Source organism: Trichosurus vulpecula, chromosome 7 (genome assembly GCF_011100635.1).
Source record: "Trichosurus vulpecula isolate mTriVul1 chromosome 7, mTriVul1.pri, whole genome shotgun sequence".
NCBI lineage: Eukaryota > Metazoa > Chordata > Mammalia > Diprotodontia > Phalangeridae > Trichosurus > Trichosurus vulpecula.
In genome coordinates, this window is record NC_050579.1 from 94,737,224 (window position 1) to 94,809,312 (window position 72,089).

General features: G+C 39.6%; 2 protein-coding genes across 2 annotated transcripts; one reads left to right on the top strand and one right to left on the bottom strand.

Moving 5' to 3' along the window:
- Positions 1-8,703: 8,703 nt before the first annotated feature.
- On the top strand, positions 8,704-58,189 carry SLC22A2 (solute carrier family 22 member 2). Its single transcript, XM_036765767.1, has 11 exons — positions 8,704-9,114; positions 10,344-10,447; positions 20,269-20,423; positions 25,597-25,765; positions 38,082-38,196; positions 42,857-42,963; positions 47,675-47,889; positions 49,515-49,623; positions 51,311-51,423; positions 53,889-53,988; positions 56,937-58,189. Exons 1-11 carry the CDS (start codon positions 8,704-8,706, stop codon positions 57,001-57,003), a joined length of 1,665 nt encoding a protein of 554 aa, XP_036621662.1. The 3' UTR covers positions 57,004-58,189.
- LOC118856404 (centromere protein Q-like) lies at positions 27,802-28,637 on the bottom strand. Its single transcript, XM_036766682.1, is given in 2 exon segments — positions 27,802-28,527; positions 28,530-28,637. Coding segments are annotated over 2 exon segments (804 nt in total). The 5' UTR covers positions 28,608-28,637.
- Positions 58,190-72,089: the final 13,900 nt, after the last annotated feature.

Consider the following 72,089-nt stretch of genomic DNA (forward strand, 5'->3'; position numbering starts at 1 on the left):
CAGCACATTGTCTGACTTACAGTAAGTACTTAACGAATGCTTGTTGAATTGTTGACTTTACAACAACCCCGTGACACCAGTAGAACAAAATAATTATTTCCATTTTACAGAGGTTTCACATTATTCAAGATCCCACACACCCAGTAAATCACTGAGCCAGAACTGAAACCCAAGTTCAGTGTTTTTTCTTACAACATGGCGACATTATGGAGTAAGTGGATGGTAACAAAGTCGAGGTTGTGAGTAAAGACTTTTTCAAGAAATTTGATGGTAAAAAGGAGGAAAGATGATCCTCGTTCTAGCAGCTAACAGAGTAGAAAGCTTTTTTAGGATAAATAAACAGTAAAATTGTAAATTGGATTCATAAATAGACATGAAGTCAAAGAAGGGGAAAGAGATTGAGATGTATGAGAGAGAAAATAATTCATCAGAATAATATAGGAGAGGGGATAGAATTAAGAGCATATTTATCCTTAATAAGGAAAAGAGACACTTTTCCATTAGAAAAAGGAGTGAAGAAGGAGAGTAGATGAAAGATTTAGAAAAAAAATAGATAAATGGAAGAGAAATTATGGGGCCTTGAGTTGGGTGGCCTTAATCCTTGCATTAAAATGAGAAGCAAGGTCATATCGTGAGAATGAGGAGGGTGGGAGTGGAGCAGGACTAGGAAGTTGAAGGGAGTGGGGAAAGCATGTAACAGCTGCAGTAGGGGATGGGATAGGATACCAACAACAAAAAAAGAAAAATATTTCCATCAGCAGTGGGGGCATAGTTGAGGTTAAGTAGCATGAATCCTCAGTGGACTTAATCAACAAGGTTTTTTTAATTTTTCCAGCAATTACTTCACAGTCCAAGCATGGGAGCAGAAAGCATAGATGGTAGAGGTTACACCAGGTTGAGTCATACATGCCTTTTGCACTTTTAAAAGCAATTTGCAATTTGATCTATGATATAACATAGGTGTAGAATGTAGTATCCATGTAGAATGTAGTATACACACTATACATGATCAGGGGATTGCAATTTTAAAAACTGATCTATCTTGCTTAACTATATCATTCCATAATTAGAATGTAAGCCCCTTGAGGGTAAGGATTGTTTCATTCTTTGTCTTTGAGAAGGAGCATGGAGTAGTGGGTAGAGTGCTGGACTTGGGGTCAGAAAGAGCTGGTTTCAGATGCTTACCAGCTTCACAACCCTGCCCAAGTCTGAATCTCCCTGTGCCATAGTTTTCTCATCAATAAAATGAAAGAGCTGAGACCTCTTCTGACTCTTTATCTCTAAACCTATGACCACTGGGTCTGGAATCAGAGGCCTTGGATTAAGTTACTGCCTCTGATGTTGGCTACCTGTGGGCCCGTAGGGAAGTCACTTAAAAGCCAGGACTTGAGTTTATCTGTAGAACAAAGGACTAAGACTAGACGGCCTTTTAGGACCCTTCTAGCTTAGAGTTTTGAACCTATGATCCTTTGATGAGTGTAAAATTATGCAGAACAAGGTAAGGAGAACAATTTATATAGAGAAATATTTATAGCAGTTCTTTTCATGGTGGCAAAGAATTGGAAATTGAGGAGAAATTGCCCATCAACTGGGTAATAGCTAAACAAGTCGAGGTATATAATTGTTTTGCAATACTACTGTGCTATAAGAAATGACAAGCAGAATGTTCTCAGAAAAACCTGGAAAGACTTACATGAATTGATGCAAACCAAAGTGAGCAGAACCAGGAGAACATTGTGCACAGTAACAGCAATATTATATGATGATCAACTGTGAATGACTTAGCTCTTCTCAGCAAAACAGTGATTCAAGAGAATCCCAAAGGACTCGGGATGAAAAATGTTATCTACCTCCAGAGAAAGAACTGATGGAGTCTAAATGAAGATCAAAACATACTTTTTAAAACTTTATTTTTCTCGAGTTTTTTTTTGGCATGTGTTTTCTTTCACAACATGACTAATATGGAAATACGTTTTGCATGATTACGCATATAAAATTGCTTGCCTTCTCGATATGGAGGAGGGAAAGATAGGAAGGGAGAGAAATTGGAAATCTAAACTTTAAAAAATGAATGTTAAAATTGTTTCTACATGTAACTGGGAAAAATAAAATATTAAAGAAAGAAAAGAAAGAAAAACAGATGAATTCAGTGACCAGGTGATGCCAGAGGACTTACAGTGATGTATATCTTCCCCCTCTTGGAAGGTAGTCTAACATAAGTGTAGAATGTGGTGTACATGATTAGTTATGGCCAATGTTTGTTTCCTTTAGCATTTCTTTGCTCTACTGGGCTTTTGGGTGGGGGTGCAGGGGGATTGCAAAATGATAGTTGTGTTGAAGGAAGCATTTTTGTTGTTGTTCGGTCACTTTTTCATTTATGTCTGATTCTTCATGACCCCGTTTCAGGTTTTCTTGGCAAAGACACTGAAGTGGTTTGCCATTTCCTTCTCTGGTTCATTTTACAGATGAAGAAACTGAGATAAACTGGGTTACTTGCCCAGGGTCACACAGCTAGTAAGTGTCTGGGGCCAAATTTAAACTCAGGAAGATGAGTTTTCTTGACTCCAAGCCTTGCATTCTATTCACTGAAACAGCTAGCTGTCCTAGAAAATAGTAAGAAACGGCAATATTTATAACATTATTATGTTATAACAATATGATATATCATTAACATAATAAATATTATGCATTCTAAATAGTAACATTTATATGGATTTAAAAATCAATTACCAGACATTTACCTAAAAAGCATAGTTTATTAAAAAGTTGAAGCTTTTAAAAGTTGATATCTTTTGTTTCTGTATCATATTCCTCCCCTACTCAGAGAGCCTTTCTTTGAAAGAAAGAAAGAGTTCAGCAAAATAAATCAGCTATTGACTGTATCTAATATCGTATGGAATATTCCATGCCCACAGTTTCCTACCTCTCCAGGGAATGTAGGTGTATTTTCTCATCTCTTCTCTGGAAACACAGCCTCTAGTTTCACTTTACTGTTCTTTGTATTTAATATACCCAAATGAACATGCCTATACACACACACACACACACACACACACACGTATTTGTGTATACACATATATATACACCTCACATACATACATACACATACACACTGTGTCTGTATGCGTATAATTTACAGGTTCTGCTTGCTTCACTCCCATCAGTTTACATGTTTTCCCATATTCCTCTGAATTCTTTGGGTTCCTACTCCCATTTGTTCAGCCATTTCCCAGTTGATGGCCACTGACTTTAAAGGTAGTCAGATGGGCCAGAGAGTAAAGTGATAGACCTGGAGTCAGGAAGCCCTGAGTTTGAATTTGACCTCAGACACTTTCTAGCTGTGTGATCTTGGACTAATCACTTAACCTTTCTCTGTTATTAGCACCTGCCTCCGGTGGTGGGATTCAAATGAATTAATAACCAGTTCTAGAACTGAGCCAAGGCACTGCCCTGCTACTGATATGAGGGGTACAAGCCCCAACTCCACTAACAACTGGTTCTTGGAACTCAACCTAAAATTAGGTACTGGTTCTGCCAAATCAGTGCAAACTGGCTGAATCCTACCACTGCCTACCTCCCAGGGTTGTTGTGAAGACAGAACTGAAATAATATTTGTAAAGCACTTTATAAACCTTAAAGCACACAATTATTATTAATTCCAGCTCTAAAAGTTAAAAGTTACATTTTTGGCCCATTTTTCATAGAATCATAAGTACTCAGAGTGAAAAGACTTCAGGAGCCATCTAGTCCACCCTCTTCATGAAGACCTACAGTGAATGGGGAAGCTACTACTTCCAGGGCGGGGTGGGGGGGAGGGGAGGCAGGCAGTCCATTCCATTTCTGAAATAACTGAAAAATTTCTTTTTATCAAACTTAAGTTTACTTCTTTACAAATTATATTCATTGACCCTAGTTCCACCCACTGGGTCAAAGCAGCACAAATTTAATTTCTGCTCTCTACTGAAGAATATGTTCTATGTCCTCTTCCTCCACCTCCAACCGTCTCTTCTCCAGGCTAATCATCCCCAGCTCCTTTAACTAATTCTGATATGACACGATTTCTAATCTTCTTACCAACGCAATTACCTTCCTCTAGAACTACACCAGTTCCTCAATAAAATTATTAAAGACTTTATAAAACAAAGAGGAAAGCATATTCTATAAGTCTGAAGGACGAGTGACAAAATGGAGGCCCAGGCATATACAATTCTTTAAAACAATTGTAAACTTGGGAAATCAAGATAAGAGGTTCCAATTCACCAGCACACAAATGAGTGTCATTGTGTAAGGTCCACTCAGTGCAAACAGAAGCACAAAGATAAAACTCTCTCCAAACTGCTTTGAAATTGAATGACAACTTTGTCCAAAGACCATGTGTTAGCATTGTGCTCTACAGTCTGGCTGAAAGGTGGCACCCAGAACTAAAGATGATATTCCAGTGTTAGAAAGTGGGGAGAGTACACTGACATGGTCACCTCTGTAATTCTGGCTGCTATGGCTTGATGAACGAAGACTAAACTGATCTTCCACGAAAATATTGGCTCTGTGGGGTGCCTTGCCACATTGTCCCCAGATATGGAGCTTCTATCACACTAAATCTCCCAAATATTTTCCTGCGAATTGCTGTCTAGCCATGCCTCCATCCTGGACTTGTGCAGTAAATGTCTAAAGTTAATCGTAGGACTTTACATATATACCTATTAAATTTCACCTTCAATTCTAGCCAACCGAAATCTAAAAAGTCCTGACTCTATGATCCAGTGTTTTGGCTATCCTTCCCAGCTTTGCATCAAAAACAACTTGAATAAGTTGGTTGTGTATGCCTTCATACTAGTCAACTAATAAAAGCACTGAAGAAATGCCAAAGAAATAGAATGTATCTAAACATCTGAGAGAACAGACAGACTCTTTTGGAAACACGGATCCCAAAAGCACTCCACTAGAAACATCCTGTCAGAGAGATAGATCCATTAATTATTCCTCTTTGGTTCTGGTCATTGAACTAATCCAAAATGCTACTGATTGTTCTATCATCTAGCCCATATCTCTCCAGTTACAAAGATACCACAAAAGACTTTTCGAATGCCTTGCCCAAATCTAGGGCCTTGCCCAAATCTAGGTATATTTTATCAGTGTTCTCCCGACCTGTTAAGAAACCCTGATAAACAGCAGGGCTTTTGTGGTGGCAAAGAACTGGAAATTGAGGGGATGCCCATCAATTGAGGAATGGCTAAACAAGTTGTGGCATATGATTGTGATGGAATACTATTGAGCTGTAAGAAATGATGAGCAGGTGGAGTTCAGAAAAACCTGGAAAGACTTACATGAACTGATGCAAAGTGAAGTGGGCAGAACCAGGAGAACATTGTACACAGTAACAGCAATATTGTATGATGATCAACTATGAATGACTTAGCTCTTCTCAGCAATGCAATGATCCAAGACAATTCCAAAAGACTCATGATGGAAAATGCTATCCATATCCAGAGAAAGAACTGATAGAGTCTGAATGCAAATTGTAGCAGACAATTTTCACCTTTTTTGTTTGTTTTTGTGGGGTTTTTCCTTTTGTTCTGTTTCTTCTTTTATAACCTGACTAACGTGGAAATATGTTTTACATTATTGCACATGTACAACCTGTATCAGATTACTTGCTGTCTTGGGGAGATGGGTGGGGAGAGAAGGAGGGAGAAAATTTTGGAACTCAAAATCTTTTTAAAAAATGAATGTCGAAAATTGTCTTTACATGTAATGAGAAAAAACAAAATGCTATGAAAATGAAAAAGAAAAAGAAACACTACTAAAAAAGGAAATGAGGTTTACTTGGTGTGAGCTGTTTTTTGACAAAGTCATGCTGGCTGTCAGAGATCACAGTTTCCCTTTCTTTTTTTAAAAAAAATTATATTTATTTTATTCTGAACTTAAGAAATAAAACAAGCATTTCCATAACATAGTAGGATAGAAAAGGAATATACCTTTTTCTTTCTTTTTTTAAAATTTTATTGATCTGTTTTGTTTTTACATATAAATATTTATAGACTACTCCCACTTTATGAGAGGACTCTTGTAATAAAGAAAAGAAGGCAAGTAAGCTAAATAGTAAGTAAATAGTGACTTCATCTGAAAGCACATGCAACATTCTGCATCTGTAGCACCCCCTACCCAATGTTTCTATTTAAATTATTTTTTTAAAAAAAAATGAACAGGAAACTGTTTCTCCCTCCTTCCATTGTAAAAAGAAAAAATAAACAAATTTTTGTAACAAATATGCATAGTCAAGGAAAACAAATATATGCATATAAAAATATACCTCATTCTCAGCAGTTCAGGGTACCCTTACAAAGATTAACCATATATTAGGACATAAAATTTTATTGTTAAAAGCAGAAATATTAAAACTATCCTCTTCAGATCACAATGTAATAAAAATTACACTTCATAAGGGACCACAGAAACATAGATTGAAAACTAATTAGAGATTAAACAACTTAATCTTAAAGAATGAGTGAGTTAAAGAACAAATCGTAGAAACAATCAATAATTTCATTAAGGAGAATGACAATAATGAGTTTCCCTTTCTAAATGCTCACAAAGCTTTCCTTTAATAATGTTTTGGACCTTTGCCATGAGTCAAAGTAAAACAAACTGGCCTATAGTTGAAAGAATGAGCTCAGCTCCCTTTTGCTGGTTTACAACTTTTGTTTTGCATTTGATTTTATTGTGTGGATTAAAATGTACCATTTTTTAAATGTGAAACAGACCTCTGCACTTAAAGGTCTCTGTAAACTCAAGAACTGACACTGTTTATCTAATGCAAGGAAAAACACATCTGGGGAGATTTTAGTAAGTAATTAGGTCACTGTAGCAAACAAGTCACCATGTTTTATACCAAATGGGGCTGATGAGCTCCACATTGCAACACAACGCAAGTTGATTCAAAAGCTGGGCATCTCATTGCCTCAGAGGTTATATGTCATTTTTGATTTGATTATGCCACCCCCTTCATGAATATAACATTTACATATCAGACCATATTCAACATAAGTCCCAGGAAACTTTGAGATTAGGTTCTCAATTAGCAATAAGAGATGCCCAAAACTTCTTGGGCCTGTGAAACATCAGGCCATACCTTCCAACCTGGTGGATACCAAAACAGGCCTAGCGGTGACGAAGATCATATTTGTTGGTCAAGAACCATCCAGCAGGATATCTCATCTATAAGATCTGTGCTTGTGACTCTCAAGACTTTGCCATTCTAGATGCCTTCTCACTCTAGATCTTCCCTTACCTCCTAGGGCCTTCTTACATGGGAACCCTCCACCAAATCAGATTCCTTCTCATATTGGAAACAGTTTCTGGTGCTACCAATTTGGGGACAGGTCTGGGCTTAATCCCTCTCCCTCCTGTGTTACTCCAAACTTCACCACCATGCCCTGCACCACAGGTATCCTATCTTTGTAGTCCCTTTTGTGGGCTGTCTTCCCACATTAGCATATAAGCTCCTTGAGGGCAGTCTTTGTGCTTGTATTTATAGCCCAGCAATTAGCACAGTGCCTGAAACATTGTAAACTCCTAGTAAATGTGTATCGGCTGTAGGACTCAGGAAAAGCGTTATTAATTTTGACAATCCTATTGCCTCATTACCGTAGAAGGGGACAAAGTGAAAGTGGGGCAGTTGAGAGGAATTCTCTTGTAAGAAAAACAAATGCAAAAGAAAACCTGATTAAATTTCTGGTACTTATTATGCAGATGGAACAACAGACAGCCTACTCTCTTTGGCAGCTTGAAAATTACATTTAGGTTTCTGTGGTCAACCTGCATAGACAGATAGATTGTTTCCTTTTCTAAGACTGACACACTTCCCTCAAATTCAGATACATTTGCCAGAGTACCTAAACATTCACTGCTAACAGGGACAAAAATGTACAGAGCAGAATGAATGCTTTAAGCCAACACACAGACAGTAAAGTCTTTATAAAAATAGTTATGTTTTATGGGGATAAGACAAGAATGCCAGGCTGAGGCCCCAAACATCTACTTTTCATTAGCAAAATCATGAAGCTCAAGAATCAAAATTGGAGATGCCCATCTGCCAACCCAATGTGAATAACATCATGGCTGCTTGTGAGGGGAACCCGTATAACAAGGAACACAGAGAGATTTTAACAAACTGTTTTGGACTTGACTTACAGCTTTGTCCCCAGACCACATATTAACATTTTGCTCTGCAGTAAGGCCAAAGAAGTATAGTTTGCCTTCTCCTACAGAAGAACAGATGGACTGTATATTGAATATAAATATATTTGATTCTCGGGCACTCAGTTTCACTGAGATATAATGAATGGATCTGGGATCTATGAAGGTACTCAGATTACTCACCTGTGTTATACAGAGGAGTAATTGTTTGGTGTGCTTGTATTAAGTAGTGACAAACAAGCTACCAATGACATTACAAGAAACACATTCAGCCCAACTGGCTTCCTAAGAGTCACTGAACGTACATCTTCCTGGAACAAAGTACCCAGCTGGAAGTGACTCTCACAAAGTAAAGGTCTAGATGAAAGGCTGGTCAATTTGTAAAGAAAATTAACTGTTACCCTTTGACTTTTGGTCAAAAGTTTTGCGGAGCTCTAAACAGCCTGTCAGCAAAATTTTCGAGCAGTGCTGAGAAGAACAGCAGGACTAGCATTGCCTCCAGGAATAATGCCCACCGTAGATGACGTTCTAGAGCACATTGGGGAATTTAACTTATTCCAGAAACAAACCTTCTTTATTTTGTCCCTGGTTTCTGCCGTCTTCGGCCCCATCTATGTGGGAATTGTTTTCCTGGGCTTCACCCCGCATCACCATTGCCTGAATCCTGGAGTTTCAGAGCTAAGCAAACGATGCGGCTGGAGTTTGGAAGAGGAGCTGAATTACACAGTGCCAGGCCTGGGTGTACCAGAAGATGCTTTTACCAGCCAGTGCCAGAGATACGATGTGGACTGGAACGAAACAGCCCTCAGCTGTACGGAACCTTTAGCCAATTTTACCAGCAAAAAGAACTCCATCCCTCTTACCACCTGTCAGGATGGCTGGGTATATGACCCTCCAGGCCCCACCATTGTCACTGAGGTAAGTTTTAGCCAATTCCTTAAGAAATCGCTAAATGAAACACATGGATTGTACGTTGGACATAAATATATTCAATTCTCGGGCACTCAGTTTCACTGAGATATAATGAATGGATCTGGGATCTATGAAGGTGCTCAGATTACTCACCTGTGTTATACAGAGGAATAATTGTTTGGTGTGCTTGTATTAAGTAGTGACAAACTAGCTATGAATGATACCACAACAAATGTATCCAGCCCGATTAGCTTGTTTGGGGCATTTCCAAGAGTCGTTGAACACACATCTCCCTGGAACAAAGTGCCCAGTTGGAAGTAACTCTTACACAGTTAAGGTCTAAATGAAAGGCTAGAAATGGGACCAAATGACTGATGATGTGTTTCCTTAAGATGAAAGCTAACAGCTCATCTTTTTTTTTTTTTTTTTGGAGAGCCAATCAAGGTTAAGTGACTTGCCCAGGGTCACAAAGCTAGTCTGAGGCCAGATTTTAACTCAGGTCCTCCTGACTTCAGTGCCAGTGACTAACAACTCATCTTGATGCACCTAGACCCAGACACTTTGGAACAAATTTAATTGTTAGAAAATATTTTTCTTGACATCTTTGCAATTTCTACCAGTTGGTTCTAGTTCTACCCAGTAGGACCCAATAGAACATGTCAAATCCCATTTTTGTATGACAGCCCTTAAAATATTTAAAGTTAACGTTCAAATCTCCCTAAATCTTCTTTTCTCAGATAAAGGTTTGAACTAGCTGACCTCACAGGGTCTTTTCAGTTCAAAGATTCTACCATACTATTATGCCTTTAAACTGCTGGCTATTGTGTAGAAATTGCATAGACTTGCTAGGCAAGTCACATCCTCTGTATGGCTTAACTTTCTTATTTTGAAAAGGATGTAGGTTGGACCAAGTGGATTCTAAGGTCCTTTCCACTTCTGTGGCTCTGATCCTTGAAGACAGAATGCAACTGTTATATAGAAAAAACCGGGCAAATAAAGCTAACCAAAAGCAGTTGCTACTTCAGGTTTCAATTTGCAAATTTCCAACTGTCTTAGGAAAAGCATCATGAAAGAAAGCTTTTAGTTTATTGCCTTTAAGCCATACCAATTGAATTTCCCAAATATTAAGTACCCACTTGCTATAAGCTTAGCACTGTATGAAATGCTCTGTCTCTCTCATATTAGTGGTGAGATTTCTTTTTCGCTGTCTTCTAACTTACAATGTGTCTCTGCAGTTTAACCTGGTATGTGCTGATTCATGGAAGCTGGACCTATTTCAATCGGTTATGAATGTCGGATTTTTTATTGGCTCTATGAGCATTGGTTACATAGCGGACAGGTATGTCTTCAATGCCTTAGGATTTAAATATGCATTCTGAAATAGAACCTAAGAAGAATTGATGTTCTGGTTCTTTTGGAGAAACTATATCTGTGATTTCATTTGTATAAGGAATTCTTTGGGAAGAAACTCCTCTGACACTCACCATCTTACATGATAAGTCTAAAATACACATGTGAGTGATCTGCAGCATTGAGGTTGAGTGACTTGTCCAGGGTCACACAGCCAGTGTCTGAATCAGAGATAGGACTTGAACCCAGCTCATGTTGGATAAAGGTGACTTTCTATTTCCTAAAGATTCTCCTGGGCTTTTTGTGGTTCTCTTGAATTCACAAGGGCCCTATTGGGTTAGGAAGGAGGAAATAAAGACGAGATAGTAAAAAAAAAAAGACATCCACTATACCAAGCATTTTTATTTATGTCTTTATTTCTACTCCTCGAGTTTCATGTTTTCTCTGAGTAAATGATAGTCTAACTACAGAATTATGGCCAAGTAGAAACACTCCACATTTTCCTGAGTTTAACACATTCCTTTCATAGCAAAGTATAGTGGAAAGAACATTAATCATTGACTCAGAAGACCTACATCAAGTCCCATCTGTGATTGTTCAAGGCTATTCAACACTGGGGAGGTCAATTAAAGCCTCAGAGCTAAGCTTTTGCAATTATAAAGTAGAGTTGATAACATTTGTACTATCTTTCCTACCAGGTTGTTGTGAGATAAATATTTTATAAAGTTTTAGCTGCTAGATCAACTTAATTAGTATAAGCAAAGTTATCATATTGTTATCTTTCCTTAGTTGTCTTGAGAATAATAGCAGATGTCTCTCCTAGAAGAGAAGGGAGCAAAGAGCGTTGTGTTTTAAGCATTAGGGAGCTCTTCCTTCCTTGGTGTTATTCCCTTTCATCAGCCCACTATCTTCCACGGCTCTTCCCCTCTCTCTATTCAACTTCCCACCCAGCTAGCTGGGACCCACCCAGCTGGGACCCACCCTTAGCCTCTAATAGACTCCCTGGGCATGTGTTGACTCCAGTCTGCCAGAAAGAAGCCTATCCGAGGTGACCCTGTGGGCCAGATACACATCGGATGTGTGATACGATATAGGAGAAAGAGTGGGAGGAAAACATTCTCTGCCTCCTCAAGGAAAACTAAGAATCTGATGATCATAATTTCAACGTCAGCCTGGAAAGTATAAAAAGATCCCCCCTCAGAAGAGAAGTAAAATGGATGATCCTCTTAGGCAGGATCCCACAAGCTCTGATGGCTTTTTGGATCTAAGAAAGTAGGCTATAAACTGAAGAGAGCATTATTTTCCTCTTCAATTTTGTGTCCTCTTAGAACTATAGGATAATGGTGATGGAAGTATACTGGCCGCAGGGATGTGATGTGCCTGCTCTGTGGGTCAGCCTTTTTTTTTTATATTCCAAGAGGAACAGTACACAGAATTTTGTTTCATATATCCACAAAATCTTCATGTAATAGGTGCCTGTTTTGATCAGGATTCTTAGCTCATAAGTGTGTTTGCATTTCTAAAAGCCTTGCATTTAGTGCTATCCTCATGCTGCCCTCTGACCCCCCCCGTACTGCTCTCACCTGGCTCTATCCTCCCCGGAAGCATCAGGGTATTTGCCCAGCTTCCATTTCCCGTTGTAAAAGGTAATCTTACAGCACAATTCTTGCTAAAGCATTAATAGGTGACAGGGCTTAATGTGTTACTTCCCTCAGAGATATTTACAATTTAACAGAGGACTGACTGAAAGGAAACCAAAATGGTGGGTGAGAGAGGGAGATAATTTTAGCAAAGACCATTCATATCGCATCATAATGGGCATTGCCTAGGTGCCCATTCTGGCACTGTTCATTTGGATATTCAAAAAAGATATTGAATTATGTATGACTTTTAGTCTTAGGGAATAATAGAAGACAAGTTTGGAAGGCCATTACAAGGTCATTACCTCCTATGTCATTAGGAACCCATTAACAATTCAAGATCCAGAGTCCAACAATGAAAGTCTGGGTTTCCAAGGGCCTATTCACCAATTAATTGCTTGCTCCCTAACAGACTTGGCCACTGTCACAACTACCCTACCCCCCACTTTTCTATCTGCAAAATGGAAGTGAGTGTTAAACTATCAGCATGATACATATTCGTGTTTGCTACTCAGCCTAGTTAATAGACTACTTAGAGGCCATCAGAGGTTGGCTGTGATGTAAATGAGTTAACGATTCTCATAACTCGAGAATAGTACATGACAATCAGTATGTTCCTGAGCCATGAGCCCAAGCAAATTATTTATTTACATACATAACTTCAGTAAGCATTTTTGTTTGAATTCATTTTCTCTTTCCCTTTCTTCCCCCCACCTTCCTCTTTTGCTCTTGTGATCTATTATTCATTACACTGTCTGATTCATCATTCTTTTAAACCAGGGGTTCTTAACATGTGATCAGGGGATACAGGAGTTAGTATGGGGGGAAAAAATCACATCTCTATTTTCACTAACCTCTAACTGAAATTTAGCATTTCCTTCCAGTATAAATATAAGCAACAAATCACAGTAGTATTGGCCCTCACCAGACAGTCAAAGGGATCCATGATGCACAAAATATTGAAAATTCTTGCCTTAAACAACGATTTATTAAAATAGGAACAAAGACTAGACGTGTGATTTCATTGGAGTAGGGGTGTTTCAGATGAGGAAATTCCCCTTACCAAAGTGGTTGGCACTTCTTGTGTAACTACTGAACTGACAGATTAAGTGACTGGCCCAAGGTCACTCAACTAGTATGTGTCCATGGTAGGACTTGAATCCAGGGCTTTCTGCCCTTGAGCCCAGAGTTCTTCTCATTAGACTTTATCTTTGCATTCTCCCTCACCCCAGCATAGCACTTTGTTTGTAAAGTAGGCCCTTAATAGGCATTTGTTGAATTCAACTAAATTGAATTCTTCTCATAACAGGTTTTGGGAATTCTGTTTTCTTTCCTTATAAACTTCCTAACAAATGCTTGTAGGTCATTTCTGTCCCCACCCCATCCCCCACTTTTCCTGTTTTTGTGAAAACTGATCTGAAACAGTAGGACAACAGGTATGGTTTTTCATGTTCTTTACACCACACCTATACCATTTTCTAACTTAACTGAGTCATACAGTAAAACCAATCGGAGGGAATTTGATTTTTATATGGCGAAATTCCATGGCAAGTCTCTCATGGAGAAGCTTGCTAGTCTTTCATTCATTTCTCTAAAAGATTAGGATTTCTCTAAAAAAAATAGGAAAATAGAGCCACCTGGAGCTGGAAGAAGCCTCAGAGGTCATGTAGTCCAATATATGATCCAATCCCCTCATTTTACAGATGAGAGAAGTGAGGCCTGGGACTGTTAAGTGATTTGCTCTAGATCAGGGCTGTCCAGCCTTAGGTTTTTATTGAAACAATAGACAATATATTTTGACTTGCCATTTTGGCTAGAGCTCTGCGGTAGCTCAGCTTCTTTCCTAAAGCATTTATGTGAATTTCTATGCTTGTAGGCGGGCACATAAATCGCACAGTGAGCCGCATCTTGGACAGCCCTGCTATATAGATCACAACCATTTTCTGGACTCCCTAGTTTTAAAAAAATGGAAAAGTGAGAAGTTGTATTCCTGAATCATAGATTTCTTGCTTCAACTTAATCTACATTAATAATGACTTGGCCTGTGTCATCAGGGTAAGATTAGAAGACCAAAGATCCAGATGGATTCAATTGATCAGACCCACCTGTGAATAAAATCATCAACAGGTGTGTTTTTCAAGCTTCTCAAGGGCAAGAATGCTTTCATTTTTGTCTTTGCATTCTCCAGATTTGGCACATAGTAGGTGGTTTGTATGTCTCGTTGATTGTGGGGCTGATAGAATGAAAGGCCTAAGAGCAAATAGTAGGAACAGAAACTGCTCAACAGTAGGAACAGAAACTGCCCATTTAAATGAAAAGGGGCAGCTAGGTGGCACAGAGGATAGAGTACTAGTCTGAAGTTAGGAAGACCTGGGTTCAGATCTAGCCTCAGACACGTCCTAGCTGTGTGACCCTGGGCAAGTCAACTTAACCCAGTTTGCCTCAGTTTCCTCATCTATAAAATGAGCTGGAGAAGGAAGTAGCAAACCACTCCAGTATCTTTGTCTAGAAAATGCCAAAAGGGGTCATAAAGAATTAGGAGGAAAAATGACTAAACAAGAACAAATTTAAATTAAAAGTCCTCTGTATAATTTTGTTTAATTCCATACTTTATTATTTAATATTTTTTTAGTTTTCAGCATTGATTTCCACAAGATTTTGAGTTACAAATTTTCTCCCCATTTCTACCCTCCCCCCACCCACTCCAAGATGGCATATATTCTGATTGCCCCATTCCCCAGTCAGCCCTCCCTTCTGTCACCTCACTCTTCATATAATTTTCATTTGCATAGTGGGTGGTCTTCTCAAAATTTTCCGTTTGCAATGGAACAATCCTAGACATATGAAGTTAATAAACAGCTGTAATTAGCCCAACCCAGGGCCTTTTTTTTTTAATGGAGATGCCCTTAAATCCAATCTGTTTTTCTATTCAGTTCCGTAATTCCATTCCCTAAATCTTTGACCCTAGGCTAAGCAGGGATTAAATTAGGACTCTGGGTTCTGATATTACCTGAAACACACAAGAGAAGGTTTTGGCTTTGGAAACCCTAAAAGATTGTTATAAAGGAGTTATAATCTGTGTCAGTAAAGGGAAGTATATTATGAAAAGTGGATCATATTATATCTATTCTATGGAAATGACTTGAGATTACTAATGTCAATATGGTCCTTATTACATAATTTAGTTGCTTCTTGAACAAATACACGACTATAGCAAGATAAGAATGGAAAGTTTAAGAAGGCTAAAGAATGCCACCTCAGGTAGAATCATTCAAGATCACAATGAGACAGAGAAACTGCCCCATCCCTATGTTCCGTGTTTTAGAGGGACTTTATGCCAACCAATGCCAGGCAGTGACTCAGGGAGATTATAAAAGGAGAAGCCTTTGCCATCTGATAACTAAAAATGAAACAAAACCAAAACAACTCAAACTTGGGCTTTTTCTTTAAGACCAGAACTATAAGTTCATCCATGTGTGAGACTCGCAGTGAGGAAAATCATTTCACCAAAACAGTTAGTAATGGTTCTTCTAGAATGGTTATTCTTAGAGCTTTGACTGGAGGCACTGAGCCAGTATGTATCAGAGGCGAGACTTAAAACTAGGCATTCCTGACTCTTAGCCCAGCTCTCTACCTATCATGCCACACTGCCTTTTTATAATCATAAAAATGAGTCCCTACCTTTCCCCACCACTATGAAGGCAAAGCTATTCACATACACACACACACACACACACACGCACGCACACGCACACGCACACGCACACACACACCGAAGTTGTTTTGTTGTTCTAATTTTTTTTTCTTTTTAAAGCTTCTCCTATTGTTCATATCTTCCTGAGTTCAAATCTGGCTTCAGACATCAGCTGTGTGACCCTGGGCAAGTCACTTAAATCTGTTTGCCTCAGTATCCTCATCTGTAAAATGAGCTGTAAAAGGAAATAGCAAGCCACTCCAGTATCTTTGCCAAGCAAACCCCCAATGGGGTCACGAAAAGTCAGACACGACTGAAAAATTACTTAACAACTCTTGTTCATATTAAATTGATTTCATTTCTGCGAAAACAGTCAGCATTTAGGGACCCATGGTATAGCTTGCCCTAGAAGCCTCACATCTCTCTTGGTGAGAGCACTGATTTCAGGTCCAGTTCTCAGGACTGGGACAGAATTAAAATTAATTTTATTGTATTTACTGTCCCACAAGGAGCTGGGGCTAGGGTAGGCAGTACGAACTAACTAGCCAACGAGCTCATATGGTAAAGAGCTTTGTGAACTCCAAAGCACTACTTAAGTATAAGCTATTGTTGAGGAAAAAATATAATAATAGTAATTGCTACTGGATAGTGGAATAGCTGAAAATTTGTAACTTACAGATCTTTAAGAATAAAATACAGATCTTCATTTTATGGAAATTATTTAGGTATAATTCTTAGAGACAGCAGGATGAACCAGATAACTGTCTCAAAGTCTTGATCAGCTCTGGAGTTTTGGGTTTTTTTTTATCCAGAACAAATATAAACATTTCAAATATGCAAAGAACAAGAGGCTTGTATATGAAACCATGAACTGCTAAATGCAGTTTTAAAAAGAAATATATTAAATTTTTCAAAGTCATAACAAAATTACTCTGTCTGCAGCCTCTTCTTACCTTAACAATTTTCTCACACCTTCTTGTGATCCAGGGACACTCTCTTTGCTGTTTCTCACACATAACACTTCATCCCCAGGCTCCAGGCACTTTCACTGGTTGTTTCTTCACGCCTGGAACTCTCTTCCTCCTCATCTGTGCCTCCTGGCTTCCCTGATTTCCTTTAAATGTCAGCCGAAGTCCTACCTTCTGCAAGAAGCCTTTCTCCATCCTTTTTAATCTTAGCACCTTTCCTCTGACATAATTTCCAAGTTGTCTTGTATAAATCTTGTTTGTACAAATTTGTTTATATATTATCACTGTCCTACCTTCCCCATTAGACTATGAGCTTCTTGATACAGATTGCCCTCCTAGCACAGAGTGAATGTAAATACTAAATAGTAGCTGTTTCTCTTTTTGGCCAGGAACCCTGAGGGTCTTCCCCTCTGAGTTTGATTTTTTTTTTGAGTTTTTGATTAAAGGGGCCATCCCTTAATTAATTTCCTGAAGAGGCCTATTCACTGAATGGCCTCTACCTCACTCACAGTGAGCACCTGAAAAGACCTTAGCCTAAAAGGACCAGGGTCTCCCAATGCATCCTGGGCCATCTCCAGTCATCCTGGTAAATATCAGGTCACTGGACCCAGATGACTCTGGAGGAGAAAGTGAGACTGGTGACCTTGCACAGACCTCCTTCACTTAAATCAAAGTCAACTGCAAGTCATGTCATCATTCCCCTGATGTCATGGTCCTCTTGGAAAATGGACAAACACAACAATGAGCTCCTTGAAAGCAAACACTGTTTTTTCCCCTGTGTTTGGATCCCTAATGCTTAGCACAGTGCCCAGCACATAGTAGGTGCTTAATAAATATTTATTCACTCAACTATAGTGACTCAACTATCCCTTTCTGAGCTTTTTGTCTTCGGTTCCTTTAAAAAAATGTTTTTGCTACCTTCTAACTCAGCATCTCCTGCCTGCAAATAGAAGCCTCTTCTTGTAACAAATATGCATAGTCTAGCAAAACAAAGCAGAACACTGGTGATGTCTGAGAAGACACATCTGATTCAGGGAAACATGGGAAGATTTGTATGAACTGATACAGATCGAAAGGAGCAGAATCAGGAGAAAAATCTATATGACAACCACAATAAGAATATAAAGGAAAATGGCTTAATAAATTGTTCTCTAAAAGTCAGAAGAGGCATTAGGTTTATTTATACAGTAGGTTGCTTTCTTAGTTCTAATAAGCACATGTATTTTGAGCCTCCATGCTGGTCTAGGCACTGTATTCAGTACTGATATAGAGACAGATAGATAAATACATACATTCATACACACATATATACACGATACATATATCTAGATATAAACACGTATATACATGTATGTATATGCTCAAGTCTATGTGCATACATGTGTACAAATACATGCATGTGTACATGCATACACAAAGATAAGTAAGAGTCGTCCTTGACCTCAAAAATCCTACTTATAAACCACTTAGAGAGAGAAGAGATAACTCTCTGAAAAGCAAAGTTCCCAGTCTAAGGAGACTGACTGTGTGATATAAAATAAAATTTATAACCCATTTTCTCCCTGGGACAAACATATCACCCTATGTTAAGAAATAGCAGTGGGAGAGAATCAAGGATGTGTGGTGTATCTAGTTCTCCATTTTCCCTGAATGCAAAAGGATAGAATTTTGGACTTAGAGTCAGGAAGATGGGTTCAAATTCTCTATCTGACATCACAAACAAGTCACTTATTCTCTCTTTACCTCAATTTTCTCATCTGCAAAATGGGCCTAATAGTATCTATATGATAGCCCTACCTCATCAGGTTGTTCCAGGGTGCCAATGAGACGACGTATGGAGAGCAAACCAGAAAAGTGCCCGATAAATATTGGCTATTAGTCTTTTCTTTACTAGTGGGTTTAGGAAAGATGGTCTCAGACAACCAAGTACCATTTAGTTGATTCTTGCCCTAATTCACCTTGAGTGCCATAACTCTGACAGGCTAATAGAATGAATACACTAATAGAATAATTCACTTGATAATCTGAAAGAATCAAATTTCACCCCCATCATATCTGAGAAGGTACAGAATCATAGAATCTGCATTGGAAGGGACCTCAGATTTCAACTAGTCATTCCCCGAATCTGAGCAAGAATTTCCCTGAAACTTCCCAGAAAAGTCATTATCAAGTCTTCACTTGAAGGCTTCCAGGAATGAGAAATTCAGTATCTCCCATGAGATGCCATTTTGCTTTTGAATACTTTCAGTTGTTAGGAAGTTCTTTCTGTGTGGAGCTGAAATCTGCCTTTCTCTCCTTGTACTACATTCATTTCTTAAGAAAGGGAAAAAATAACTATAGAAAAGTTTAGGAGAAAAGTGATGCTGAAATCATCACCAGGTTCTTGTGCACTGATATCCTTACTTCCAAAAAGACGAGAGGCTTTCTACATCTTGGCAAAGGCTATTTGGGCAAATTGGATTTCTGGAAACTTCATTTTATTTTCAAATATTCCTTGGTATGTGGTAAAGAATGTTTCTGCAGAAAGAACAAAACTATCAAAGCTGAATGCTGGGAAATTATAATGACCAAGCTTTGCCCCCAAAGAAGAAATATGAAAATATACCTCTCCCCTACTCTTTGCAGACCTGGGGGTATAAGGGTGTGAAATAATACAAATCACATCAGATGTTTTTGATGTTGGTTAGTTTTTCTGAATTTTTCCCCTCTTTTTTACTCTTTGTTATAAGCAGAGATGTGCTGGAGACTGCTCAAACCAGAGTGATTGTTAAATTTTAAGTGTATTCATTTACAACTCGGAAATTGGCAAAGCTACAATTCTGGACTTGGTTTGTTATTTTGTTGATTGTCTAGACTTAAGAAAGTGATGGATAAAGTGTTAATACTGTAGATTAAACTTCCTAAATGTGGCCTACATAAATTCCTCCCCCATCCCCCAACCTGTTGTTAAATATTTATCAGCACACCTCTGATCATAAGAGATTGGGCAGAGGGAAAGTAAGGGAGAGTGATAAATGTAGGTGATTGGAAAAACAAAAGGTGTCAAAATTTATTTTCAAAAATGAAAATCACTTCTTAAAGGGGAAACAAGACTATGTAGCACTGCTTGATTTGGGGGGAGAACTTGGGTCATTAGCTTAATCTCATCTTTTTCGAAGAAGACCAATGACATCAAGAGGCTGATGTCTTGAGTCGTGAATGAATTGAATTTAAGTGAGGCAGAGCTGTGCAAAGTGATCAGCCTCACTCTTTCCTCCAGAGTCATCAAAGCCCAGTGGCGAGACAAAGGTCAAGATGGCTCCAATGGTCCAGGATACAACGGGTGATTGGCCTTTCTAAATTAAGGTCTTTCTCAGTATTCATGGAAAAACTCTTGAATAGATGATATTCATTCAGGAAGTCACCTACTTGTTTAAATCATAATTAACCAGCATCATTTGTTAAGAGTCTTCGCTATTTTTCATGAGTAACCTAATTTTGCCTTCTTAATGTGTCTGTTTCTTGCCAGGTTTGGTCGTAAGCCGAGCCTCTTAATTACAATTCTCATAAGTGCTGTTTCGGGAGTACTCATGGTCCTTTCTCCAAGCTACACCTGGATTTTAATCTTCCGATTTATCCAAGGACTGGTCAGCAAGGCTGGGTGGTTAATGGGCTACATCCTGAGTAAGAATGCATGTGATTACAGCTGTGGGAGTAGGAAAAACATGGCCTTCAAAAATAAAACTTGAAGGGTGGGAGGGAGTGTTGGAAGAATCTAAAATGAAGAATGGTTATATCTTGATGGATCACAAAGAAAAAAAAGTCTCCCTAATTTCTAAATAATTGCTTTTTTCTTACCTGTAAGAAAAATCTTTTCTTCCAAGCCTTCTCAATCAATTTCTGCATTCTTTCTACAAAGAAAAAATTCCCAACACACTGAGGAGGTAAATGAGAGAAAAGATCATCACTCCTTAAGCTTGTCTTGATAAACATCCATTTTATTATTAAAGCCTTTTGGAATTTTTGTATTTGGTTTCCCAGAGTGTTACATTTGTGAAGAATTTAGCCTACTGTGCCCATTCAAAGAGAAAATAATAGGAAAACAGGAACCCCTGACTGTTATTCAACTCTGAACTAGAAGGCTATATTTGTAAATCTCTATATTTATTTGGCAGTGAGGGAAGTGGAGAGACTTGGACACTGGGGGGCAGATTCAAGTCCCACCTCTGACAAATAATGACTTTGTGACCACCTGAATACGTCAGAGAGGTTAAATACCTTTCTGAGTGCCCAGGCAACCCTCTTAAGACTATAAGTTGTAGAGAAGGTGCCAACCCACATTGGTAGATGGAGTTTCTCACTAGGTGCTCCTTACACCAATGAAATCACAAGTACAGTCCCTATATTTATTTCTCCATATAAAATATTCCCTGATAAACTCAATTATCCCTCAAATTACAGACAGAGGAACTGAGAACAACAGAATCCAAGATTACATAACCAGCTACTTGTAGTGCCAAGAATAGATACAATATTTTGTTCATTGTTGTTCAGTCATTTAGACATGTCTGACTCTTTGTGACTCCATGGACTATATTACTCCGCCCTTCTATCATTCAGTATTATACTGTGCCCTAAAAACCTGAATCATGTTTACTCTTTAATCAGCGCAAGAAAAGCTTAAATACTTGAATCCCCAAAGCAGCAACATTTTGATTCTTCCAGGAAAATCAAAAAAGGCACTGTTCCAACCTAAGAATTATGTGTTCTCAGAGAGAAAGCCAGCCAATTTATGAGAATTTACAGCTACTATTAAATTAGAAATTAAGTAAATTTATTTTAACATTAACTCTTGTGAATACCCCTTAACATTTCACCCCCCTTAGCTACATTAAAGTAGTTTCTGCATAGTACAAACTGAAACTGATTTTGGATATTACCTACATAATCTTATCAATACATTACAAACTGGAAGGATGAAGTTGGTTAATCCTCCTATGATGGCATGGGAAGTGTGTGTATGTGTGTATGTATGTATGTATGTATAGTATATATAGTGTATATGTGCATATACGTATAGTATATGTGTGGGTATGTATATATGTATAGTGTATATGTGTATGTATAAAGAATATGTGTGTGTGTATATATGTATAATATACATTGTATGTGTGTATATATGTATAGTATATATAGAGAGAGTGTGTGTATGTATTTGTATATATGTATATTGTATGTGTGTATATGTACATATGTGTATAGTGTATATATAGAGTGTATGTATGTGTGTGTATATGTATATTGTATGTGTGTATGTGTATATATGTATATAGTGTATATAGAGTGTTTGTGTATATCTGTATATATGTATGTGTGTGTGCATATACACACACATACACACATCTGATAATACTAATGATGAAAATTGTGCTGAGGAGATCTTGCAAGGTGAAGGGAAGGTAGTTTGTTTTTGGATATCATCCTTAATATTGAGGAGCCAGTAGTATAAACTTAGATTTTAAGTTCCCAAGTAAAGTTTCAAAATAATAAACCCCCTCTGCCTTCAATCCATCACTTTTTGGAAATACCCTTACCATGAATGTTGGGATGTTGAGAAACAGGGAACTCTCTCCTTTGAAGGAGAGTCACCACCACCATCATTCCTACTCCATCATTTATTTTTAAAGTCTCCCTATCTAATGGCCCATTCCCTATTACTTCTAAATATGCCCAAGACTCACCTATCCTGGAAAAAAAAACCCTCACATGATCCTTCCATCTTTGCTCTCTTTCTTTCTCTCTTCTGCCCTTTGTGGCTAAGCTCCTTGAAAAGGCCGTGTCCACTCTCTCTCCTCTGACTCTCTTTTTATCTCATTATACTCTACCTTCTGACCTTATCATTCCACCAAAACTGCTCTCTCCAAAGCAACTAATCACCTTAGCTGCCACATCCAATTGCCTTTTCTCAGTCCTGATTCTTCACCCCCTCTCAGCAGCCTTCTTCTCCTTGATACTCTCTAGGGGCACCCCTCTCTCCTGGTTCTCCTCCTACCTACCTGACTACTCCTTCCTAGTACCCCTTGCTGAATCCTTCTCCAGATCACAGACTTTAAGCCTAGGGATCCCTAGGGTTCTGGCCTGGGTCCTCTTCTCTTCTCCTCAATTCTACTTCTCTTGGTGACCTCATCGGCTCCCATAGATTTAAGTATCATCTCTATGTTGATGATTCCCACATCTACCTATCCTACCCCAACCTCCCTGCTCACCTTCAATCTCGTATCTCTGCCTTTCAGACATCTCAAACTAAATGTCCAATAGACATCTTAAACTCAACATGTCCAAAACAGAACCCATCTTTCCCCCAAGTCCTCAGCCCTGTCCCCCCTTCCCTGTTACAATCGAGGGTAACCTCATCCTCCCAATCCCTCAGGCTTGCCACCTAGATGTCCTGCCGACTCCTCACTATCTCTCAAAGCCCCTCCCCCCATAACTACCCCATTGACAAGGCCTGCCAATTTTTCCTTTGCATAGTTAAGTTTTCCTTCTCTCCTCCAGTACTGCCACCACTCTGATGCAGGTTTTCATCACCTCAAGCCTGGATTATTTCGATGACCCGCTGCTGGGTCTGCCTGCCTCAAGTCTACTGCACTTCAATCCATCCTCTATTCAGCCACCAAAATTATTTTCCTAAAGCACATGTCCAACTATGTCACCCCCTACTCAATTAACTCCAGTGAGTCCCTTCTGCCTCCAGAACCAAATATAAAATGCTCCTTTTGGCATTCAATGCCCTTCATAACCTAACCCCCTCCTATTTTCCACTCTTTTTGCAACTTACCCTCCCCTTCCTACTCTTCAGTTTAGTGATAATGACCTTCTGGCTATTCTATGAACAAAATGTGCCATCACTTGCTCCATTAACCTCCTCCCTCATCAACTCTGCCTATTGACCTCTCCGGCTTCCTGTAACTCTCAACTAAAATCCCATAGGAAGACTTTCCTACCCCCTTTTAATTCTAGTGCCTTTCCTCCCAATTATTTCCTAGTTAATCCTGTATATAGCTTGCTTTGTATATATTGTTTGCCCGTTGTCTCCCCCATTCGATTGTGAGTCCCTTGAGGGCAGGAACTGTCTTTACCTCTTTTTATATCCCCAGAATTTAGCACAGTGCCTGGCACATAGTAGGTGCTTAATAAATGTATATTGACTGACTGACTAGGATTCCCTACCACAAATAGAGACTTATGGAGGTGGTATATTAGTCACAAAAAATTAAAATTTCATTTGGGGGATAATCAGAAGTAATTTACAAAAACTTTAATAGTGGAATTTAATTTGGTTTGCAGATGGTTGTAACTTGAAATATATTAGAGTGACAAATCTCCAAATTAAAATTAGATTTTTAAAAACATTTCTGTGGCTTACTGAATATCTATCTGGAATATTAATTTCAGTTTGTTTTTTAGTTTTAAAACCACTATGCCTAATTCCACGTGTAGCATAGGATAGTAGATAGATAGCCAGCCTCCAATCCAAAAAGTACTATTTCTATCACATTCTGGCTATGTGACCTTGGGTAAGTCACATTCTGTCAGTACTAAATGACTGTCTAAGCCTAGAAGCTGTAGAGAAGGTTCTGACCTCATCTGCTAAGAGTTTCCTGATCTAAGAAGTTCCCTATAAATCAATGAAATCACAGGTCTCAGCTCTATCCCTACAGAAACATCAATCTGAACCCCATGGATTTAAAATTTTGATTCACTTAGACATGTATTTACCTCTATGGTATTTTTGAAGGAAAAAAAAAAGGAAGGGGCTGGGGGAGGTTTGCCAAATATAATCATGGTTAAAGAAACGCTCTACCAATCTAAAAGAACTACTTTTGAGTACTTGTTTAGATATAAAATATGCATATGCTATTTTTTTAACAGACCTGTGATTTTATTGCGGTAGAAGGAACTCCCAGTAAGAAAACTTCCTCTACCAGTGCAGGAGAGCTTTTGCTTTACAATTTATCAGCTTAGAGAGTTGCCTAGGGCAGAGATGTCAAATATAAGAGACAACAGAGCCTTGGGAACCCAGTGTAATTGGGAAATATTTAACAAAATAAATAAAAATACAATAGAACATAGCAAATGTTAACATGTGGTTTTCTAAGTAAATATGTGGCAGTTGAGTGGTCCCTTATTTCTATTTGGTTTTGATACAACAGGTATAGGGCCCCTGGGCCCTATATGACTGACACAGGGTCCCACAGTCAGTTCAATGTTAAACAGAGTGAACCCAAAAGTTTTGGACTCCAAGGCCAGCTCTATCCACTAGGCAACACCATCTTTTAATGCTCATTCTAAATTTCCTTATGTATTTAGACACAACCTTTTTTTCTTTAGCCTAGTTTAAGATATTGCAGATATGTAAAAGTAAGAAAATTAAATTTCTTTGCGAAATTTATTTTATATTCCAAACTTTTCACAAATTCTGACTGTCTTCTTGGAACCAGTTCATGGGAATTAGTGAAATGTTACCGGATTTAGTAGAACAAGGGTGTTGAAACTGGACAGGGGTGTTCTGGCTCTATGGGGATAGACAAATACTGTAGCGGGATGCCCAGCACATGTCCACCCCCATAGGCCAGAGCTCTAAAGGCCCAGCTCCATCATTCCCGTCATATTAGGAATAACCTAAACTCCAAAGAACTTCAAAGATTCAAGAGTCCCAAGTGATCTCATAAAGCTCTAAGAAAGGGAAAAATATGGAGGATATTTGGGGAGTTCTAGCTGTTTCATTATTTAAAGGCATCAATGACCCTTTGTCTCAAATCACCTTGGAAAATGGCCATTTGCTTTTGTTTTCCAGTCACTGAATTTGTCGGCCTGAAGTACCGGAAGACTGTGGGAATTTGTCTCCAAATGGCTTATACCGTGGGCCTCGTGATTCTGTCAGGGGTTGCTTATGCTCTGCCTTCCTGGAGATGGCTACAGCTCACAGTTTCCCTGCCCTACTTCTGTTTCTTGCTCTACTATTGGTAAGACCCTTTGGAAATGGAAAGGAGGTCATTTTCACATTTTTCTCTTATCGTATCTGGTCCTGAGCTCTGTACCAGGAATCATAAGGCTGGATTCTAATCCTGAGTTGCAGGAAGCCCCATTCCATGCTAGAAGACAAAGAGCATGCTGTTGGCTAATCATTTCCCTTGAACTATGTTCTTACGCAGTGATTAAAGAGTTAGGTGTCTTAAGGCCTGCATAGCCATAGTGGTTACTTTCAAGGGGGACTGAAAAATTGCTTCTAGCAACAGCAGCACAATGATGATTGTGAACACTTTAGAAAGACTCCCCCTCCCTCCTCTGACTGCTCAATTACCTCCCATATCTCTGCTTTTCCATCTAGCATGTAGAGTAGGGACTCTTGTGTTTTTTGTTTTTTAGTGGGGTTTTTTTGTTGTTGTTGTTGCAGGGGGAAGGCAGGGCAGTTGGGGTTAAGTCACTCATCCAAGGTCACAGCTAGTAAGTGTGTCAAGTGTCTGAGGTCGGATTTGAACTCAGTCCTCCTGACTCCAGGGCCAGCGCTCTACTCACTGCGCCACCTAGCTGCCCCTAGAGTAGGGATTCTTAACCTGTGATACACAGACTCCTACCCCCAAGGGTTTCCATGGATAGATTTCAGGGTGTTCATGAATTTGGATGAGAAAAAAAATACATTTTCATTTCCCTTTATTCATGAATTTTAAAGAAAGTATTCTGAGAAGAAAACTCCTCAAATATGTATATTTGGAGCACTACAGTGGAAAGAGCACAAAATTTTGAATCAGAGGACATAGGCTTCACCAGATTGCCAAAGGTGTCCATGACCCATATACAAAGAGGCATGCCCAAGTGTTATCTCTTGAGAATTTCTCGGAGACTCCAGGAGCATCAGATACTACTGGTTGTCCAGAGTAAATAAAGAAAGGAGATGGTAAGATCCTCAGCCTGGTTCAGGTTTAAAAAAAAAAAGGCATCTGGTCCCAACACAGGTCTTGATTTTCATATCAGCTCTCCTGCACATAGATGCCTAGCCTAACTTAGAATTTTCCACAATCATCGGACCCCAATGGTGCATAAAAGAAGACTCCTGATCATATAAAAAAAGTAGAAAAATCCAAGCATTCTTCTTAATTAAAGAAAAATTAAGCTGACCTCAGGAGTCATGAAGACATGAGTTCAAATCTCACAGTTGACACATACTTGGCTCTAAATAAATCACTTAAGTTCCCACTCCCCCGAAGCAATTGCCTAAGACCATAAATTGCCAATACTTATGGATCTGTATTTTTAATTACATGTTAATATTTTATTTCATAGACAAATAAAAACCAAAACCCCTGATTTTCCCAAAGAACTTATTTCACTTGATAGCTGATTATATAACTATTATTTCAAATTGCTTTTAAACTGAACCATTTCAGTGATATATCAACATGAATATATGCACATTGTCATCAATAAGCCAAAATGTTTTACAGAAAAAAAAAATTTAAAACAGGCCTTAGGTGCTAGGTTATTTTTGAGTCAATACTCTTAAAGGGATATAGTGCACATGCATTTCTTTAGTAATCAGTCTTCTGGGACACAATCATGCCTTCATGATATCTGGAGAGAGAAAAATAGTTCAGTATCTATACGCTCACAGAAATAAAATATTGATGCCGTTAGACATCTCTTTAGACATACAGTCAATTTATAAATCCCCTGGTCCAGTTTACCAAAAACATGAATGATCAGTGAAAACTGAGACAGATCATTGGAGGAAGTCTGGGGAGTTGTCAGAGGGAGGAAAATAGCACTGAAAGAAGAGATTAAAAAAAAAAGAGGGTAGTTCCTCCAGTTCTAAGTGACCAGTCATTGAAAATACATTCGCTTCTTAAAGGTACATATTAATTGTTCCATATCTTATCTGTTTTATTTGATTGATCCTTCAATTAAACAGCACCGAGCTACACTGAGCTGAAACTCGGGTTCCAGAAAAGCCACAACAGCCAAACAAAGCTACGTTTTTGGGTGTCTAGTACTAAGGCACACATCAGAAAGATATGTTCTTCATCTCTGTTGAATTACTCATGACATTCAGATCCTTTAGAATATCTTTCTGATTTGGGATCCTCTTCAAAATTTCCTCATGGAGTATTGGGGCTTTAATACTTTTCTTGGGGAGTTCTGGAAGAGAAAGGGCCTTGGTACCATCTATCTGAAGCACCTGTTTAGACTTCTCCTCTTCCTCTTCCAATTCACTCTCAAGAATCCGAATTTTATCCTGAAGGTTCTGAATGTTCTCATTTATTAATTCTGTGGCTTTCACTGCTTTTTCAGCTTCTTCCTGCAATAACGCCAGGTCTTCTTCATTGGCCTCAAGAGTCTCCATTTCCTTCAGACAGAGATTTGACACTTCCTTTAGACTGTTCCACTCTCCCAGAGAGACTTTATGGGTTTCACACAACTGAAGAAATCTTTCCTTTAAGCAGTTAAGATGAATTTGAGTGCTTTCCTTTTCTTTTACTTCAGCTCTCAAAATAGATTGTATCATAGAATCCATCATAGCCTCAAAATATTCTTTATTGTCTTTTGAAAGAGGTTGCCATGTTACTTTATTTTTGAGGGTTTTCTTTTTCATATTTACGTTTTTCCCAGTTTCTTGCAAAGGTTGTCCTGGATTCTCTGATTTTTTCTTCATTTGTTTGGTTGAATGTCTTACCTCTTTCTCTGACTCCTTAATATCTCCATTATCAATTTTCCTTTTTCCAGTTTTTTTTTTTTTTTGCACCATTGAGATTTGCTCTCCTGCTTTGACTTAGTTCCTGTTGTGTGCTTTACACCTGCTCTTCTAGGCATTGTGACTTATATGGAACAAATTAGTACTTTAAGATCTGGGGGCAATCCAATACTTCATTTCTGGATCTGTATTAATGGACGGAGTGTGGGTGTGCGCCTGTGCCCCACAAGTGCGCTCACCTGGAAGCTTCCTGATGAAATCACAGGACCAGGGAGTAATGACTTCAAATATCAGTGAAATAAGGGCATTTCCCTAAATTTTCTCAACCATATTTCACAGAGGGCCCTGAATATCTGACCAGAATTTTGGTGTTAACACTAGAATCTTCCCCACACTTTGGCACCTAGAAATTTTCCACTTGGCATTGCTGGACCACAATTCAGTGCTGCTTCCACCATAGCACATTCTCATTTCAAGTAGCCTCATTCTTCTTGCTGAAACATCTCCTCCAATACTTCAGTTCTGTCTGCTCTACTCCACCCTTGCCACACCAACATGCATCCCTATCCTTTGGGTGTCTCTCCCTTTCATACACCCTGATGAATTAGTGAATCCACCCCCACCCTAGACTTAAATGTCACCTCAGATTTACCCCAAAACATATACAGAAGATAAGATCAGAGACCTAGAGCTGAAAGGGACTAAAAAGACCACCTCCTCCAGCTCTCTCCTTTTATTTTAGATAAGGAAACATCCTTAGGAACTTTAAGTTAATTGACCAATGTCATATAGTAGTAATTGTTCAGTTGTGTCTGTCTCTTCATGACCCCATTTGGGATTTTCTTAGCAAAGATACTGGAGTGGTTTTCCATTTCCTTCTCCAGTTCATTTTACAGATGAGGAAACTGAGGCAAAAAGGTTAAGTGACTTGTCCAGCATCACATAGCTAGTAAGTGTCTGAGACTGGATTTTTCTACTGTACCCCATAGCTGCCCACATAGTAGTAAGCATCAAAGATACCATTATGCCAGTTTTCCCCTCCATTTTCATATTAACATACACTTAATCAAAATTGCTTCACAAATTATGCAGATCAAATTGTTCTGATAAATAAGGTAGTAAATAGATTTAAGACAGTGTAATATTAATTAAGGTGGGACCTTTTTACTATTTTAGAATGCTAAATTAATTAAGTCTCTTTGATTGAATCTTACTAGGTATGAAACCCCAGGCTGGTTAGCAAACTAGTTCACTAGTTTGAGAAAGGCGGGAAGCCCCCAGGGCCTAAGGGGAGTTGCTAAGACCAGAGCCAATAGTAGGAGCCTAAATTTTGGTGGCTCAGATGACATTTGATGACATCTAAAGACTACATAAAAAGAGAGAACAGAGTTGTTTGCTTGAGGCTCTCACTCCTGGAGAAGTGTTGGTGTGGGACTCTGGGCAGCCTCTCTAAGAGCCTCCTGGCTCATCAGCCCAGATGTTGATGTTTTCCTGGTAACTATGAATTGTGACTTGGTCTGTTTATATTGTGTGTGCTTGTAATTTGTTTTTACTTGCTCTGAAGTTCAGGTTGCTGGCTTTTCCTCCTGAACTAAGTGAGTTTATATGTATATGTTGGAGTAAAGTAAGATTGTTAACCCCTTAATGTTGCTTTCCTTAGTAAAGCAAATCAAAAGAACCTGTGCTGGCAGCATTCTTGTTATTGGGCTTGTGTTGGTCTTTCACCCCCACAGCAGCTGCTAGCCAAATTGTTGAAATGGACAGTCACTCAAATGCTACACTTTTTTTTCTTCATTTCCTTATGTAATATTTTTTAGTTTTCAACATTGATTCCCACAAGATTTTGATTTACAAATTTCTCCCCATTTCTACCCTCCCCCCACCCAAAGATGGCATATATTCTGACTGCCCTTTTTCCCAGTCTGCCCTCCCTTCTGTCACCCCACTCCCTCCCATCCCCTTTCCCCTTACTTTCTTGCAGGGCAAGATAGATTTCTATACCCCATTGCTTGTATATCTTATTTCCCAGTTGCATGTAAAAAACAACATTTTTTTGAGCATTTGTTTTTAGAACTTTGAGTTCCAAATTTTCTCCCTTCTTCCCTCCCCACCCACCTTGAGAAGGCAAGCAATTCAACATAGGCCACACATGCAGCAATATGCAAAACACTTCCATAACAGTCATGTTGTGAAAGACTAATTATATTTCCCTCCATCCTATCCTGTCTCCCTTTATTCAATTTTATCCCCTTGACCCTGGCCCTTTTCAAAAGCATTGGCTTTTGATTACCTCCTTCCCCTCTCTGCCCTCCCTTCTAACATCCCCCCTCTTTTATCCCCTTCCCCTGTACTTTTCTGTAGGGTAAGATACCCAATTGAGTGTGTATGTTATTCCCTCCTCAAGTCAAGTCTGATGAGAGCAAGATTCATTCATTTCCTTTCACCTGCCCCCTCTTCCTTCCAATAGAACTGCTTTTTCTTGCCACTTTTATGTGAGATAATTTACCCCATTCTATCTCTCCCTTTCTCCTCCCAATATATTTCTCTCTCACCCCTTAATTGTACTTATATATTTATTTTTAGATGTCATCCCTTCATATTCAACTCACTCTGTACCCTCTATACACACACACACACATATATATATACATATATATAAATATATATATATGTTATATATATGTATATATAACATATATATATATATAAAAGGTTTCATGAGTTACAAATATCATCTTTCCACGTAGGAATGTAACCAAAACAGTTCAACTTTAGTAAGTCCCTTATGATTTCTCTTTCCTGTTTACCTTTTCATGCTTCTCTTGATTCTTGTATTTGAAAGTCAAATTTTCTATTCAGCTCTGGTCTTTTCTTTTTCAAGAATGCTTAAAAATCCTCTATTTTATTGAAAATCCATATTTTGTCCTGGAGTGTTATACTCAGTTTTGCTAGGTAGGTGATTCTTTGTTTTAATCCTAACTCCTTTGAATTCCAGAATATCATATTCCAAGCCCTTTGATCCCTTAATGTAGAAGCTGCTAGATCTTGTGTTATCCTGATTGTGTTTCCACAATACTCAAATTGTTTCTTTCTAGCTGCTTGCAATATTTTCTCCTTGACCTGGGAACTCTGAAATTTGGCTATAATATTCCTAGGAGTTTTCTTCCTGGAATCTTTTTTCAAGAGGCAATCAGTGGATTCTTCCAATTTCTATTTTACCCTCTGGTTCTAGAATATCAGGACAGTTTCCCTTGATAATTTCTTGAAAGATGATGTCTAAGCTCTTTTTTTGATCATGGCTTTCAGGTAGTCCAATAATTTTTAAATTATCTCTCCTGGATCTATTTTCCAGGTCAGTGGTTTTTCCAATGAGATATTTCATACTGTCTTCCATTTTTCCATTCTTTTGGTTCTGTTTTATAATTTCTCGATTTCTCATAAAGTCACTAGCTTCCACTTGCTCAATTCTAATTTTAAGGTAGTATTTTCTTCAGTGGTCTTTTGGATCTCCTTTTCCATTTGACTAATTCTGCCTTTTAAGGCATTCTTCTCCTCATTGGCTTTTTGGAGCTCTTTTGCCATTTGAGTTAGTCTATTTTTTAAGGTGTTATTTTCTTCTGTATTTTAGGGGTCTCCTTTAGGAAGTCATTGACATGTTTTTCATGGTTTTCTTGCATCACTCTCATTTCTCTTCCCAATTTTTCCTTTACTTCTCTTAGTTGCCTTTCCAAATTCTTTTTGAGCTCTTCCATGGCCTGAGATCAATTCATATTTTTCTTGGAGGCTTTTGATGTGGGCTTTTGGAATTTGTTGACTTCTTCTGGTTGTATTTTTTGATCTTCTTTGTCACCAAAAAAAGATTCAATAGTCTGAGTCTTTCACTGCCTGTTCATGTTCCCAGCCAACTACTTGACCCTTGAGGTTTTTGTCAGGGTTTGACTGCCTTCAGAATGATGAATGCTTTCTCTCAAGCTTCAGGGATGTTGCGTTGCTATTTTCAGAGCTACTTCTACACAGCAAGCTCTGCCATACCAGCACTCCTCCTCCCCCAAGAACTGCCAACCAGGACCATGACCCAGATCCAAGCAGGGCAAAGCAAGAGAACCCTGCCTCTGCACTAGCAAAGTGCTCCCTGCACTCCTGCTCTGATTTGCTGTTCAACTCCTCCCACCAGGTGGGCCTGAGGCCAGAAGCAACCGTTGCTGGAGCTCTGGAAGCAGCCGCAGGAGCTTCCTGCTGCTGCAGTTGCTGCACTGCACCACCTTGCCACCCCCAGGGCTGGGGCCGACTGTGCACTCCTCTCACCCCAATCCAGCAGTTTTCCCACTGACATGCTAAGTTGACTTTGGCATTTGTGGGTTGAGAAGTCTGGTGGCTGCCACAGCTCAGTGATTCAGGGCCCTATGGCTTGCTCTGCCCCATCTCCTCAGTGCCTGGTCTGTCCTAGTGTTCCCCATGCTGGGCTGCGCTCCACTCCCAGCATGGTGTGATAGACCCTTCCCAGTGACCATCCAGGCTGTCTTGGGCTGGAGACCTGCTTCCCTCTGTTATTTCATGGGTTCTGTAACTCTAGAATTTGTTCAGAGCCAGTTTTTACAGGTTTTTGGAGGGATTTGGGGAAGAACCTAAGTGAATTCCTGCTTTCCTGCCACCATCTTGGTTCTGCCAACCCCCCAAGTGCTGCACTTTTGATGGTGAGCCAGAAACCTTACCTTCCCATATGCCAAGTATGACATACCACTCAAGAACATGAAGTATTTCTGGATCCTATAGAACATTTTATTAGTGAAGTAAGAGGTTCTTTTGCTTCTATGGAAAGTATTCACACTTCAGGATTACAAGGTTGTATAAGACTTTATACTAGTGTTTTCCTTTTGTTTAGCATCTCTTCATATACCTCTTTTTCCTACTTTCAACTTCTAATGCAACTCCCTTGGGTTTTCATCTTTAAAACAAACAAAGAAACAAAAACACCTTTAAAATGTTTGCTTATTTGGGGCACCACAGTGGAAAGAGCATAATATTTTTAGTCCGAGGACATAGTTATATGAGCCTCAACTTCCTTAACTATGAAAATGAGGGAGGTAGATTAGAGTCCTTTGAAGTTCCCTGCTGACTCTAAATCTGTGACTCTCTATTGAGTTTGAGACGTCTGTTGCAGTTGTTCATTGTTTTTCAGTCATATCCAACTCTTCACGACTCCATTTGGGGTTTTCTTGGTGGAGGTATTGGAGTGGTTTGTCATTTCCTTCTCCAGGTCATTTTACAGATGTGGAAACTAAGGCAAACAAGGGCAAGTGACTTGCCCAGGGTCACACAGCTAGTAAGTGACTGAAGTCAAATTCGAACTCAGGTCTTCCTGATTCCAGGCCTGGCATTCTACCCACTGAGCCACCTAGCTGAGGTATCTAAAGGATATCCAATTTGAAATGTGGAATAGGTAGGTCATGATGTGGAAATGGAACTCAAGAGAGAGACTGGAGCTGGATATAGCAATATTGTAGTCATGTGCATAAAAATTATAATTAAACCCAAAGAAACTGACAGCAATAATGATGTGTGTGTGTGTGTGTGTGAGAGAGAGGGAAATGAGAGATCAAAGAGGAGAGAGAAAGAGAGAAAGAAGATAGAGAAAAGAGAAAGAAGAGAGAAGAAGAAAGAAAGAGAAAGAAAGAACTGAACCTTTAGGTACATCCACAATTAATGGGTATAACATGGACATAAATCCAGAAAAGGAGACCAAGAAAGGGTAGTCAGACAGGTAGCAGGAGAATAAGGGAGAGAGAACAGTATTATAAAATCCCAAAGAGGAGAGAGTATTGAGGAGGAGAGGGTGGTCAGCAGTTTCAAATGCTGCCAAGAAGTCAAGAAGGATGAAGACTGAAAAAAAAAGACAGATTTGGGAATTAGGTCATTGATAACCTTGGAGAAAGCAGTTTCAGTTGAGTGATATAATGAGAAACCAGATTACACAAGGCTTAGAAGAAATTTAAAGGAAGAGTGGAGGCACCAACTCTTTTTTTAAAGAGGTCAGCTTTAAAGGGAAGGAGACAACTAGATTATCAGTTAGCAAAGATGGTAAGATAGGGTAAAAGGTTTTTTTTAAGGGTAGAAGAAAGTTGGGCAAGGGACAGCTAAGTGGCACAGTGGATAGAGTGCTGGGTCTGGGTCTGGAGTCAGAAGACTTATCTGCCTGAGTTCAAATCTGGCCTTAGAAACTTTACTAGCTATGTGACCCTGGGCAAGTCACTTAACCCTGCTTGCCTCAGTTTCCTCATCTGCAAAATGAGCTAGAGAAGAAAATGGCAAACCATGCCTGCATCTTTGTCAAGGAAATCCCAAATGAGGTCACAAAGAGCACAACTGAAACAATTGAACAACAAAGTTGGGCATGTTTCTAGGCACTGTAGAAGGAATTGGAAGATAATGTGAGATTAGGAATTTCTTATATAGATGGCAATGTGAAAGGCCATAGAAGAGCTCAGTCCTTCCAAATATACTATAGTAGGGTAGGGGTGATGACCTGGCAAAGGACTGACAAGGCAAGGGATTGGAGGTTATGGTAAGGGCTAGTAGGACATAGGAAGAGATAAAATGATGGAAGATTGTGATCAATTCTCATATGACACGGACTCAATACTCTTTACCATCCTGGTTGCCTTCTCTGCGCACCCTCAGGCTTATCAATGTCCTTAAACCATGCTGCCGTGAACTGAGCACCATTATCTAAATATAACGTGGCAAGGTCAGAGTACAGGGAAATTACCACCTCCATTCCTGGGAGCTATGTCCCTCAAGATCCCATTAGTTTTTCGGCTGCCACATCATATCACTCATTCATACTGAATTCTCAATCCATTAAAACCCCCAGATTCCTTGCAAAATAAGTGCTGTATAACCATGCCTCTTCTGGCTGATATTCGTAAGGTGGATTTTTTTGTATCCAAGAGTAAAAGTTCAAAATTGCCCCCCCTGAAGTTCTTATTCAGGTCAGCCCAATGCTTATTAAGATCCTTTTGGATCCTGTCTCTGTCCCTCCCAGCTTTGTGTCTTCTGCAAATTTGGTGAGCATACTACGTGTGCCTTTATCTAAGTCACGGACAGAAATTAAATAGCAGAGGGCCAAGTACAGATGTCTGGGGTAATCCACTGGAGAAATGTCATCACACTGACACTGAACCATCAACAGTCACTCTTTGAGTCCAATCGTCCAACCAGTTCTGAATCCATCTTCAAAAATTCGATTCAATGAAACATTTATTAAGCACCTAGCACTGTGTAAAAATGCTAGGGATGCAAATAAGAAAAAGAAAGATGGTCCTGCCCTCAAGGAGCTTAGAATCTAATGAGAGAAGTCACTATACAAAAGGAAGCTAAAAAGGGAGTGGGGGCTACCAGGAGGTACCTAAGAGGTGAGTGTGGTATTTGTGGAGTCCAAACCAAGAAGAACCGCTGATGGAAAATGAAGAGTTACCTGGAAAGTATTAAGCCCTATAAAGGGAGGCTTCGGGAGGACTTTATTGCTGGGCCCTCTAGCCCTCCAATCAAGGGAAGAAGCCGCAGAAGGATGAGAGGTGTGGAGTATCAAAACTTGAGTCAATCTGCGAGATGTGGAGATTTCAGGTGATCAGCTTAGCCTGGGGGAGGCTTGATGTTCCTGAAGTCCAAACCAAGAGCTGCTTATGGAAAATAAATCTGTGATTGCACTCCTTTGTAATCCATACCTCTGTATCTCCACAAGAATAGATACTTTATCAAAACTTTCCCAATCTAGGTAAATAACAGGCATAGGCACAGCACTCCTTACAATCTATTAGTTTAATAATACTTTAAAAAAAAAAAAGAAATGCAGTTAGACCTGTCCTTGACAAAGCCATGCTGACACCAACCATCTCTTTAATGATCCTTTCAAGAATTTGCCCAGGAGCTGAAATCAAGTGCACTAGCCTATAGTTTGCACAATCTCTTCTCTTCACTTTTTTTTCAAAAATCCAGACGTTTGCCCTTCTCCAATTTTGTGCTGTCTCTCCCGTTTTCCATGAGACTCTGAATCATTAAGAAAGGAGGCAGAATGTCTTGGGAATCAGTAGAGGACAGACAGCCACTAGGATTTAGATTCAGTGATAAATTTACATAGTGTGAACCTCAAAAGGAGAGTAGAGTCTAGAAGTAGTAATGAAAAGAGTTTCTCATTGACAATTGAAGAAACTTGGGCCCAGGGAGTTTGAATAAGTTGGCCAAGGTTGCACAGACTGTAGGAATCCAAACTGAAGGTTTATTAATTAGTTCTTCTTACTATTTGAAAAGGCTGTCTTGGCATATTAGATGAAGACTTATGAACTCTGATCAATGTAATAACCACCCATGATTTCAGAGTACGGGGGATGAAGCATGTTACCCTCCTCCTGACAGAGAGATGATAGATTCAAGGTACAGATTGAGATTTATATTTTTGGACACAGCCAATGAGGGAAATCTGTTTTGCTTCACTATGCATATTTGTTACAAGAGTTTTGTTTCTCTTTCTTTTTTTTTTAACTGGGGGTGAGAGATGAAGAGTAGGCTCCCCCTAGATGAGAAGAGAACAGAAGCAGAGCCAGAAGGAATCACAGCCAAGCAGGACAGCTTTGAATGTTACATGTTGAATCTATTTCATATTTAAAAAGAAAAGCAAATTCTATATAATGGACACTTACAGCTTCATGTGCAGTTTTCTTCTGTTCTATACTCTATATAAAAATATTCATTTTGTTTGGTGTTTGTTAAATACAGAATTTTTTAAAAGGGAGGAAAAAAAGAAGAAAAAACAGCCTCATTTCTACTGTAGGCATCACTATCCTCCTACTTACCCAGATTTGGAACCCAGTCATTTGAATAGGGTTAAGGTTATTCCCTTTATCTGTTCAGTTTCTAAGTTCTGTCAATTCTACCTCCATGGTATTTTCTTACATCTCCCTTCCTTTCTCTCCATTTACATGCCCAGAACCCTAATTTAGGGCTTCATCAATTTTCACTCAGACTATTTGTAATATTTCCCTAATCTACCTCTCTACTTTCAGTCTCTCTCACCTGACCAAAAAAAAATTCTTCTTCAGGTGCAGGTCTTCCCATGTTACTTCCCTCTTCAGAAACATTCAATGACTCCCTGTTGCCTCTAGGTTAAAATATAAATGCCTCAGACTCTCAGTTTTAAGACCCTCTACAAGCTACCTTCAACCTACCTTCCCAGATGATTCTTGGATCATATGCCCTCCCCCTGACCGCACACACATACACACACACATATGCTTTCCCATGCCTTAAACTCTACATTTCAGTCAAGACAGACACCTAGTTAATCACCAATTTGACATTCCATACCCTGCTTTCGCGCGTTCTCTTAAGCCATACTCTATGCCTAGAATACATACCTTCTTCATCTCTACTTTTCCCAGAATCCTTATCTTTCCTCAAAGCTCAGTTCATAGGTCATCTCCTCTATCAGGAGGAATAATGCTCCAAGTTCTATTAATTGTTTAGTTAATTGAATGATAGCTCAGGTTATATTATTTTGTTTTCTACTAATAGTTCTTTTCTCTTATACTCTCTTGCAGGTGCCTTCCAGAGTCTCCCAGATGGTTGCTCTCTCAAAATAAGGAAGAAAAGGCCATGGAAATTATTAAGCACATTGCAAGGAAAAATCAGAAACCTCTGCCAACCTTTCTTCAGGTAGTTTCTGGATCTTATCTAGAGAAAGGTGGGAAAGGAGATGGGAATAAATGGTTGTAGTAGCTATAAGCCAGGAGGCATGGAGTCATAAAAAGTCTTGTTATCCAATCCTGTCATTTTATAGGTGGAACAATTGAGGGGAAGTGGCCACTCAGCAAGTTAATGGGCAGATCCAAGACTTGAACCTTGGTCCCCAGGGCCCTTTTCATTATATTATGTTGTATCTAAGATGCTTACCATTTTTTTTAGTAGGAAGGCAGGTTGCATGGAACAGGAGATTTGGGATATGTTATAGAAGAGTAAATTAAGCTAGACACATGCTTGGATATGATGACCACCCATTCTATAGCAATAACCAAATGATTTCAGAGCTTTCAGTATACTTGAGGTTAACTTATGGAGGCAGAGTTGAAGTCTAGGCCCAGTAGATCCATTTTGGTTTCCATGTGTCTCATTAAGAGCTAGACTAGAGCATGTATTAGGTGGACTAATCTCTAGGCCTGATTTAATGGGAGTCCCGGGGTTAAAACATACAAATTCAATTCTCAGTCAGTTAACAAGCATTTATTAAAAGCTTACTATGTGCCAAGCAATGTGCTAAGCATTGGGGGCACAAAAAAAAAGACAAAAACAAGAAGTCTGTTCTCCAGGAACTTGAATCCCTGGTGCTTTGCCCAGTATCTGGCACATAGTGGGTGCTTAATAAACTCTTACTGACTGACATACATACTAATAGGGGAGAGAATATGCAAATAACTGTGTACATACAGTGTAAATAGAAAGCACTGTCAGGGGCAGCTAGGTGGCATAATGGATGGAACATGGGCCCTGGAGTCAGGAGGACCTGAGTTCAAAATCAGCCTCGGACACTTAACCAGCAAGTCACTTAACCCCTATTGCCTAAAAAAAAAGTGTAATGTCAGAAGGAAGGCACTATTAGCAGGAGGAACCAGGATTTCCCCTGCCCCCACCCTATCCCCACCTGAAGAAAGTAGAATTTGAGCTGAGTATTGAAGGAAGCCAGGGAAGCTGGGAGGTGAAGGTGAGGAAGGAAATGCACCAGGCATGGGGGATCATTGCTACAAAAGCAGAGAGTCTGGAGATGGAAAATTGTGTATGAGGAAGAACAAATAGACCAGGGTGCTTAGATCAGAGAATGACTGAAGGTGGGGTAAAGTGTATAAAGATGGGAAGAATTGTGAAATATTTTTTAGGAGGGGGGAAAGCAAGGCATTTAGGGTTAAGTGACTTGCCCAAGGTCACACAGCTAATAAGTGTCAAGTGTCTAAGGTCACATTTGAACTCAGGTCCTCCTGATTCTAGGGCCAATGCTCTATTCACAGAACCACCTAGCTGCCCCAAAATTGTGAAGCATTTTAAAAGCCAAACACAGGATTTTATATAAAATCATGGAGGTAATAGAAAGCTACTAGAGTTTATTGAGTGGAGAATTAGGCAAAACATGGTCATGGCTACACTATAGGAAAATAATAATAATAGTACTTTTAATATACAATACCTTATTATAATAATTATAAATAGATAATATAATAGTACATTTACATAACACTTTATGGTTTGCAAGGGCTTTACAAATATTTTCTCATTTTATTCCCCTAACCGTGGGAAGTAGATGCTGTCACTATTCCCATTTTAAATATGTGAAAACTGAGGCAAATGGAGGTTAAGTGACTTGCAGGGTCCCGTAGGCAGTAAATGTCTGAGACAGGATTCAATCTAAGTCTTATTGACTCTAACAAAAGTATTCTATCCACCCCACCATGTTGCTGCCACCTGAAAATCACTTTGGTAACTGAGTGGTAAATAGACTAGAGTAGAGGGACTTGAAATGGGGCAGGGCGGGGGAGGGGGGGGGGGACGACGACACAATTTTAAAATTATAGCAATAGTCCAGGGAAGAGGTGATGAAGACCTCCTCTTATTGGCTGGGTGACTCTGGGCTAATTGCTTAACTTGTCTGCCTCAGTTTCCTCAATGGTAAAATGGTGTTAATAATGGCACAAGGTTATTGCGAGGATCAGATGAGATAATGTTTATAAAGTGCTTAGCATGGCACATCTAATTCTGCATTTCTTGGCCTACTTAAACAGAATTATGCAAAGAATCTGTGATTCTCTAGGTATGGGGAACTCCCTCCATCACAAGTTATCTGTAGATAAGTCCTAAGGAATACTAAGGCACAAAGAAACTGACTTCAGTGACATGCCCTGGGTCACACAGCCAGCACATACCAGAAACAGGATTCAATCCCAGCTCTTTCTGACTCCAAACCCAGCATTTCATCCATGCTGCATCTTTTAAATGGGGCATATTGAAGAATTATTAATATAATTAATACAATTAATATCAACATTACATTATTAATTATATATAATTATAATTAATTATAATCATATATTGAATATATACGGAATATTCAAAATACAGATTATGTAATTATATCAATGATATAAATATGTTAATAGTAATAATTATTATTGACAATAATATTTAAGTGGTGTTTTACAAGGTTTACAAAGCCCTTTACAAATATTATTTCATTCTATTCTCACAACCATCCAGGGAAATAGGTGCTATTTGTTTTACGGATGAGAAAACTAAGTCAGGAAGAGGCTGACCCAGGGTCACACAACTGTTAAGCTTCAGAGGTTGGATTTGAACCCGTGTCCATTGCTTTATCTATCTAGCCACCATATAGCTTCTCTCGATGACTTTAAGGGATTCATCATGAACATCGATGATAGTTTTGTATAACAGTACAGGGACACCCTTGTAGCCAACTGAGGCAGAGAGGTCTATTTGGCCCCTGAACCAAATGGTTTCATCCTGTATATCTGTGTCTGCCTCTTACTGCTTTAGTCTTTCCTCACCAGATATGAGGCTGCTGCTTCTTTGCTCCTGTTAGCCTGTTTGCCTGTAACAGCCATCCCTACTGCTCCCCACCCACCATCGCAGCATCATAGATAGAATTGAAAGAGATCCTTGGGGGCCTCCACAGGAGGTCCTTGCCAACATTTCACAGAGGAAGAAAACCGAGGCCCGCAGGGGTTTAAGTGACATTCCCAAGATCACTCAGGTTGTAAGTGACAGAGCTGGGATTGGAATCTAAATCCTCTGACTTCAGAGCCACTAGGTTTTTTCACTCATTCTCTCACTCTGAGCCCTTTCTCCCCCACTGCCTCTAGTCTGTTCAGTCATTTCAGTGATGTCTGGCTCTCCATGACCCCATTTGGGGTTTTCTTGGGGTGATTTGCCATTTCCTTCTCCAGCTCATTTTACAGATAAGAAAACTGAGGCAAACAGGGTTAAGTGACTTGCCCAGGGTCATACAGTTAGTAAGTATCTAAAGCCATATCTGAACTCAGGTCTTCCTTACTGCAGGCCCACCACTCTAACCAATGCACCACTTAGATGCTCCAGCCTCTAGTCTGCTGTGGGTTAAAAACCACACAAAGAAACAAAACCAACCCAAGTTGTTGAGTTATTTTATTTTAAGATAAGAATAAACAGGCTTTGCATGAAGATCTGAAGAACTCCTCTGAGCAACACTCGAGCTTGAGGGCATAGGTTTATGACAACAATTTTAGTGTCTCAGAGACCTTTTGGCTGGCCTCTGAGTCCTTGGTTAGGATGTGTGACCAACAGTGTGATTTGGTAGCCAAAGTTAGTTTGGAATCACAGGACCATAGATGCCTGAGTTTGAATCTCAGCTCAGGTTCTCCTTAACTATGTCAACATGTCAAGTTGTTTGAATTCTCTAGTCTTCAGTTTCTTTTTTTGGAGGGGGGAAGGCCGGGCAATTGGACTTAAGTGACTTGCCCAAGGTCACACAGCTAGTAAATGTGTCAAGTATCTGAGACTGGATTTGAACTCAGGTCCTCCTGACTCCAGGGCCAGTGCTCTACTCACCTAGCTGCCCCTCCTCAGTTTCTTTATTTGTAAAATTGGAATCATATTTGCACCACTTACCTCTACAGAGTTGTGAGAAAGACCTTAAAGCTTTATGTGGAGATGGAATTCCCCTTAATGTGACTTCCAGAGAGGTGTGTTAGAGCAGGGCATTCCATCCCACTAAAGATTCAAACAGCATCTGCTTTTTAAAACCTCAATCAATCAACTAGCATTGATTAAGTGCCTACTATGGGCCAGGTACTATGCTAAGCACTAGGGATGAAACAAAGGCCCAAAATAGCCCCTGCTCTCAGTTCACAGTCTAATGAGGCAATATGCCAACAATTATACACAAACAGGGCAGTTAGGTGATGCGTGGATAAAGCTCGAGCCTGGGGTCGGGAAGATTCTTCTTTCCTGAGTTCAAATCCCACCTCAGATGCAGCCTAGCTGCATGACCTTGGGCAAGTCACTTAACCCAGTTTCCCTCAGTTTCCTCATCTGTAAAATGAGCTGGAGAAGGAAATGACAAACCACTCCAGTATCTTTGCCAAGAAAACCCCAAATAGGGTCATGAAGAGTCAGACACAACTGAAAACAACTAAAAAACAACAAAATAGAGATTTATCCATCCTCATTCCTCATTCTTTTCACTTGCGTCGTATTGCAATTTCTTTCATGTTACTCAGGGACGCTAACATCATACATTACCCATTATTTCATCTTCACATATTCTTTCCATTCTCAGAGCCTTAAACCTGATGAGGATACCAGTAAAAAGATGAATCCTTCATTTCTTGACTTGATCAGAACCCCTCAGATAAGGAAGCATACGCTGATCTTGATGTACAACTGGTAAGAAATACCAGTAGGCATTTGTCAAATGATTTCTATTGGGGGAGGCGGGCAGGAGGAGGAGCAGAAGGGGAGATAGAGTCTGGACCTATGCTTGCCTTCAGGCAGGGAACTCCTAGTGTGTTGGTGGTGGTGGGAATGGTGGTCCTTCATTCTAGAAGAGTACCAATTGGATCGAAAGCCCTTCACAGATGTACATTAGCCATTCATCTAGAATGTATCTCAGAGAGTTGCCTGGAGTACTGAGAGGTTAAATGATAGTGGTCACATGGCCAGTAGCTATCAGAAGGAGGACTTTAACCAAGGTCTTCCTGACTCCAAAGCTGGCCCTCCTCTGCCCCTTATCTCTCACTTTTCATGATAATACAGCAAAAAAAAAAAAATCTTTTCAGTTGTATCCCAATTGTCCACACCAGCTAAGGGGAGCCATGGCACGGATAATTCAAAGATTAATCATGGGCTTTAAAATGCAATGTGTGCTTCATTTGCAGCTCCACAATTATATCTGATGATGACTTCAAATAATATTGAAGTGATTTGCATGCGCAAAGTACCAAACAAACTTATTCATTGTTTCCTCCTTTAGGATGTGTAGTCTTTGAGGGTGAGGGCTGTTCTTTGCTTTACTTTGTATCTCTAGCATTTAGCATATTGCCTGGGACCTAGTATGAATTTTCAGGGGTGGGGAACCTGCAGCCTTGAGGATACATGTGGCCCTCTAGGTCCTCAAGTATGGCCCTTTGACTAAATCTAAACTTCACAGAACAAATCACCTTAATGAAAGGATTTATTCTATAAAACTTCGACACAGTCAGAAGGCCACACCCGAGGACCTGGAGGGCCACATGTGGCCTTGAAGCTACAGGTTCCCCACCCCTGGAACATTAGAAGCAACAGGAGAGTCAACTGATGTGAAGAATTTTTTTTTTAATAATTTACCATAATTTCTCCTATCTGTGCAAATATACTTTAGATACAAATAATTATTAAGCAGATAGTATAATTTTATTTTGAAATACATCCATTTTGAAATATCTCTATTTTCTTTCCCTCGTGGATTAAAAAAAAATGTAACGCATTAATTGCTATAGTTTGGTCCTTCAAGATATTCTTAAACTCTGGTCCTTCTACTGTTAATAAATGCTTGCTAATTGAATGACTGACTGATGGCAGGGTCAGGCTGTCCAGAAGGGCATAGGTAGTGAGGAAAAAGCATCGTGAGAGTAAAAAAATAACGTCACTACAGGTGATTGCTCCATCAAGTGGCTAACAAATGCCTGACCCCACTTTCTATTTCCAATATTTTAAAATTAAACACTACTCCTCCAAACTGTTCATTAGTTCATATTCTGTAAGGAGCATCATAGCCTTCCCAATCCACTAAACAAAGAAGCCCCCAGGAAATTTAAAAAAAAAACCTGGCAGAATAAGGTGAATGGTAGCTGGCTGCCCTCTCTGACCCTTTACCTCAACTCACTCACCCTTTTCCCAATTAATTCTCAAAATTCACCAATAAAACCAAAGATCACCAGAAATGAATTTTAGTTTTCCTGGGACTTTGATAACAGAGGATTTCTGGATTATTTCTTCCTTCCATTTCCTAAAAACTATGATACAGCTTCACATTTTACACAATAGGTAACTAAACGATTTTAGCCTAAATATTTTGAAAGTGTAATTAGTAATATCATGATAAACTAGACCAAAAAGATGGATTTGCATTAGTCTGTAGTTAATAAGATACATATCATTAGCAGAAGGAAATTACAGACATAGGCAACAACCACAGCTGGTTTCCTGAAATTCACATTTGGTAGAATTGGAAATTAATCGGTCCAATTAGAATAATTGGTAGAAATTATTTTGGTAGAATTAGACGAATGTTCTGGTTGATTGCAATCACAGAATCATACAATGCTGATGCTCAAAGGGACCTTGGAATCCATTTAGTTCAACTGCTTCATTTTACAGAGAAGGAAACTGAGGCAAGGGACCTCAGAGGTAGGATTCAAACCCAAGGTATCTGACGGCAGTTTCAGAGACTTTACATGACAACATGAGAAGGAGAGGAGAGAGGGCTAGGAAAAGAGGAGAGGGGAAGAGAGAAGAGTTTGTGTCCAAGGTGACACTTTCTCACATCTTAGCAATCTGAAATGGATTCTTTCTGGGTGTTATGACACTCCTTTTGGTTTTCAGGATAGTCACATGAGGTAATTCAAGTTTAATCTGTTTTTGGGGGAAGGAAGACTTGAGGGATGGGTAAAGCATTCTACAAATTTTAAAGCATATACAGTTATCCCTTCCACATCATGACTTTCTCCACTGCGGTTTTGATAATCACAAGTCAGCATAAGAAATAAAATGGGAATTTGGGGGTAGTTTTGTGGAAGCCACAGACAACATGCAAAAGCCAGCAAATGACACAGAGCCTATGACCAAATACTTAACCCAAATTTTACAATAAAGTACTGTAAACACCCCATAAAATAAAAAGAAAAAAAAACAGATTTTCCAGATCATGGGGGTACCGCACCCCTAATCCCCATGATGTGGAAGGGATAACTTTACTATAAACTTTTCAGTGGTGGACAGGAAGAAAGAGAACAGTTCTAGACCTGGTAAAGGGAACTTCTAGTGAGGATATTCCCTCTACTAATACACCATCAAAAACTCTTCTGTAGTATAGAGTTGTTATTATGATCTAATAAATTCTCAATGACAAAATGGAATAGAGACATCAATAATAAAGTGATAGATGCAAATGACTTATGATCAACTCAGTTTTTGGAGTAACTCATTTTCTTTCTGTTGTCTCTTTTTTGGATCATTTTGTGATTCGTTGTCAAATCAAAAAAAAATAGGTAGGGGAAAGCAAAAAGTTACATATTTACTTATGAAAGAGACTTGGCTCTAGGAAGAAAACTTCAACCATTGTCTGAAATGAAGTCCTGGGGCTTTCTCCAATTTTCACAGATGATTGAGTAGTGCCTCAATTAACAATGAACTTTGTGCTATCTATTTTAATGACCAACAGGAACTCTTAAACTGATTGTCTGGAATCTTAAGAAAGAGCATCCATACAAGGTCAAGGTTACATAGGCATGCTCAGTACATTTCATTAGGGTATGTTTCTAAGGAATTTTTAAAAGGTGAACTTTAATTGAATATTCAATCGTAAAGGGATATTATTTTTATCAATTAAACTAAAGAAATTTAAATTTTTTCAAATTTACAATTAAATTTTAAAATTACATTTTTTGGACATATCAGGGTGTAACTGGGCATACTTAACACACCTGTGTCCATCATCTTCCCTGACTACCCCAGCATGGTTTGGGTATTCCCCTCAATAAAACTTGCTTGCTTGCTACACTTCCTCTTTGTTTGCTCCTGCATTAGAGGTTTGTCTGCTGACATTCCTTCCCTAGACATAACACTTCTTCTCTCAGAAGTATGAACTATAGTCCAAGGCTGTGACCAGAAATTCAGCAGCCACAGCTAATTTCCAAGTCTGTTACTTTGGGAATAGAAAGAATAAGGGCTGAATCGTTGTTTAGTCATTTTTCAGTTGTGTCTGACTCTTCCTGACCCCATTTCTTGGCAGTGTTTTAGGCTAGATTTGAACTCAGAAAGATGAGTCTTCCTAACTCCAGGCCTGGCACTCTATCCACCACACCAACTAGCCACCAAAGGGCTAAATAGAGAACCTCTCTAAGGGCTCTGCCTCAAATCTCATGTTCCCTCCTGGCAACCTAGGTAACAGATAAAGGAGAGGGCCCTTTCCCTGCAAAAGACTTCACTATTCCAAATCTCTCCAAGTCTATTTTGTTTTGTTTTGTTTTTTTGTAGGGGGGAAGGCAAGGCAATTGGGGTTAAGTGACTTGCCCAAGGTCACACAGCTAGTAAGTGTATCAAGTATCTGAGGCCAAATTTGAACTCAGGTCCTCCTGACTCCAGGGCCAGTCCTCTACTCACTGCACCACCTAGTTGGCCCTCCCTTACTCTATTTTAATACCACAGGTTAAGACCTTGGGTAAAACAGGAAAAGCAGAGGTTTTGGAGTCAGAGGATTTGGCTTCAAATCCCAACTTTACTACTTCTTAGCTGTAGGCAAATAGCTTTAGTTCCCTGGGCTTTAATATCCTCCCTGTATATTAAGGGGATCATACTACATGATCCCCAATCTCTTCCAATTATGTTCCTTGAATTCTAAGATCGTATAGCATTGAGCCTAGGGAGCTGCTTTGCTAAAAAGCTTTCTTGTTGTTTTGCTATTCCCTTCTCCAGCTCATTTTACAGATGAGGCAAACAAAGTTAAGTGACTTGCCCAGGATCACACAGCTAGGATGAGTCTTCCTGACTCTAGGCTCAGTACTGTATCCACTGCGCCACCTAGCTGCCCAAAATTATTATTGTTACCACAAAATATGTTAGCACAAAATTACATGAGACATTTGTCATAAGCACCTATCATGGGATTGGGGGCACATGGGGCTGGACTTTCCTCCTCTACCCCAATATAGATCAATTTTTCAGTGAATAAGAATGGTATTAATCTCAAACAAATATATTTCTATACAAGAGGTATGTGTCATTAGGTATGGGCTTTTTTCTTCATTTTTCCTAGCCCATCAAGAGGTAATAAAGAAATGATCTTGGGCTAACTTACCAAAAAGAGCTTGACCTAATTCTGATTCTTTTCTTTGCTAAGGTTCACAGGTGCTGTGCTTTATCAGGGACTCATCATGCACATGGGACTTGCAGGTGGGAATATCTATTTGGATTTCTTCTATTCTGCCCTGGTTGAGTTCCCAGCTGCTTTCATAATCATCCTCACCATTGATCGCATTGGCCGTCGCTACCCTTGGGCTGCATCAAATATGGTGGCTGGAGCAGCCTGTCTCATCTCAGTTTTTCTTCCCGATGGTGAGTTTGAGGGTCACTCTTCAGTTTTCCAGAAAGGTCATTGCGTTCAGCTCTTGAATGCTGACGCCATAGAGATGGTTTTTTTCCAATGTTAATTAATAATGAGAATGTTGATGATGAAGAAGAAAATGGTGAAAAACATTATAATGAGGTAATAATAATAATATTAGAGTAAGAGTTGTTGTTTAGTCGTTTTTCAGTTAAGTCTGACTCTTTGTGACCCCATTTGGGGTCTTTTTGACAAAGATACTGGAGTGATTTGCCATTTCCTCGTCCAGCTCATTTTACAGATGAGAAAACTGAGGCAAACAGGGTTAAGTGACTTGTCCAAGGTCATACAGCTTAGTAAGTATCTGAGACCAGATTTGAACTCATGAAGATAAGTCTTTCTGACTTTAAGCCCACTGCTCTAGCCACTGTACCATGTAGCTTCCCTTTCAGGATAAGAAGAACATATCAGAAATCCTAGATTCCCATAATCAGCAGTTGAAGGCAATGTTAAGAGATGAAGGAGATATAAGGAGTTAAAGTAGCGTAAAGAACAAAACACAATTCGATACCCATCAAAAACTTAAAAACAGATGTCCAAACAAGTAAGAAATCAAAGACAAGATAGAATTCCTGAATGCTTCTCATATAATCATAGTATCACAGATTTAGAATTGGAAGATTACCTTAGAGATCATCTCCTTCACCCCTTCATTCTATAGTTAAATAACCTGAGCCGCACAGAATCCTAGTTATTTGCTCAAGATCACACAGGCAGTAAATGGCAGCTCCCTGACTCAAACTCAAGACTTTTCATAGCAAATCCATTGTTCTTTGTATTCTGCCTCAAAGAAGATAGAAGACTGAGAAACCCTCCAATAAGTCGGTCATTCTCTTACCATTATGTAGCTTCCATTCTGTGATGATCACATGCAAAGGAGAACGCCAACAGCCTGAGTTAAAGAAAATGGAAGATCGTTTGAATAATATGGGATTTTATTGGGCTACTTTTTTATTGGGCTATTTTTTCTAAATTTCATTCTTTTCCAAAGTATGCGTATGTATGAGTGTGTGTGAGCCATAGTTGGCCTTCCTCCCAAGAGTCTGAGTCAATTCATTCTGGGGATAGCCTTCATAGTCAAAGCATATTATCCATGAACTGCCAACGGGTCACTAGAGACCAACCAATTCATTTTTGAACCATCAAATTGCCAGGAAGTACCATAGATAGGGAAGTGCTTTTAGAAGCCCCTAACAAAAGCTACCGTTCTATAAGGTTATCAAGTTAATTGGTAATTTACACATTGACCAGAGACTGTAAGTTTCATGAAGGCTGAGATCCATATTAATCAAGTTTTATCATCTATCCTGGAACTAGCATTGCTCCAGTGCTGTGTGTAGGGGGTGCTTAATAAATGTTTGTGGATTTGGATTGAATTAGAACAAAATGGAACGGAGAATTTTCTGAAAGGTTTTCCTGTTATTTAGAAAAGTTCACATTGCTCCTAACATTGCTTATTCCAGAGACATAGAAACTCGCATTATCAGATGCTATCTGTAAGATTATATGCTATCATAGTGGTAAGCCTAAGTATTTTTCTCATTCCAATCCATATGTTGAAATCTTTTCTTTGTAGATCTAATGTGGCTAAAAGTCATAGTTGCATGCCTGGGTAGAATGGGGATCACGATGTCCTATGAAATGGTTTGCCTGGTCAATGCTGAATTGTATCCCACATTCATCAGGTAAGTGGAATTTGCTCAGCATGAAGAATGAAATGACCAGGAATGTTTGCCTATTGATCCAATGGCCACAACAGAAAAACAGAGTGGACCTTGTTGTTTTTGAGTATGTGGCAGAGGTCAGAGGGGGCAAAGTGCCCTAAGGTCAATCCTTGGATAGCTTAAAAAGGCAAATTGTGGACAGAATACAGAGAATATATAGGGAAAACCAAGAATGTTTGGGATAAGCCTTCAAACTGCTCAGGAAATGCCAAATTACAAAAGGGAAGATCAGCTTAAAGAGTTAATCAACTGAGAAGTCGTTTGGCTCAAAAGCCCCTCAGAATTAAGGTTGCTGGGAGAAATATCAATAATCTCAGATATTCAGATGGTAGAAATCTGATGGCAGAAAGTTTAGAAGAATTAAGAAGCCTCTTGATGAGGGTGAAAGAGGAGAGTGTAGAAGCTAGCTTGAAGCTTAACTTAAGAAAACTAAGCTCTTGGCAACTGGTCCCATCACTTCCTGGCAAACAGAGGGAGAAGAAATGGAAGCAGTGTCAGATTTTATGTTCTTGGGTTCAAAGATCACTGCAGATGGCAACTGTAGTTATGAAAATTAAAAGACACTTGTTCCTTGGAGGGAAAGCTATGGCAAATACAGTTGTTGTTCAGTTGTGTCTGACTCTTTGTGACCCCTTTCAGGGTTTTCTTGGCAAAGATGCTGGAGTGGTTTGCCATTTCCTTCTCCAGCTCATTTTACAGATGAGGAAGTTGAGTCAAACAGGGTTAAGTGACTTGCCCAGGGTCACACAGCTAGGAAGTGTCCGAGGCCAGATTTGAACTCATGAAGATGAAACTTCCTGACCCCAGGCCTGGCACTCTGTCTATCCACTGTGCCACCTACCTACAAGCTGGACAGCATACTATAAAGCAGAGGCATTACCTTGTCAACAAAGGACCATATAATCAAATCTATAGTTTTTCCAGTAGTAATGTATAGCTGTGGAATTTGGATTGTAAGGAAAGCTGAGTGCCACAGAATTAACACCTTCAAATTAGGGTGCTGGAGAAGACTTTTGAGAGTCCCTTGGACATGTCGCAAGGAAATCAAATCAGTCAATACTTAAAAGAAAATAATTCAGTCTGTTCACTGGAAGGACAAATACTGAATGTGAAGCTTAAATACTTTGATCACATAATGAGAAGACTCATTGGAAAAGACCCTGATGTTGGGAAAGATTGAAGGGAAAAGGAGAAGGGGACAGCAGAGGATGATATGGATAGATAGTGTCAAGGAAGCAATGAACATGAGATTGGATGGACTTCAGGGATATTGAAGGATAGAAGAGCTTGGCATGCTATGGCCCATGGGGGTCATGAAAAGTCAGATGTGACTGAACAAAATGAACACAACTACAAATGAATGAGAGGAGATGTAGCACCGAGAAACAACCTGACTTCAGATTTGATACTTTGAGCCTTCATTGAAAAGAAAAATTGTGTTGTTTCTCCCTTGAAATTCTGGACAAAAGATATTATATAAGATGAGAGTAAACCAATCATTCATTTTCCTTCTGCTTTGATAAAATTTTAGCAGTTGCCTAAAGATAAGATGTTTTAGGGAACTAAGAAAATATTTGCGGTGTTTTGATATGTTGTTTTGGAATTTTGAACTGCCGTATTTTATCTATAAAAACTTTTCTATTTTTAGGAATCTTGGTGTAATGGTCTGCTCTTCCATGTGCGATATTGGTGGAATTGTAACACCATTCATTGTCTACAGGTTGTCTGAGATCTGGCATGACCTCCCCCTAGTGGTTTTTGGTAAGAGTTAAATTTTGTTCTTTGTAGAATGGGGGGAAAATTGTCCAAAACATACTTTGTAAACACCTTGATTATTCCACCAGAGAATAAAGACTGTGCAACTCATCTCCTAATAGTGGATAAACGGGGAACACAAGAATGATATCTACAAATGCCCTCAAAATTTTACTTTTGTCAATAATTTCACCTTCTTTCCTTACCAATCATTTCATCAGAGATGCTGACAGATAGCAAAATGCTAGCAAGTAGATTATCTCCCTCCTTATTCTCTAAGGTCCAGCCAAAGTGACTCACTTGCTGTTCCATGTATGTGATTTTCCATCTCCCACCTCTGGGCCTTTCTACTAGTTGTTCACCATGCTTAAAATACTATGACCATCCTCTCCTTTGCCTTTTGGAAATCCTGCTGTCTCAATTGTTTATAAGGCAAAATGAGCATCACACAAATTTGAGGGAAACTGGAACAGAATGAGGAAGTGTAAAAGATAGGGTAGTATAATTGAAAAAGCCCAGCTCAGAATTTGGAATTAGCATAGATCCGAAGATTAGCTTTTCTACTTAGTACTAAGTATGTGACTGAGACACAGTCTCTTCAATCACTATTCTACGCTCATTTGTAAAATGTTTCCTTACTTCTACCCATCTAGAATAGTGCAATTCTCTGACTTTTCTGGATCTTCACTCAGATCACACCCACTAACCAGAAGCATTCTGGCAGGATCTGTTCTGGATCCTCTTTCTCTTCTCTCTCCATACTATGTCACTTGCGGATCTCATCAGCTCCTGTTGATTCAGTTATCATCTCCATGCAGATCATTCTTAGATCTATTTTTTCCAGACCCTAACCTCTCTCCTGATCTCCAGTCTCACATCACAACTACCCATATTAATACCCTATTGGGTGTTTCAAGCAGGAAGTCACATAGACATCTTAATCCCAACACATCCCAAACAGAACTTATTGTCATTCTCCCTCTTCATTACTTCTTTATTACTGTTAAGGGAGTCACCAATCTCCCAGTCACTCGGGCTTGCAACCTAGGTGCCATTTTTGACTCTTCAATGTCCCATATCAGTGAGCCAACATTTATTTAAACACATACTATGTGCCAGACATTGTGCTAAGTGATGGGGATACAAATATGAAAAAGAAAAACAGTCCCTTTCCTTAAGGGCCTTACAATCTAATGGAAGAAGACAATATACAAGGAAATTAAGAAATTGGAGGGGAAGGCACCCAGCTTGGGGACACAAGGGAGAATTCCAAAGGAGTGAAGCTAAGTGGGGAAATGAAGAAATGGCTGGCCTGCCCCGCCCCCCCCTCCTTAAATAGAGGTTTGGGGAGGAACTCTCCACTCTGTCCTCCAATACAGGGGTCCCAGGGGCAGAGGATACTGGGGAGGTGTGAGCCCAGTTCTACCTTCGCAACATTTCTCTGCTATGTTCTTTTCTCTCCTCTGACACCATGGTACAGGCCCCATCACCTGGGCTATTGTAATTGTCTTCTGGTTGGTTTTCCTATCTCACACCTCTCCCGGCTCCAGTCCATCTTCCACTCAGCAACCACAACGATGTACCTAAAGCAAAGGTTTGTGCCTATAACCTGCTTTCCCCTCCCCATTTCAGTCAACTCCACTAGCTTTCTATTAGCTCCAGAATCAAATATTACCTCCTCTGTTCAGCACTTAAAGCTCTTCACCATCTTTCTCATTCCTGCCTTTCCAGTCTTCTTATACTCTACTCCCTGATCTAAGTGACACTGGTTTCTTTTCTGTTCCTTACACAAGCCACCGCATTTCCCAGCTCTCTTTCTCTTCATTGGTTCTCCCTGATGCCTAGAATGCCCTATACCTTTGACTCTACCTCCTGACTTCCTTTAAGAGGCAGCTAAAATCCCACCCTTTTCTAGTCCCCCTCGAGATTAGTGTTGTGTCTTTGAGATTATCTCCAATTTACCCTATATGTGTCTTATGTGTACAGAGTTCTTTGCAGGTTATCTCCCCCCTTTAGAACTTGAGCTCCATAAGAGCACAGACTGTTTTTGCCTTTCTTTATGTCCTCACCTTTTAGCACAGTACGTGACACACAGTAGGTGTTTGATAAATGCTGTTGACTAGCTTTCTTGACAGTTCATCTCCTGGTCATCTTTGCCACCAAAATTATTTTCTAACATCAAAGATTCACAGTAATACGGGCTGCCTGGCCAAGGATGACCTTTAACTCAATTTTCAAGAGTTTCTTTTTCCTGTAAGGCATTTTTATTATGCATAGTTTTATAATCAGTATCATATTTATGATGGAAAAATAGAGTAACTAGAAGCTATAAAAGAATCTATAAATAAGTATGGTAAAATGGTTTTAAAAAATCAAGTTAGTTCTAATTATAAAATATCACATTCTTTAGCCCTTAATGGGACTGCGCATGTGTATCCTAAATTCTGACGGTGTATATGTTTAACTTCTAGCTGTGGTTGGCTTAATTGCTGGAATGTTAGTATTGATGTTACCTGAGACCAAAGGGAAGGCCTTACCTGAGAACATTGAAGAAGTTGAAAATATGCAGAGGTAAGGTGCCATGGCTCCTGAAGGAAAAGGGAAACCCGCATCCAACATTGGTAGCAAGCATCCCTACTGAATGGGCCTCAGACATTTCTATTGTTTGTATGTGGGCCAGATGTGCCGGGTTAAATCCAACAATGCGAGACTTTCCCCAGTTTTTAGATCTTTAGGTCATCTGTACACAGTTGTTTGAGAGAGGGCAGAGGTGTCTAAAGACTAGCCTAGATGGACAATATCACAGAAACTGAGTCGATGGTCTTCGAAGTCACCAACCTTTTCAATTGAGGGATTTACCTCCTATTCGATTCAGGAATCCCTTCTAGAGCAGCCCTGAGGCTTGGGAAGTCATGAGGCCTGTGCTTGAACAAATCCAGAGTCTTTATAGAGGGCTGGGCTCTCCAAAGAAGAAATTATACATCTAGGTCTCATTTTGAATTTTATATTTTTTTTAATTACAAGGAAGTTTCTTATTTCCCCCTGACCTAACATTGCAGTTCACTGCTTTTGATTTTTCCTATTCATATCAAATTTCTGTTCCTTTTTTTCCATTTTTTTTTCACTCAAAAACTTTCTTTAATACCAGGTAGTGCTTCAATCCAAACACTACACACACGTGCACACACCTTTACTAAAGAGGTCCCAAGGAAGGCTGGGTCATGCATTAAGTGTGTTGGGTGAGGACTTTGGCATGACCTAACGGGTTCAGGTATGAGAAAAAGTGGCCCCAAATGAAGCACAGCGCCCTCCCCTCTTCCTCAGTGGAAAAAGACATCAATGCCGTGGCAATGAGGAGGCCACAAGGATCTTGGGGGGTAATGGAAAGATTTGGTTTCTTTACAGTATTACAATATGTATTTTAAGAAAAAAAACAGCCCTGGCCTGCCAGCAGCAGCCTCTTCACGAGTTGGAGCTACAGGACCTGCAGGAGGCCTGAGCACAGCTGGGTGTTGGTAGATGAGGGCAGGGGGCAAATCTTGTTTATGACTGGTATTGAGAAGACCTCGGGACTCCCCAACAACCTCATCCCCTGCAAGGAAGCAGCTGAGTCTGAGAGACGTATTGCATGTACCCAGTTGAGACCAGGAGCTGGATAGATAGTGCAGTGAAGCTAGTCATCGGTCTGGGGCCTATTTTCACATGAGGAGGAAAACAAAAACTCCCATCTTGATCTTCAACATAAAACAACCAAAGCAACATGACTGATTACCTGCAAACCCACAACTCAAAACTATTTTTAGAACACTATTTTAGAACACGTTTTTTTCCATTTAATTTCACCTCTTGTTAATTTGTTATCTGATGGAGAGATCTTATTGATAAAAATGTGAGCCCAAAGTAGGGTGTGTCTGAAATGACCTGAACCAGTCCCTGAAATCTAAATCAACCAATTTTAAAAAAATTTAATAGGAAGTAATCCATAGCAAAAGATAGTTATTTCCTATCAAGTGCCAAAAGCTGTGCCGAACGTAATGGCTCACTCTCTCTGAAGTGGCAATATGTGGTAGTGGATGATAAAGACAAGGATTCTATGTAGGTTGCCAAAGAAGTTTTTCTTGGATTCAAATTAAAACAGCACAATTAGGGGAGGGGGGAAGAATCTAGACCTGTGATTTCATCAGTGTGGGGTACTGCCAACGTGGAGATGTCTTCTACCTATGCAGATCATTAGTTTAGTTGTAATTTAGTCTTAGCAAGTTACCTGGAGAAATTAGCTAGTGTGTGTGAGAGACAGATTTGAACCCTGGAATTACTAAGACCAGCTTCCTTGTCCACTATGCCATGCTAGTTCAAATACAAAATGCTTCAGAGAAGGCAGCATGGTATAGCGATAAGCATGCTGAATTTGAAGCCAGAGAATGTGGGTTTAAATTCCAGCTTTGACACTTATTGTCTGAGTGACCTAAGGGTAAAGAAAGCACTTTACCACCCTGGGCTTTAATCTCATCATCTATAGAGTAAGAGATCCAAACTGGACGATCTCTAAGGTCTCATTCTGACCTTAGATATCTGATCAAAAGTCATAAGCTTTTTCTAATCTCTCTTGGTGAGAATTTCAGTCAACTTATCATTTTTTCTAGGTACAGCACATGATCTGTGAATGATAAATATTTTTAAAGACTCTTTTGTCTATTTGGATATACATGCCAGTCGAGCAGGCCACTATGATGCACAGATACTTCATTTCAATTGTTCCTATTTAAGTAATCCACAGAAACTTCTCCTAAGAGATAACACTGAGAGTTTTTGTTTTAATATTACAGCGGAATTTCTGCTCTCAAAAATGGGAACTTAATTCTCACATGACCATAAACAAAGACATACCTAAAAGAAATGGCCAAAGCAGAAACACAAGGAAATTGGCATGCTCTGTTTGAGATCTTAGAGTTAGTCATGGAAATTTGAGCGATGACCCATAATAAACTTCTGCATCACATCTGTGGGATACTGTAAGTTAGGACTGTTATTCAACCATATACTGATGATCTTTAGCACTTCTTGAAATATGACATAGCTTTAGGGTGATCCCAATGCAGATTTTTAAAAATCTATTTGAATTAAATTCTTCCCTTTTCAGACTATAGAACAGGAGGAAATTAACATCTCCTTAGGAGACTTTCACTTGGTTTCCATTTTAAGAACTATTGGCAATAGAACATACCTGTGACCTCAATCTAATCTAATATGAAGTTGATAAACTCCCTTCTGTTGCCTTTGGTATCAAGGGACTGGGTAAAGAGGCTTTGGGTCAGTCCTGTAGCCTAGTTTACTATTCATCAGTTTCTTTGAGTTTCTCATTTGAGAATGGCAGCTCAGAATCCATTGTGGGGTTCAGTCTAACCACACCCTTCTTCTGGATCATTCTCCCTTTTCATCTGGGGCAGTTGTGAGGGCTTTCCTTTGATCTTCAATCTCCTCATTATTTCTTTCCTCTCAATCTTGTTTTGTCTCCACAGACAAAGAAAAAAAAAAGAGAAAATCATTTACCTCCAGGTCCAGAAACCAGAAGTTTCACACAACTAAGAAGAAAGGAAATTACCCCCCCAGACTTTCATGACCCAAAGCCTGGAAACAGAATGATTCACTCCACACAACCCCATATAATCTTACTCCCTTCGTACCTCCTAATCTTAGATCTATATCCTAATAGAGCCTGTCATGCTATTGGTCCAGAGGACCAAGGGTGCTACATCTTGTCAAACCCCTCCAGCTCTCTCCAGGTCCCAGAATTTCCAGGATGGTGACTAATCACTTTGTATGGGAATTGTTCCATCTTTGAATTTCCATTATGGACCCCTTTCTCCATAGTTACTTGTGCCCAGGAAACAATGAAAGTGGCGGGAGGGAGCTGGGAAGAAACACAAGAGCTTATAAAAGAAGACAACGTGTTTTCCTAATTGAAGGAAACTATCAAAGTCAATGCTGATAATCCACAATGGCTAAAAATATTTTTTGAGTAAGCCCTTCTGTACAATGAATGAAGACATTTCCAAATACTGTGCTTATTTTCTGTGGCCTACTTGAATGCTTACTATGTGATTAAGAAGAACTCAGAATAACAATACTGCAGAGGAATCAATTTTTCCCTTTTGTCTTCAGACTGGATTGTAACTGAGCAATCCTGTACCAATGCTAACAAAGTCCTTCTTGAAAGATCTGGAAAGGGGCTGTGACAACTGGTCTGGTGCCTCTTAGGATGACATCATTAAGGGCACGCAGATGGTAAAGATTTTACAAGCTGGTGAAAACTACAAAGGCACATTTTTTTGGTTTTCTATACTTACCTACAAGACTAAGGTGAAAATGTTATTGAGTTTGGCCAAGGCTGAAACAGTAATAATAACGCCACTTTGGGATAGAGAACTCTGTTAGTAAGCGTCAGAGCTATATATCCAAGCCAGGGCCTCTAAAGCCGATTCTAGTGGTCTTTTCTTTATACCCCACAAGATCAAGTGGTTTGTGAAAGGGACGGATAACATAAAAGGCCAGGAGAAAGAAGTTAGGTAGTTAGGCTGGGGGTCAAGAAGACATGAGTTAGAATCTTGCCTCAGATACTTAACTAGCTTTGGAATCCTTAGGAAATCACTTAACCACTCACTGTGTCTCAGTTTCCTCATCTGTAGAGGGGGAAGGGAATAAGCACGTATATATAGTGCCTAGTGTGTGCCGGTCACTGTGCTAGGCATTTTTAAAAATAAACATTATCTTGTTTGACCCTCACAACAATCCTGTGAGACAGGTGTTATTATTATCCATTATTCCTCATCTGTAAAATGGGGGAGTTGGACTCCATGGGCTCTACACAGCCTTTCAGGTCTGGTTCTAGGAATTTATATCTCATAACTGAGATACTAAAAAACAAAAACAGGGCATAATAGAAAATAACTAGCACTCAATGATTCTCCCCATACCTGGCCTCCACTCCTCCACAAATACCACCCCCTCAAATGAATACTAGACATATAAGATACATGGTTTGCCCTTGTGCATGTATAGAGGAATACACATGAAAGAAACATACATGGACATGGCAACATGTTTCTGATGCTTCAGGCTCCTCAACATATTCTGGGGGTATTGTTATGATTATTCTTCTATGCCAGCTCCCAACTGGTTTGGTTCCATTGGGCATAAGGTTATACGATTTCTTTTTGCTTACATCTTCTGGCTTCAGCCAGTGTCCTTAGCTGGAATATTATGTCTTCCTCACAGTTGGACAAGTGGACTCTGCCATTTTTTAAGTTCAAAATCCTAAGGGGTTCTTTGCTATAACTTTCTTTAAAAAGGACAGAAACCCTAATACACCTAGTCAGAGGACCAGAGAGAAAAAAAAACAACAAATCTTCTGACAGGAAGGAAAAAAACATGCCTACTTGTTCCTTGGCTAGAAATTACCCTCCAGGAGAGTTCTGTTCCAGGCACCAGTCTCTCAAGATCAAGAGAGCGGAGTCACTCCCAGCTAGCTAATGCCCTCAGGTTTAATAATATTATTTGAACTATATTTCCTTGTCAATAAGAGTTGTGTTTCAGTCAGATTCTCTGTCTCTGCTTCTTTGTCTCTATCACTGCCCCTGTGTCTGTCTGTCTATCTGTCTGTCTCCCTCCTTTTCCCTCTCTCTGTCTCTCCTAGCTATAAATTTCTTAAAACATACTTTTGTACCTTCTCAGCACCAGCACAATGAGTGTCATATACTAAGGGAAGCAGAGAGGCTTGGTGGAAAGAGTATTGGATATAGAAACTGGATCTGGGTTCAGATTCTGCCTCTATTACTTTCTTTCTAGGCAAAGAGCTCCCCTACTTTCCCTAAATTGCAATTTGCTCAGCTGTAAAATGGGAAAATTGGATTAGCTGGTCTCTAAGCTTCTTCCTGATTCTAGATACATGATCCCAGTATTCAGTAAATATTTGACTTATTGGCCCAAACTTTGCTTTTAGATTAAAGTGTACGCTTCTGATATTGTACTTAGGCAGATGTTAGAACAAAAGGATATGTTCTTCGTAGCCTGAGCAAGCTCCGATAGTAGCTAGCCCTTATGGAGCTATAATATTTGCAAAGCACTTTACAAATACTATCTCACATCATCGTGACCACAATCCTAGGAGGCAGGCGATATTGTTACATACATTTTATAGGTTAGGGAACTGAGGGAAACAGAGCTTAAATGACTCACCCAGGGTCACACAGATAGCAAGTGTCTGAGACAATTTGAACTCAGATATCCCTGACATCAGGTACAGTCACGTAGCTGCCTCTAAGTTCTAGAGAACACTTACCTCACAAGTGTCTTTTGAGACAGTTATTATTATCCCCATTCTACTAACAAGAGAACTGAGGCCCAGAGAGATTTAAGTGATTTGCCGATGGTGACACAGGAAGTCGTAGCACCAGGACTAAAACCCAAGTCTAGTGGATTCGAGGCCAGAGCTCTTTTCCCTTACACTTACACCAACGATACACTGACTAGCGCAGTGTCTCTTGTTCCAATTTTCTGATTCTAACCATTCAGTAATATCACAGGGATCACACATCTAGAGCTGAAAGGGACCTCAGAAGCAATCTACTCCAACATCATTGTTTTACAAACAAGGAAACTGAAATCTAGGGAGTTTTAGTGACTTGACACTTGGACAAGTAGAATGCATCAGTGGCAGAATTTGAACTCAGTTTCTGCGACTCTAAAGCCAGTATTCTTTCCACTGTAATATGCTAACACTTCTACCCATGCTCTCCCATCTTTCCCTTCCTTCTCCACCTTAGAAGAGTGGCTTCTTTTAATTGAGAAGCTCCTTGTCTAGTCCCAAGCAACTTTTGAAAGGGAGAGAGGAAAATAAGACAATTCGCTTTCTATATGATCATCACCTGCCAACAGAGTCACCACCTTCAAAGAAACCAGACTCATTTCTCAAAGGCTGGCTTAAAGATATTGAACATTCTGGAAGTTCAGCAGCATCCTGGAGATTGTTATTTACTCACTGATGCATGCATGCATGGCATTTTGCAAGTCTGCTTGGCAAAGAACAGTTCCCTTGATTGTTCCATCAAACATGTAACTGGAGGCTGGGATTAGCAAAACCAATGCCAAAGACAGATTATTCCAATCCAAACACTCAGCTAATTGTGGAATTTACATGCTGAAGAGGGCAAAGGAGGATACCTCACTTAACTCTAGTCACTAAGCCAAACATAGTGAGATGCTATCAAGACCCAATTACAAGGGACAAAATGTAGGCTTTTTATTAAGAAATAGGCAGTAAATCTATTTAATAGTCATTTACCACCACCACCTCAAAGCCCTTTAATAGTTGTCCTCTACATCATTTTGACATGTTATGCCGTTCTAAGAGCAGCCTGATACAGGGGAGTTCTGGACTTGTAGCCAGGAAAGCTAGGAGAACCAGGCTCCCCAGTGTGCTTATTTAAGATTTGGGGGAAGAATTTCATTTCTTACTCCAGTCTAAAGGGTCTTCCCCAGCAGGATAGAGGAGAGGATGAAGTGAAAAGGGCACCCAAAGTATAAACATGAAGAAAGTATAGAAGAGGCAATTCTGTTCCCACACAGAAAAAGGGAGGTGCTAAGCAATGACTAAAGAACGATTACAATCAGTTGAGAAATTGGCATTCAAGCGTCCTCCGTACATCTGCAAGATGGATACTTGTTAGCTATTTCATATTTCAACTCTCCTGTTAAAAGCTTGATCCACACCAAGTGGGCTCTTTTCTTTATGGTGGGGTCTCTGTCTGAGGGCAATTCCTTCCTCCCCTTGGCCAGTCTTCACTGCCCCTACTGTTGCTGCTACAACTGTTCCCATAGCCAACATGGTCTAAAAAGGAGGGGGTGGGACAGGGGTGGTAGACACCAGCTGCTGTTTGAGCTCTCACAAAGTTATACTAAAGGAAAGAGGATACAAACAGAAGGCAGCACCAACCCACCTAGAGGCTTGCCTACAAGATCATGAGTTCATGGGACAAGGAGACTGGAGGGAAGGGCATACGTCTATAATAACGATGCTGCTACTTGCAGCTACTGTGGCGTGTAAGGCCAATAACACCACCATGAAGAAGTGCTGCTAGCACAGGTCCTTTAATCTGCTTTTCTAGGGAAAGCAACTTTAAAGAACCTGTGCTAGCAGCCCTCCTATGTGCTGGTGTTATTGGCCTTACACAGCCACAGTAGCTACAAGCAGCACTGTTGTTACAACCACCCCTCAAGCCTCTATAGCTAAGAGAGCCATTTTTACAACTCAAGACCAGCAGGAAGAAGAAAGACCTGTGGAGTTGGAACTGCATCTTTAATCTATCCATAGAGTTTAGCAGCCAAATAAAGATGTCATCATGGCTGATAAGAGAAAGCAATCCAAGGACATCTACATCTGCTCTGAAGGTATGTCTTGTTCCTCCTCCAGCCTATTGGGCAATCATATCTGTGATACCTTAGAAGGAACTGGGAATTTACTATCATTCATAGATGATGGATTTAGAGCAAGAAGGGACCTTAGAGGCCACTGAGTACAAATCCTTCATTTTATAGATGAGGAAACTGAGGCACAAAGAGGTTAAGTCACTTGCTCAAGGTCACTTAGCTAATGTTTGAAGCAGGATTAAAATCCATGCTTCTTGCCTCCAAGTCCAGTGCCCTATTTAGTGGAGCCCCTCTAAGGGTGCACTGGGTGGCAGTAGTAACACCTGGTATAATTCTTTGTAGACCTGCACAACTCCCTCTATCTCTGGGTCTCTAACAGCAGCAGCCACCAGCCACATATTCTGGTCTGGCTTTTAAAGTGCCCCATTCACCAGTACATTTTGGCAACTCTTCCCACTCTAGGATGCTTCCTCTTATCTCCTTCTGTTTCTGACCTGGAATGCATGGGTCCTGGGCAAGAAATAAAAATAGAAAGAGAAATTAGCTACCATTTACACAGTGATCTAAAGCTCATAAAGTGTTGTACATAAATTGTCTCATTTGACCTTCACAACCTTGTAAGGTAGATTGCTATTATTATCTCTATTTTACAAATAAGGAAATTGAGGCTGGGAGGTTAAATAACTTACCCAGGTTCCCTAAGCTCATAAGTGTCTAAGGTAAGATTTGAATTCATTTGACCTTTCTAGTGTTGCTACACCTTAGTCCCCTTATGCTACAATAAATATGATCGTCTCCTCACACAACACTCTATCTCCCAACTCCACACATTTTCCCCGGCTGCCCCTATGCCTGGAATTGTCTCCCTCCTCATCTGTGTCTACTGGCCTCTCTGGCTTTAAGTTCTAGCTAAAGTTCCACCTTCCACAAGGAGCCTTTTCCAGTCCTCCTTAATCTTAATGCCTTCCTTCTGACATCATCCCAATTTATTTTATATATATATATTTGTCTTGTCTCTCCCATTACACTGAGACCTCCTTGAGAACAGAGACTATTTCTTCCTTTTTTTGGTATCCCCAGCATTTAGCACAGTGCCTGACACATAGTAGGGTGCTTCATAAATGCTTTTTGACTGATCCCTGACTCCAAATCCAGCACTGTAAGATTTCCACGTCTTCTCTCTCTTTCTTCCTCTCCCCCATTTCCTCTCTTCATCTCATCAGGTTTCAGAACTTCAAGTATTATTTCTCTGTTTTTGAATCTTAAATCTATATATTCAGTCCCATTCTCTTTGCTGAACTCCAATCATGTATTACCAACTGGCTGCTGGATATGCCTACCTAGATTTCCTCTGGGCATGTCTGAAAGGAAATCAATTATATTTTTTCTCAAATCTTCCTGTCCTTGAACCATCCCTATTTCTTACAAGGGTGTTACTATCCTTATACTAACCAGGGTTCACAATCTCAAAGTTACCCTTAACTCTTCCCCTTCCCCCATGATTATAACAGCAACCATACTAACATACCCAGAATGGTTGCTAGCATAGGTTCTTACATCTGCTTTACTAGGAAAGATAGCTGTTTAAGGGGTCAACAATCTTTAATTACATTCACTAGTTAAGGGGAAAAGTCAGCACCCTAAACTTCAGAGAAAATACAGACAGAAATAAAGACCAACAAACAGGGCTCTTAACTGCCTGAATCAAAGCAACATTACTATACACTTTACATATACCACCAGATCGAGAGAGCCTTTACCTCTGAGCACTCGGGCAGCTCTGAACATATGGCCACTCAGACTCCAGGGAATCACCCGATTCTTCTCCTAAGCAAACCCTCCAAAGCAAAACTTCACCTCAAAGTATATACACCCTTCTGAGAGCCAGAGGGCATCACAGCCTCACTATTTAATTAGAAATTAGCAAAAGGTGTGAGCCTTCCTACAAGCAAGCTTCCACCTGAGGCAAGTCCCTCCCCCAATGGGCTCCACCTGAGGCCTATCGATGGGCGGGAGGAAGATCTTCAAATTCCATTAACATTACAATGATCCAAGTAGTTGCTAAGTCTTGTCTATTCTACCTCCACATCTCTCCCACATGCTCCCCATTCTTTACTCATACAACCACTAACTTACTTTAGGGTTTTCTGGTCTGGGCCTGACTCAAGTGAACCCTCTAATAGTTTAAATTCAATACTGGAACAAAATGAGATACTTAGAATTCATTCCACAGTTAACAAAAGGAGATGTTTACTTAGCCAGAGCAGAAGTATATTCAACATTCTGCATCAGCAGAAAGCCAATTATTAAATTTTCAATGTGAGCATTTACACCTCAGAAATTTGCAAATGCTAGATATCAAGAATTCATTCATTTGTTGTTTTGTTGATTGTTTTGACTCAATACAGTGCTAGGAAAAATGTTAAAAATTAAGATTAAACTTAAAAGTGTGTTCATCTTTTTCTGGAGATCTGGTTATTAAATACTTCCCAACACATTAATGATAGGCATTGAGGACACATTAAGTTGAATCAGCTGAATGGAGCTCATGTGATCCACCAGCCAAACCTCCAAGTGTTCCTCTCCCCTCCATCCCAGGTCTTTGGGGCTGCTTTGTACTGAAATAAGGAGGAAGTGTCATCAAAAATCTGAATCCTTAGTCCCCTGAGCCAACCAAGTCTTAGAGACTGTCTCAATACATTTTAAAGGAAAACTGGCCTAAGCTGCAGGAAGGGAGATACTAAGACATTTGCTTCTCCCACATAGGTCCACATCACTTCTTCCCTAAATTACCGCAGTAGTTTCCAGTATCTCCCTTGGTGGATCCATCCTTCACACAACTGCTAAGCTGATATTCCCCAAACAGATTTGATCATAGCACTCCCCTACTCCCAATCTTCAACAGATCCTTATAGTCTCTAAGGTAAAGTACGACATCTTCATCTGGTATTGAGAGCTCTCTACAATCTGGTTCCCACTCTCTCTACGTTCCATCTCCTACCTCCATGATTTCGCACAAGTGGGCCTCCATTTCTGGAATACATTTCCTTTTCACATCTACCTCTTTGACTCTAGCTTTCTGCAGGCACTGTCTCCTACAAGAAGCTTTTATTGAATCTTCACCACTCTCTGGTTGTTTGAGCTCATTCCTTTGAAATTAGTCTTTCCCATTGTTGAACCTCTGTATCCGCTTATTTGATTATGTGTTGTATATTTGCTTTCTCCTACTCCTCCCACCACCACCACACACACTTAGAAGAATGTAAGTTCTTTGATGGGGGGCAACTGGGTAGTACTGTGGATAGAGGGCCAGGCTTAGAGTCAGGAAGAGCTGAGTTCAAATCTGACCCAAGACACTTGATAGCTATGTGACCCTGGGCAAGTCACTTTAACCCTGTTTGCCTTGGTTTCCTCATCTATAAAGTGAGCTAGATAAGGAAATGGCAAACCATTCCAGTATCTTCACCAAGAAAATCCCAAAAGAGGTCGCAAAGAGTCAGACATGACTGAAAAATGACTGAACAACAAATAATATAGAAACTTTGAGGTTCTCACTAAAAAATGAAACTAGAAGACAAAAGAAAGTTATAGCTAAATGGAAGGATGCATCACAGACTCTCCTTGGAGGTATAAGTAATGAAGTTGATGGAATTAGTTATATGATGCACCCAAAGTCAACAAGACAAATCATTTTAAGGGATATTTTATCATTGCATATCATCACACAATGTTTAGGATAAAATTTTACAAGACCACCATGAAAATAGCTGTGGTTTATATGCCCAGATCTGCTACAGAAGAAGAAGAGGTTAAAACAAATCTTCAAAGAACTCTATAAGACCCTCCAAGTTAAATCAACAAACACTTTTATGGCAATCAGAGAGTGATTAGGGACATCAGATCTATTGAGTCAATAAAGTTTTAAGGTTTTTTCCTCTTTCAAAATTTCAGTGGTTTCATTTACAGCTTCTAAAGGGCACAAAATCTTTGTGACTCACACTGTTTGGGGCCTATTCACAGACTGTAAAGGTTATGAGACTGGGAGTGACCTATTCAAAAGTTGTAAAGGAGATACAATATAGTGTGTATAATTCATTGCTTATTTAGTTCTGAAATCCTTCCATCCATTAAATGGGATTATAGGACAGCTAGACATTGTTTAGGTGAAGGATCAGTCAGCCAGCTAGTTCTTTACACATTCTAAGGGAATCCCTAAGGGAGTCAGGGAACAGAGAAGGCAGCAGGGAGAGAGGAGAAAGGCGAAGGGAGAAGGAGGGTGAGAGGAGAAAGCAGGGAGGAGAAGGGAAAGGAGAGAATGATTGTTTATTTTTCTGCTTGTACCTCTTCAAGAGTACTGCAATTGATAGGGGGTTTCTCCTCCATCCCTCCCACCCCCCCCCACCCTACCCCCACCCCTCCACCACCACCTTCCCCATTGGCAGTGGAACAGCTAGAGAACTCTGAGCTATGGAAAAGAATAGCCCCGACAAACCAGAAAGAGTCACAAGAATAACAGGATGTGTTGCATTGTTTTGTTGTTCAGTCGGTTCAGCCATGTCCAACTCTTCATGACCCCTTTTGAGATTTTCTTGGTAGAGATACTGGAGTGGTTTGCCATTTCCTTCTCTAGCTCATTTTACAGATGAGGAAACTGAGGCAAAGCGGGTTAAAAGACTCACCAGGGATCACGAATAAGTGTCTGAGCCCAGATTTGTATTCAAGAAGATGAGTTTTCCTGACTCCAGACCTGGCACTCTATCCACTGGGTCACCCAGCTGCCCTCTCTAGGAGGAACAGAATGAAGAAACCAAAAGACCTTACAATGCCAGAGGTGCAAATTACTTTAACTATGTGTATTCCCTACATGTGTGCTTCTCCATTTGTAAGATCTCTGTGTGTCCATTCTAGTGATTCCAGGTAGATTTGTGGGAAAACATGCCTCGGGTCCATGAAGACGTTTTGCTGTTTCATTAAATGTTTTCACCTTGAGATAATTGTGTCTTCTGTCTGACTAGAATAAAGAGAAACAGTCTTTGGTGCTCATGAGGTACAATTGTAGGAACACAAAACTACAGAATATCTTAAACCTGGAATAGTTATTCCCTGGAAAACCCAATCTACAAGTGTAGGTTGGGGGTATGAGGAGATAGAAGAGGAGATCACCAAGAAGAGATGTTTTAAAATATTTTTTTTTAAAAAAAGGAGATGTTCTAATACTTAATGGCTTCAATGCAAGGATAGGTATATGGAAGAATAGTGAAAAATACGTTGGAAAACATGGTTTAATGATAGGAGCAAATTCAATTTAACAACTCAAGAAACATTAATTAAGTACCTACTATGTGTCCAAGGCTCTGTGGCGGGTGCTAAGAGTATAAAAATGAGAAAATGAAACAGCTACAGCCCCCCAAAAAAGTTTAAATTCAAAATGAAATGAGAGATGTGGCTTATGGATGATACGGAGACATCACACCTATATATCATGACAGATTACTAATTTGGGAGTCATTTTATAATCAGGTGTCTGAATGGAGCCAGACCACTGATACACTAGAAAAAAGTTACAATTAAAATCAAAGATGGCCTTCTTCCATTTGATTCTATGCTAGACATCTTCTATCACAACACACATATTTTTGGTGAGTATATGTCTTCCTGTTTTATGCCTCCTTTGTATTTTGTGTACTTCTCAGTCAAAGGAGAGATGTGTTCTGCTGAAAGGTATAATTTGTGGAAAAATTGTACTTTTCTCATTCCTTTTTGTTGATAACAATAAAGATTGAGATTCTCTCCTAGCCTCTGGTACTGCTGATTTTTAAAGATACCTTAAGGAATTTACCCCTCTAAGCTCTCCAAATGTCACCTCTAATAGGTACCTCCCCTGTGAATTCTTGGTTTACTCTCACTGCCCTTATCTGTCTTTTTCATGAGTGTCATTTTACTTTAATCGATCAATCCATAAACATTCATTAAGGCCTGCTCTGTATACTATGCCAAGCACTTGGGATATAAAGACATGAAGGAAAGACTTCCTGCTCTCAGAATCTTACTTTAAAATTCATAACTGGAAAATTCTCCTAGCACTCTTTGGTGGCTATGGGCCAGATGGATATTGCCTAACTATCTTGTGGGTAGCAAAAATTTGGATTTTATTTTATCGCCATGAGATAAGGTAGCTTTGTTTGCAGACAACGTTGTGCTGATTACAGCAAGACTTAGAATATTGCCAAGACTACCAAAGAGCCTGAATCACTCAAAAATAATATATGTATTGTACATATTGATATAGTCTTTTGGTCAATAAGCATTATTAAGCACTTAACTGATGCCAAGTACTTGGAGAGACAAAGAAGAAAATGTTGTTTCTGCCCTCAAGAAGGTCACATTCTAATGGGCAAAACCAGAAGGGAAATTACTATGTACGTACAAGATATATACAGTGTAAATGGAAGGTAAGCTCAGAGAGAAAGCAGCTTGATTTTCTGTTTTTGGGGGAGGGGGCACCTAGAAATCATCTGGGGTGGGATTTGAAGTCAGTCTTAAAGGAAGCCAGGAAGGAGAGATAAGGAGGGAGATCATTCCAGGAATGGAAAACAGCCAGTGGAAAAGTACAGAGCTGGGAAAGGGCATGCCCTGTGCCAGGAACAACAAGAAAGAAAGCCCATATTGCTGGATCATAGAATATATAGAGGGAAGTAAAGTCTGAGTAGGCAGGAAAGTTAGGAGAGAGTCAGATTAATAACACTCACTAAGTGTCAGACACTGTATTAAGTACTGGGGATACAAATCTGACCCAAGATACTTCCTATCTCTGGGACCCAGGACAAGACATTTAATTTCTGTTTGCCTCAGTTTCCTCATCTGTAAAAAGAGGGGTAATAATAGCACCAGGGTTGTAAGACTCAAAGGAGATAACATTTGTAAATGTTTAGCACAGTGTCTGGTACATACTAAGTGCTATATAAATAGAAGCTATTATTATTTTAAAATCCTTCTTTTATCGTGAAAGGATATTCTCAGTTGTACCGTCAGCATAACCAATTTTGAAATGAAGATGATTTTCTCTTGTTTTCTTGGGGGAGTTTTACTTGTTTGTTTGTTTGTTGCTACCTGTCATGTCAGGCTTTCCATTCGTTTCTCTTTTTCAATATGAAATCCTGTCTCCTCCAGATCAGTGCTTTTTCATATGTGGTTTTTCTTCCTATATTGCTTAAAAGGTTCTCTCGTTGTTTCTGAAGTATTTGAGTTTGATGAGTACATCTCTATGTACATTAAATTTAGTGTTCCTCTCTGACATTGTCACATACAGTCTAACTAGTTGCTCTTTGCCCTCCATTTTTAATACTTGCAGGATATTTTATATTCAAACTCTTTGTTTCTTTATATTTTGGGGGGACCAATAATTCTCAGGTTGTCCTATAGAATCCTGTCCTCTTGACCCTCATTTACTTATAAGGACCTTCTTCCACTTATAGTATTATTTTTTAAAATTATATTTTGTTATTTGTTCTATCACTTCTGCATTTTTTTTGTCTTCTACCTGGGTTATTCAATTCTTCATAAAATTTGCAAATTCATTAAGACTTTCAACAAACTATTCTAAGTTTTCAAATCTCTTTTTCTGTTCTTTCCCTGATATGATTTCCATTTTATAGAGTCCAGATTTTGCCTTATTTCTCTTGTTGAGTTTACTAGCCATTTTGAAGTCTCATGGAAGATTCAATTTCATTTTTTGGCTCCTTGTTATTGTTCATTCCTTCTGAAGACACAATTTAGCTTTGTTTTATACCGTCAATATTTATTGAGGATATTAAATATTCATTTTCTTTTTTCTTTTATCTTCGATTTTTTTCATTTCCCTGCATGTTAATTTTTCCTGGGAGAATTTCTCTTCTTTCTTTTTTTTGGCTATTATTTCTTTACTTTATTTCACACATTTGTTTCTGTATTGAAGTGAGGAAAAGGAACTTAAAATAGACACAATCACCTACTAGGTCTTCTTGCTGAAACTCCTAGAACTCTCTCATACTACATGCCTTCACGTACTCTATGTCTTGTCAAAGTGTGTCTGCTCTCTTCCGAACACCACTCTAACCTTGCCTTCTCACATCTTGATCATGTTGTATTCTACCCTTGGGTTTTGGAGACCTTTCTGTTCACCTCTTGAAGCAAGGAAATATCACATGGTTTTGGACTGCGATGGAACTGAAAGGAGAATCTGAGAAAGTGAAGAGAACACACAGAGTGGGAGGGAGTGGTGGGACCGTCCCTCAGACATGTGGAACATAACCTCCAGAGCAACAGTTGTGTTATCAGCAGTGTCGCTCCTCAAATCCATGCCTCTTCCTAAGACACCAGGCAGGTGGATGCTAAGGGGACCTGTGACAAGGTATGAGACTATGATTTATTTCATTTTTATCACAGACACTCAGGTGGCTGGAGCACTGAGAGGAAAATAATAGACCTGACAGCTCAAGCTGTCCTCACCCTCCTCTCTTTTGACTTACTTCCAATGGGTGGGACCAGCACCCATTTCTAATCCTCTTCTTTTATTCTATTAAAGACTTCATCTGATTGATCTAACCTTTTTTTTCTCATAAACTTCTGTTGTTGACCCTGTTCTTTACATTTCCTTCTGTCCCATTGTTCACAATAATATTGTAGGACTGCTTTGGGAACCACACAAAAGAGAATGACCTTTCCTAGCGCAGAGCTAGGATCCCAGCCTCCAACCCCATCGTTAGAGAGTTTTCTCTCTCTAATTGGAGGCACAGTTTTGTTAGACAGCTAAGTGGCCCAATGGCTGAAGGGCTGAACTCAGACAGGAAAACCCAAGGTAAAATCTGACCTCAGACACTTATTAGATGTGTGACTTTGGGAAAGTCATTTAACCTCTGTTTGCCTCAGTTTCCTTACCTCTAAAATGGAGCTAATTAGAGCACCTATGTCCCAGGATTGTTGTAAGGATTGAATGCCATAATATTTGCCAAGTGCTTAGCACAGTGTCTGACACATAGTAGATACTGTATAAACATTAGCCACTATTGTTGTGGTTGTTGTTATGATGTTTCAATATACTGTACTTCCCAAGGTACAGCTACTACAAACTGGAAACTTTTATTTTTTTTTATTTTGTTTTCAGCATTGATTTTCACAAGTTTGAATTACAAATTTTCTCCCCATTTCTACCCTCCCCCCCCACTCCAAGATGGTGCATATTCTGGTTGCCCTGTTCCCCAGTCAGCCCTCCCTACTGTCATCTTACTCCCCTCCCATCCCCTTTTCCCTTCCTTTCTTGTAGGGCAGGATAAATTTCTACACCCCATTGCCTGTGCATCTTATTTTCTAGTTGCATGCAAAAACTTTTTTTTGTTTGTTTTTGAACATCTGTTTTTAAAACTTTGAGTTCCAAATTCCCTCCCCTCTTCCCTTCCTACCCATCCTCCCTAAGAAGGCAAGCAATTCAACATAGGCCACATGTGTATCATTATGTATAACCCTTCTACAATACTCATGTTGTGAAAGACTAACTATATTTTGCTCCTTCCTAACCTATTCTCCTTTATTGAATTTTCTCCCTTGGCCTGTCCTCTTTCGAAAGTGTTTGTTTTTGTTTACCTCCACCCCGATCTGACCTCCCTTCTATCATCCCCCGTTTTTTTATCTTCTTCCTCCTTTTTTCCTGTGGGGTAAGATATCTAAAAGAAATAAAATCAAATTAAGGGATGAGAGAGGAATATATTGAGAGAGGGACCTCCTTTTCCATTTGGCTAATTCTGCCTTTCAAGGCATTCTTCTCCTCTTTGGCTTTTTGGAGCTCTTTTGCCATTTGAGTTAATCTATTTTTTAAGGTGTTGTTTTCTTCAGTATATTTTTCAGTATTTTTTTGGGTCTCCTTTAGCAAGTCATCGACTTGTTTTTCATGGTTTTCTTGCATCCTTCTCATTTCTCTTCCCAATTTTTCCTCTACTTCTCTAACTTGCTTTTCCAAATCCTTTTTGAGCTCTTCCGTGGCCTGAGACCAGTTCATGTTTTTATTGGAGGCTTTTGTTGTAGGCCCTTTGACCTTGTTGACTTCTGGCTGTATGTTTTGGTTCTTCTTTGTCACCAAAGAAAGATTCCAAAGTCTGAGACTGAATCTGGGTGCATTTTCGCTGCCTGGCCATGTTCCCAGCCAACTAACTTGACCCTTGAGTTTTTCAGCAGAGTATGACTGCTTGTAGAGTTAAGAGAACTATGTTCCAAGC

Bases quoted from the DNA above. Each gene is read 5' to 3' on its own strand.
- SLC22A2 (XM_036765767.1), top strand. From the start codon at position 8,704: ATGCCCACCGTAGATGACGTTCTAGAGCACATTGGGGAATTTAACTTA. The intron at 42,964-47,674 runs GTAAGAAATACC...TTCTTTGCTAAG, and splicing joins CTGATCTTGATGTACAACTG to GTTCACAGGTGCTGTGCTTT. The intron at 51,424-53,888 runs GTAAGAGTTAAA...TTTAACTTCTAG, and splicing joins CCTCCCCCTAGTGGTTTTTG to CTGTGGTTGGCTTAATTGCT.